General features: G+C 43.2%; 2 protein-coding genes and 1 long non-coding RNA gene across 8 annotated transcripts; 2 read left to right on the forward strand and 1 right to left on the reverse strand.

Moving 5' to 3' along the window:
* The first annotated feature begins 7018 nt into the window (after positions 1-7018).
* On the forward strand, positions 7019-30144 carry PHF6 (PHD finger protein 6). 3 transcript variants are annotated; one of them, XM_072334078.1, is made up of 11 exons: positions 7019-7404; positions 11884-12063; positions 12269-12370; positions 14884-15017; positions 15298-15341; positions 22606-22772; positions 22952-23095; positions 24032-24136; positions 24818-24951; positions 25548-25677; positions 29044-30144. In XM_072334078.1, exons 2-10 carry the CDS (start codon positions 11926-11928, stop codon positions 25675-25677), a joined length of 1098 nt encoding a protein of 365 aa, XP_072190179.1. In that variant the 5' UTR covers positions 7019-7404; positions 11884-11925; the 3' UTR covers positions 29044-30144. The 3 variants fall into 3 exon arrangements, with proteins under 3 accessions (XP_072190179.1, XP_072190178.1, XP_072190180.1); XM_072334077.1 differs by having other exon boundaries at positions 7020-7404; positions 25976-30144; XM_072334079.1 differs by having other exon boundaries at positions 7021-7404; positions 22609-22772; positions 25976-30144.
* On the reverse strand, positions 26810-38172 carry LOC140250945 (uncharacterized). 4 transcript variants are annotated; one of them, XR_011903338.1, is made up of 4 exons: positions 37932-38172; positions 36043-36163; positions 35033-35207; positions 26810-26937 (listed from the first exon to the last, which is right to left on the reverse strand). It is a non-coding gene; the product is annotated as an uncharacterized lncRNA (long non-coding RNA). The 4 variants fall into 4 exon arrangements; XR_011903335.1 differs by having other exon boundaries at positions 37619-38172; XR_011903337.1 differs by lacking the exon at positions 37932-38172 and adding an exon at positions 37160-37299.
* On the forward strand, positions 37304-52585 carry HPRT1 (hypoxanthine phosphoribosyltransferase 1). The gene is made up of 9 exons (XM_072334080.1): positions 37304-37442; positions 38697-38803; positions 40185-40368; positions 45371-45436; positions 46215-46232; positions 47774-47856; positions 50054-50100; positions 50983-51059; positions 51675-52585. Exons 1-9 carry the CDS (start codon positions 37416-37418, stop codon positions 51720-51722), a joined length of 657 nt encoding a protein of 218 aa, XP_072190181.1. The 5' UTR covers positions 37304-37415; the 3' UTR covers positions 51723-52585.
* Positions 52586-53417: the final 832 nt, after the last annotated feature.

The following is a 53417-nucleotide window of genomic DNA, read 5'->3' on the forward strand; positions in this document are numbered from 1 at the left end:
GAAGGCTCTTGCTGAATGCTCAGAGCCAGGCAGGTCACTCCATGCATTCTGTATATCAGATTTCTTAGGAAGTTTAACAGCAGTCTTCTGTTCTCTATGAGCATTCCCAGCACTGTGATGCCTGAGTACCTCCCTGTAGTGCACTGAGCAAGATGATGGTTGTTATCTCCAGCTTTGTGGTGCAGGTAGGGACTGCAGTGGGGAAGAGCTAATAAAAGGAAAATGGAAGCAATTTGAAGTTTATCCACACCTTCATGCAGTGCCATACTTTTCCTCCTCCTCCTCTTTCTGCTCCGTGATTTCATCTGTGGTTTTGGAGCTTATTGCAGGTTTAAGTGCAAAGGGCTGAGCCACGTTAATGAAATGCAGAGACTTGCTTAGTGAGGATTCATTTTTTAATGAATCTCAATGGCTGCATGCATGGCAGGGATGTGACCCCCTGTGTGCTCTGCTTTCCTGAAGGATGCACTGGAACATGTCCAGCTGCATCCACGTGTTCAGGACATCCAAGATCACAGAATCACTAAGGTTGGAAAAGACCACTAAGAACGTTTAGTCCAACCATAGACCCATCTCCACCACATCCCTAGTCAGATCCCTAAAATACAATGGGATCAAAGTTGGAGCTGTGCTCCTTCCTTTGGACCTGTTGGCTGATCGAAGCCACTGCTGCTACCACCCTACCGCCTTCCTTTGCTCTGCCATCTGGAAGCAGAGCTCTTGCACTCCTCCAGTCGTGATGTGAGGTAGATATTTCACTGTGTGTTCAGGCATCTTGGGCTATTTGCACTCACTTCCAGAGCCAACAAGGGTATTGAAGATATTGTTCTTCCAGTTCATCATCTCAGCCTTCTGCCAAAGAGTTCTGACCTCATCGATCTACAGATAGAGCAACTCGAATGCACACTCCTCATTAAGAAAAGTCACTTAATTAGGTAACATATATAGACATGTTTGGTTAATCCATTTCAGGTGAAAGCTGGGGAGATAAAGGGGTCCATTTCAGCCTGTAGTGCTGATGGGAATGGTGGCTGTGCCTGGTGGGAGAGGCACACACGGACAAATAGGGTGGGACAGCCTCAGGCTGCTGGGACCAGCACACATGGGATTACACAGAGAAGTGCCTGTGGGATGGGCAGTGGCAGCAGCAGCTGAAGGGAGCCCTGTTCAGTGCTTCCATTGGGATAGTGAAATTATTTCTATTTGAGTGGATAGCACATCAAATATTGGCAGATGCTTTAAAAGCAGTTGTTCAGCTCCGTGCCTGGAGATCCTATTTGGCAAACAGAGTTTTTAGGAAAAGAGAAAATGTCGAGGTAGAGAAAGTACAGGAAGAGGATGAAGAAATGTAAGTTGAGAGAAGGATAAATACACCCACCCGAGCACTCTTCTCTTCTTTCATCTGGGTCAAAGTGATGTAGATCATAGAGACACTGCCTGTCTGAGAGGTCTGGACTCTCTCTGCTCCCTTCTGTCCTTGTTGTTAGGTGGGAAGACAAGATCTCGCAGACACGGGGCTCATCTGGATGCCCCATGTTCTTGCAAGGCAATGGTGGGATCATCCATCACGACTGCATCCCATAAACACCACCATGGAGTCGTGGCAGATTGGAGGCTTCAGCTGCAGCCATGGGGCTGGTGTTGCTCTTTCCAGCCATGCTCAGTGTTGCTCTTTGCTCGGTCATCCCCAGCTTTTGGTTTATCTAAATAGACCTCTGTTTCTCACAGCAGATTTGCAGCTGGGTTGTACCGCTGCCTTACCCAAGCTGCAGGAAACAATGACTTCCTCTGAGCCCAGGCTGTAGCAGGAAACCATGAGCTTCTCCTTGCCTACTCTCCTGTCCCCCTTAGTTACCAGCTCAGCTCAGAGGTACTGTACACAGAAGGTAAGAAAGCCTATCACCAGGGCAAGCCTGCCAGGACCAGCACTTGTGCCAGGGATGAAGACGATGAGAAAGAAGCTCCAGTTCCATTGGCTCAGTGAGCTGAGCTGGCTGACTTCAGCATCAAGCAATGGCTGTGATCTCTGAGCAAGGAGGAGTGCAAGGTGGCTCAGCTGATGGTGATGGCTGGAAAGCAGAAGTGCTCCTTTTCCATACACAGCACAGGGAGCACCTCATCAGTGCATGTGAAAATTGAAACCTTCAGTGTTTAATTCAATGCAAATACGCTGTTTGGTGTTAGCTGGTTGATTTGCTGCTCTGGAAGTCAGCACACTTTGATGATGAAATAAATGTGTCATGGCTAATGGTATTTGTAGGTTATTCAACTCTGAAACCTAACTTGTCCCACAGCCCTTTGTTAACATGCATCACCTCATGCAGTTGTTCTTATGAAGCTTTAATATAAATCCAGATAGAATCTGTTGTTTTCTGTTTTTATCAGTGAGTGTGCTGGGTTTCACCCTCTCTGCTCAGCAGTTACAGTGCCATGGGATGTGCCTGAACAAAAGACCCCAAGTAAATGAGGTACTTCCCATTTGCCACTTCTGCAGGCCACAATTCCTGTCTTGATGTTGGTTGTAGGGTTATGCATTTGGAGATGCCATCCCAGTTCCTCCAGATGCCCATCTGCACACTGCCTATGTGGGGCTCTTCAGTCATTCACCATAGAGTAACAGAATCATTGGAGCTGGTCACCCAGCACCTGCTCCCTGCTCTGCACAGGGACACCTGCAGCTATGAAGAAGTGAGTTCAGAACAAGCACGGCCCGTACTGCTCCGTCCACAGATGTAAACATTTTTGACACAGGTCCTATAACTCTTACTTTGCAAACTAAGTTTTGCTCAATGAAATAGAAATCTGTTTGATTCAAAAGCACGTTAAGTGTCTCCTCCAGCAAACTAACAGCATCCCAACAGCATCAATATGGCACTGAGGGCTCAAACGCAGCTCCTGCCTGTTGTGGAGCTGTGTGACATCACCATAGCCTGGCTGATATGGGACAAACACTGCAGCATGTCCTCCCTGCTGCAGCCACATACGAGAACTGAAGAACTGGCTTTAGAGGGGGCAAAGGAGTGGGGAGGGGGGAGGGAGGGAGACCTGCAGTATGGCAATTATATGGATTCTAGAAGAGAAAGAGAGAGAAAAGAAGTTCAAAAGGAAGAAATGGCTTCCGAAACTCTTTGTTTGGAAGAGGAAGCGGAGAGAGTAGGTGCAAAGATAAACATTTCGGAGGAGGAAACAGGAGGGAATTCTGTCTGCTGCGGAGCTAGTGATGTAGATGTTGGAGCTGAAGGAAGCTGAAAGGAAACAGAGGGGCATTGTGCCCGGAATGCGGGGAACCGGCAGCACGCAGCGCAGCGCTGGCGCAGCTCAAACCCGGACATGAAAAGCTACACGTGGGCTTTGAAAATGCGGAGCGGGAGCGGCTAGCTGCCATTAGGGCAGGGTCAAAGGACGGGCTTTGAAACAGATCTCAGCTTCAAGGCTGAGAAAGGGGTTATGCGAGAAATCGGGGAACCTGCAGAGACCTAATGAAGAGATGCTTCAGGCAAGAGAAGGAACTATTGCTTTAAATCCAAAGAGCGTGGATTTACAACAAGACTCCACGTTGAGCTACAGCAGCGGTGTGAGACTGGAAATAAGGCTTGCACCGAAAAGGTGAAAATGAGCCGTAATCGGGAAATAAGGAGCGACTGGAAGCTGCTACAGGGGAACTGAAGGTTTAAAAGCTGTTTGGAATAACACATCTTTAGAAACGGTTGGAAACCTTGCGGGCATCACCGTTAGGCGAGGCACTCGGCGGCCCCGGGGGAATTATCGACTGAAATGATCAGACGGAAGAGCTCCTTAAGTGCAATTAAAAATAAGAGCACAAAGAGGGAGCTCCGGTGGCGCCAGGAGGGTGCAGTGTCGAGTATGCCCGGCAGGGGGAGCTGTGAGCACGGAGAGGAGAGAGGGCAGCAGGGCCGGTGGAGAGCCAGGATAGGAGCAGGAGGGAAGGAGGGAAGGAGGGAAGGAGGGAAGGAGGGAGGGAGGGAAGGAGGGAGGGAGGGAAGGAGGGAGGGAGGGAGGGAGGGAGGGAGGGAGGAAGGAAGGAAGGAAGGAAGGAAGGAAGGAAGGAAGGAAGGAAGGAAGGAAGGAAGGAAGGAAGGAAGGAAGGAAGGAAGGAAGGAAGGAAGGAAGGAAGGAAGGAAGGAAGGAAGGAAGGAAGGAAGGAAGGAAGGAAGGAAGGAAGGAAGGAAGGAAGGAAGGAAGGAAGGAAGGAAGGAAGGAAGGAAGGAAGGAAGGAGAAAAGAAAAAGCAAATGAAAAAGAGGAAAAATGAAATGAGAGAGAAAAAGAGAAAGGAATAGGAGGAAAAAAGGAAAGGAAGAAGGAAGAGGAAAAAGAAAAGGGAAAGGGGAAAAACAGGAAGGGGAAGGGCAGAAGATGAAGGGAAGGGAAGGAGAGGGAGAAAGAGAAAGAATAAGAGATGAAGGGAAAGAAAAAAAGGCAAGGGAAAGGAAAAGGAAGAGAAAGAGGGAGAGGAGAGGAGAGGAGAGGAGAGGAGAGGAGAGGAGAGGAGAGGAGAGGAGAGGAGAGGAGAGGAGAGGAGAGGAGAGGAGAGGAGAGGAGAGGAGAGGAGAGGAGAGGAGAGGAGAGGAGAGGAGAGGAGAGGAGAGGAGAGGAGAGGAGAGGAGAGGAGAGGAAAGGAAAGGAAAGGAAAGGAAAGGAAAGGAAAGGAAAGGAAAGGAAAGGAAAGGAAAGGAAAGGAAAGGAAAGGAAAGGAAAGGAAAGGAAAGGAAAGGAAAGGAAAGGAAAGGAAAGGAAAAGAAAGGAAAGGAACCCTAATGTGATCATAAAGAGAACGTGTGATATTCTCAGAGGCTCTGTGACTTGTGATGGAGGCAGCCTCAGGATTGTGTGGGTGCCCCTGAAGCACAGCAACAGGTGCCTCCCTGGGGGCTCATTGCTGTACAAACCCAAGCTCTGCCCTGGCTTCCCTCACCCCTGCACTCAAAGAGTGGTGCTTTAACATCTACACGTTGAGCCGTGCAGCACTTATTTACCCGGAGGGGGCCAAAGAGGAGTGGGATGCATTTAGAAATGGCTCAGTTCAAAGGTATTGGCTGGACTTTGTCTGTCAGATCTGAGAGGAGTGAGTGGATTTTCACGGAGGAATTTCATGGGAATTAAATCTCTACTGGAGTGATCCATTCAGCCCCGAATGCTGCAGCCCAGTTTTGTGTCCTGGATGAATGCCCTGCTGAATAGCTTGGTGGGGATGCAAAAAGCCACCTTGAACCAGGGAGGGTTTTTTTTTCTTTTAAATTGACTTCAAAGTAGTAATTAAACAATAGCTAGCTTAAAAAGTAATCAAGCTATATAAGAAGCTGCATGATCAAACTGCCTTACAGACAGAGGCAATACTTGAGGGGCGAAGGAGAGGAGAACATACTGTTCAGACTTGTAGCTGGGAAGAGTTAGATCCAGAGAAATAGTGGGAAAAGGGAAAATGAACTGCGTGGATTCAAATATGGTGGGTTTTGTTTGATTTCATTCTATTGTATTAACTATATTTCCAGCTGTGCAACAGCCAAACCCAGAGCTGAGTATGTGGCTGAGGGAGGAGAGGCTGCAGAAAGGTTCAGGCTAAAGCAGGCAGTTGAGATGCAGAAGCAGCTTTCTCTGGCCTTTGTCCTGCCCTGTGTTTGAGGTCTGTCTTCTCCGCTGCTCTGCATAGAGCTGAGCTCCGCACAGCTCAGTATCACATCACTTTGTAAAGCAAAGCTGTGGCTGCGAGCATCACTGCTGCCCATCCTCTCCCTTTCCTCCCTCTCCCACAGATGACTACAGTGAGTCTGGGTGCTGCTGGTTTAGAAACACATTTGTTTTGAAGCTAAAACAAAGGGAAACAAATCTCTCCCCAGTTTACGTGGGGGCTGACCGTACCATCCTGTCAAATCACCCTCCATGCAGACACTCCTCGTTGCAGACCATTGCTGTACCTCCATCAGAAGACTGGCTCTTGCTGGGCAGTGGTTGCCGTGACAGCTGAGTTTTATCCTATGATGCATCAAGGAGGCAACGCATCGTTTGACAGCTCTTCCTAAGAACTGCAAATGGAAAAGCACCTTGAGCGATGCTTAGATGCTTCCACACTGGTGGCCATGCGTTTGATGGCAACCCATACAGCCTATGGAGCACCGATGTCATTCCTTGGGAAGTCCATAATTTCTGTTCAGAAAACCATAGATGTTGTCATAAAACAACTCCCCACTGCTGAGCTAAGAGAGCACAGGGCATCCCACCCTCAATGGGCTCCACCAAGCACCCTCTCTCCATTTCTTCATGTTATTGCCACTTGGTTCCTTCTCGGGACTGCAGCAGCTGAAACACTTGTTTTTCCTCACGTTTGTTTGGTGCATTTTGAGTTTTGTTGGTTGTTTTCTTCTTAAGCCACAAACAGGTCGGATGTCTGCAGCCACCTGGCAGGCAGCAGCAGAGCAGGGCAGAGGGTGCTGTCAGAGCATTGTGGCACGGGGATAATAGTTAATACAGCCCTGAATTCGCATTCTCCAGCCGTGTCCTGTTTGTAACGCTCACCTCCTTTTCAGACCCGGCTTGTGGATCCTGTGGCAGCAGGACCAACCCCTGTGTGCGACCCACACCTCCACAACCAGAGGGGCAAATCTGGGTGTTAAAGTGCTACAAACGCTGCTATCTGCAGGATGTGCAGCGGATCCAGCCCTCCGTTTCGGCAGCACACCTCCCACTGCTCGTCACCCCGTCGCTTTGCTCCGATCTCTCGCCCACCGCGATTAACACCCGCTGAAGAGAACCCAAGACCGCGGACAAGGAAGCACGCCGTGCGCATGCGCCAACCCTCAGCGCGCTGCCGCAGCGCGGCCTCCCGCCCGCCTCCTCTCTGCGCACGCGCGCGCCGCTTGCCGCGCGCCCGCTGCGCCCCGCCCCTTCGGCTTCCAACGGCCGCCGGGGAGAGCTGCGCACGCGCAGAGCGCGCCCGACACGCCCCCTTCCGTTTGCAGGCTCGCTCGGCTCCGGGCCTCGCGGAGGAGCGTGCCGTGTGCATGCGGTGCCGTGTGCGGTGCCGTGTGCGGTGCTGTGTGCGGTGCCGGGAGCAGCGGGCGAGAAGTGGCGCGCGTGCGCAGCAAGCCCGGCCTGCTCCCGCCGCGCCTCCTCGCGCGCCAATCGGGCACCGCCCCGCAGCATCGCGGCGTCGCAGCCCGAGCGCGCCGTGCGTGCGTGCGTGCTTGCGTGCGTGCGTCCGCTCGTGCGTGCGTGCGTCCGTGCGTGCGTGCTTGCGCTCGGCGGCGGCGGCGGCGCAGCGCAGCGTCCCCTGCCCCGAATGAAAGGGACGGTCCCGGCGAGCGAGCGGCCGTGAGAGACCGGCGGCGCCGGGGGGTGGGGGTGTGCCCGAGCGGCTCCTCTCCCCGCCGCCCCACCCGCCGCACGGGTGAGTGACTGCCGACCGACCGAGGGGCTGATTGACTGACCGGGGCGCCGACCGAGCGCCCCGCGCCTCCTCGCCCCTAACCGCCGCTTTTGCTGCGCGCTCCGGGACGCGCTGGGCGCCCCCGGCCCCGTTCCTCCGCCCGGGGAGCCCGCCCCGACCGCCCGCCCCGCCGCCGGGCCGCGGCCGCCCGCCCTTCCCCGGGGGTCCCGGCGCTGCCCCTCGGGAGGCGCCCCCCGGTTCGGTGCCTCCCCTCGGCCCCCCTGAGCCGCCGCCGGCCGCCTGCTCCGCCCGGCCCGGCCCGACCCGCCCCCGTGTCCGCGGGCCCCGCTGCCCTCAAAACGTACGAAGGAAAAGGGGGCATCGCCCTCCCGGCTCCCCTTCCCAGCCCCCCCGGCCCGCCGAGACCCTCCCCGCGGCCCCGGGCAGGCCCCGCCGCCCCCAGCGCCAGGCCTGGGCTGGGAAGAGGCGCTACCCGGAGCGGGGCCGTGCTCCTGGGCCCACACCGGAGCGGTGCGGCTGTCGGCTCGCCCCTCTGCCCCGTGAGAGCGCGCAAACTTTCCCGCAGTCCGGTCCCGCCGCCCGCAGAGCCTGCCCGCCTCGGCGCGTTCTGTCCGCCCGGAGTTCCCTTCTCCGTGCCCATTGTTCGGGCTGCCCGGCGCCAGGCCTGTCTTCCCCCATCTCTGGTCCCCCTTTTTTTAGTAAGTTCCTGCCGTAAATCCCCATCCAGCTCCGTGTGGTGCCCGCAGGATGCTACGGGAGCACAGCTCTGGGCTAAAGCTTCCCGTAGGATGTGAGCCTTTGGGCACTGCGCACTGCAGGCACCCCCAGGTGCCGTCCTGTGGCTGTGCGTCACCCTGTTGTGCCCAGGTGCACCCCCAGCAATGGGCCACTGGCCTTAGGAAGCACTGAAAGTTTCTTGAACGGGGGCTGTGTCTCCACTGAGCATCTGGGAGGCGCCACATCAATGTGTTCTGTGGCTTTTCCTGAGCACCCGAATCACTTCATCGTGCCTCATGGATATATTTTTAAAGCCTTATATCTTTATTTTGGAGGTTTTCATTGGCTGTCAGGCATTTTGGGGGTGTTTTTTTACATAGAAATCCAAATCCCGAGTGATTTTTTAATGTTACTTATGAATCGTGTAGGCCACACAGCAAAACAACCTCTATACAAGAAAGCTTAGCATACAGATGGCCATCCTTTGTTGTGACTACAAACAGGAGCCTAACTTCTCTAAGCGTGCAGCTCCTGATACGTATCAAGGCAATAAAGAGAGATCAGAACGCTGTTTGCTTTCTGTTCCTCGGTGCTGATCGATGTCTCTCACACTGAGAACCTCCTCCCTGCCTGCGCCGTTGAACTTGCACGTTTCTTTTGTGTTCTCAAATCTGTTGCCTCGAACTGAGGAGAACAGTATGCGAGCCTAAAGGTGTGTAAGGCTTGCTTATTGTGGGGAGCATCGCGTTCGGTCCCGTAGCTGATATTAAGAAACACAAATGCAAACGAACCAAACAGTTTTTGAGTGGAAAAAACCACTGGATGAGTTTCTTTTTTGTGTGGTTTTCAGGGCATGTTTAACCTTTAGTTTTTATCCCAAGCTTGTGGAAAATGTGTCTGTGTGTGGTATCTGTGTTGTGCAGTACGTGTCCCGTGCTGATAGAGATAATGCATCATCTGCCCAAGCGCTGCTTCCTGGTGCATCACTTGCTGCGAGCAGCCCATAGAGCTTTCTCTGACAAAGCTGACAAGCAGGATTTGTGTCCACACTACATTTAAATGCTATTCTAAAGTCTTAGTCGTTAGTTATTTTTAACATAGAAAACAAATATAGAGGTGTTTCATATGTGTTATTTTTTCCCTGTGTTCTTATGGAATGCAGCCTGATGTTTAACAAACCGGGTTCATCGTCTGGGGGCTTAACTCAGGAGATGAAAACCGAATGTGGAGGTCCTGCATTCAGAATTGTTGCCCCATGGTTTCCCTGTGCACCTCGTTCATCTTTCTCATTAAATGGCTGTTTTCAGCTAGGTGGGCCGAGGAGGGCATTTGGGCACAAAGGAGGGTCGTTCTAGGCACAGTGGGTTTATAACTTTACTGCAAGCCTTACAAATCAAGTTGGAAATGCTGTGCCTCTGTCGGGTAGCAGCGGTGCTGTTTGCCTCCCAGCTCCGGAGGCACAGAGCTGAAGGCAGCGCTCTGCTCAGCCACGGTGCTGGCCTTGGGCTTCTTGTTTCTGGGAAGTGACTGTTGTGATTGAACGACGAGGAGAGTTTTTACTTGATTGCGTGTGTTTGAGAAATTATTTGCATTTCTCTGAAATGTGGATTTGCTGGTGAGGTTCGAAGGCTGCCTGCTGTGTACAGCGGTCATTATTATGGCAGAAAGTTTGTGTTAGCAAAGCCTGCGCACGTGTTCAACGAAACCTCTAAGTTTCCTCTTAAAAACGAGCATCATTAAAGTAGATAGAGCAGCACAGTGAGAAATACTGCCAATACAGTGTTGGTAGGATCAGAACGCAAGTCAAAGAGCCCCACACGGCTGCGTATGAGGATGTACCAAAGCAGAACTTTGTGCGTATTGTGTTCATTTATTTCTAACTTGTCACTGTATGATTTATGTTGAGCTGTTACATGACATGAAAGCAAGATGTTTTGTTTTATTATATTCTTTCCTACTCATTTTTCTTTGCAGATTCTTTTTCCTGCTTCCCAGGTTGTTGTGGGGTTTTGGGTCTTTGTAAAGAATTAAAAACGTTTTTATTCTGTTCCCTTCCTTCAGAAAACAGCCCTTCTTTCTCCTCGGGAAGGGATTACAGAATTGTCTCGTTGTGTTATATTTTTTTTCTTTAAAAGAATACAGTGCAGTAATTCCTTTGTGTTTAATACTTAAGGACTCCCCATTGCCGCTGGGTGTGACGACTTGATCCAGATTGGCACATTTTTTTATGCAAATCAGCAAGATCTGAAATCTATGCGTTCTGCTTACGAGTGTGAATCACCAGCAACTAAAGTGCTTTCCAGTTAGCAAGAGAAGGAATGAAGCTGTTGATGAAGCAGCCAAATAGACGCACCGCGGATGCTACCCTTGGGTGTAGGAATTTCATAGCGAGCATTGCAAGGCAGGCACTTAGAATTCGGCCTGTGAAAGTCTATGGGAGCAGAAGAGCGAGGATCAAAAAGTATTGTCCTGTAGCAATAATATGTGCCGACCGAAACTTAATAACATTCCTCTGCTTTCAGCTGTACAGGCAATGAGTGATATTACTATTAGGGGCGTCTGACAGCAGTGAGGAGCTGGCATGCTTGGCTATGCAAATCTCCACCACCGGTCACGCATTTTCCCGCAGCTAGCCATTGTGGCACTGTCCAGATGTATTGCAGATCTCCTCTTCTCACTGCATTTATTTTTTCCCCCCTCCCCAAAATATCAAACTACGCGGCAGCTTTTCATATTTAGATGAGAGTCTGATGCAGACAAAGGCTGTGGAGGAGACTTTTATTGCAGTTGAGGCAATTCTGACAGTGAGGCTTTAGTCTCCAGAAGGTGTAAAGGCTGAAGAGGACAGCGTTTTATTTCTTGAAAGGTGCAGGAACAAATGAGCACAGACTGTGTGATACTGGACCAAGAAGCACGTGCTCTCAATTAGGTGTTTTCACTTCTGGACTTCATTAGGAGTCGGGGACCTTAATGGTAGATTTTCCCAATACGATGCTGAGAGTATGTGAAAATGCTGAGATTCATGCTGCATTTAATCCCCATTTGTTTTCCTTGGATAACAGTTCTGCAGTTCCCAATAGCTGGTGTGGTGCTGCTCTGTTTGCAAGGGCTGTTGAAGAGGTTTCCATTGCAGCTGATGGGTTGGAGATCCTTCTAAACTGTTGTTGCTCCCACTGTTTGACTAGCCACAATATATCTGTGCCATACCTAAAATGGGAACGTTTTATCTTTGGGGCAGTTCCTCCTCTGCTGGCTGCTCTGTGAGCTTTTAAATGCAAAATGAGCTCTAGGTGTGAAGCTGAACTCAGTTCTTTGGTTCTGTTTTAGCATGAGTTTAGTGGGATGGGTTTTCTTGCAGGTACAGGCGGTGCGTTTTCTACAGATTGCTTTAGTGTAATAAATAGCATTGGATTGAAGACCTGCATTAACTCCCTCTTCCACCCCCACCCCTAAAATTGCCATCCTTGTTATATTTTCAATGCATTTCTTTTTCCCAAAGGTTTACGCGCGTCCATAGTTTTATTCTAACGTTCAAACCTTTTGCTTAAAGAGCTAAATCCATTTGCTGCTTCACTTTCATTACAAGTAGCCAACTACTGCCTCAGCCCAGTGCACGTTTATGTGGGTATCTTTTAGTGGTGCAAACTGAAAGCTAAAGTGACGCAGATCAGTTTCAAGCGACCAATGTTGTATTTATGAAACTGTAAGCTACATTGCCTTACGCTGTTGTTAACATGCTGATTACACTTTTTTTCCCTGTAGCATTGAGAGCATTAAAGTGGCATTCTGAGAGCATTTAAAATCATGACAAGCTCAGTTGGACAGAAAAAAGTCTCTTCAAGACAAAGGAAGTGTGGTTTTTGTAGATCTAATAAAGATAATGAATGTGGACAATTATTGATGTCAGAAAACCAGAAGGTGGCAGCACATCACAAATGTATGGTAAGTAACCCGTAGGAAAAAGGAAATGAATGTCATGAACCAGTAGAAGACAACAAACACATCTGTAAATAATATTACAGATCAATCAGCTGTGGCACTGGGGAGATGATTAATCACTCTAATTTGAAGCTTCAATGTTTGTCGAATGTGTAAATGTTCTGGGCGATACAGATACTTAAAGTAAGTTTTGTTTCTGTAATTTTAGCTGTTCTCATCTGCGCTGGTATCTTCACACACTGATAATGAGAGTCTTGGGGGATTCTCTATTGAGGATATTCAGAAGGAAATCAAGAGAGGCACTAAACTGGTAAGTCCGTTTGGAGCCCTTGAAAAGGAAGGGCAGAAATTGCTTCCCTCCCAGAAAGTGAACTGTGAAACACTGCAGTGCGTGGATCGTATCTGTTGTTTCTTTGGGGCTCTGGGGAAATGCACAGCTCTCCCAAGGTGACGATGAAGTGGTTTTAGATGGAAAAAAAAAAATCAGTGGATCTGATGATCCTCAGATTGTAATGAAATTTAAGTGACGGTTGAAGCATCTTTAAGAAAGCATCAAAAGTAGTTTATTCCAGACGAGTCTGCTCTCACATATTGTTTTACAGCTGGAATTGAATCATGGACCTGTCCATCCAGAAGTACTGTTTTTACAATCTCTTTTTTGTCCGAGCAGTTTTGCAGTTGTTTTCCAAGCAAATCTGAAAACTCATTTTCCAAATATGCCTATTTTTTTTTTTTCTTTTAATGGACTGCATATAAGAAATAACATTCCCTATATTTTTATTTCAAAGCCAATCGTTTCTATTTAACGTTTTCTGCTAGATTTAACAACAAAACCCATGCTCTGGGGATGTAGTAAAGGTAGTATTGTGCCTTCACTATTATTTGGCTTTGATGCTAAAATATTATTTCAACTACTACATATATATATATATTTTGTTTAAATTCCTTTTGTATTGACTTAATATACAGGCCTGTGAATATCAGTGTTTTGAGGTACATCGGTACAGCAGTGACTGCAGCTCTACCAAATTCGTCAGAACTGAGAAGCAAATGGTTCTGATTTTATTCTCAGGCAGCTGATTATTTTATTTTCAGACTTTGCTAATTGCTATTTGAGAAATGCCTGATTCTTTTTTCGAAGTATTTCTGATAGATGATCAATTCACTCCTCAATTGAAATCACTATGATGTATTTACCAGTTTTTGGACTAAGAATAGTCCTAAGTACTTCTATAGAACTATGATTCTCTAACAGTCTGATGTTTCACCTAGTGTATCATTTCTATCTTTTCCAACACCTACAACTGGCTACATCTGCTCTCATCAGCTGAAGCACACAGAAATAAGTGTTCACAAATTATCTGGTTCATAATTAGGGACTTAGAAAGAACACAGTAGTAAATGAAAGTACAGATCACAGAGAAACTTTGGCTCTTGGGACTCCTAATCTTTTTGTGAGGGTATTTGTTTTGATATTATTGGTGCTTTCTTTGTGCCTCGTAATCTCCCTGTGCACATTCACCAGCACAGCAGCTGGATGTGTTCTTGGAGCTCACTTCAATCAGATCCATGCTTTCTGCAAACAGCTGAACAACTTAATCAATTTGTAGTTCTGAGATGTCACCTATGTGGAAGGAATCTACCAGCTAATTTTGTCTTAACTTGGATGTTCCAGGTAGCTGTGCTTTGTCTCTATCTGTAGCCATCAGAAATCTATAGCTCTGAATCACTCTCAGGAGGAATTCTTCCCTCCTTCCCACCCCATATATATATATATATCATATATATATATGCTCTCTCTCTCTCTCTATATATATAGCATATATATAGCACATATATAGCATATATATATAGATAGATAGATAGATATAGCTGCCGTCCTTCAGTAGGTGCTGCTGCTGATGACCAGGTACGCACTGAAAGTTAAGGTGCGTTCGTTTTTGAAGTGATCAACACAGAGCATTTCTGTGGTGACAGAGTCCAAACCTGAGTCGGGCAGTCTTAAAACTCATTAAGTTAACTGGGGAACATAATGCACTGATGTAATTATTGTGTCTCCTAGTTATGCACAGGAGGATTTTTTTAAAGAGATGACCAGCTTGTCAGACTTCACTTACACCTGCTATAACTTGATTGATTTATCTGTTGGCAGTGACCATTTGGACAACAGGATTGATACCAACTGAATAAATGTTATATTACCCTCAGGATACGTGGGCTAATAATTCAACATAACAATCCCTGTGGTCTGTTTTGTTCATACAAATACATCTTTGCGTTTATGAAAAGGAAGTTTCCTTTTAGCCAAGCCCGTGTATAAAAATAATGGATCAAATGAGGTTGATCTTAACCTAGACTCCTATAAAAAGCTTTGATCAGCTATTAATGTATTTCAAATTTATGACAAATACTATTTCAGCCTGGATAAGAACTTGTGTCTGACTGCAAATTGAGTACTTGCAAAAGAGTCAATAGAGATGACCTGAGCATAAGGTGCCACCTCTGTAGAATACATAATTTTCTATGAAGGTAAATCACCTCTTTTCTTCATTGAACTGGTCATTCGTATATCCCGGTTATTGTACTGTTGCATAAAAGGAGCACATTTTTCCTTGATTTTAAAATAAATGAAGAAAAACACCCGAGCTCAGGAAGAGTGTTAGAAAGGACGGCAGTGTACTCAGCAATATGCATTAAAGTATTCCTGTCCATAAGATCATTTGTTCTGTCACCAGCGGTGACACCTGGAGCATCGGTCTTATTCTTAAACTCAGAAATAATCGAGCCAACAGTAACAGGAATTGTGCTTTTGTATCTTTACAGATGTGTTCCTTATGCCATTGTCCTGGAGCAACCATTGGTTGTGATGTGAAAACATGCCACAAGACATATCACTACTACTGTGCTCTGCATGATAAAGCTCAGATAAGAGAGAAACCCTCACAAGGCATTTACATGTAACTATTCTTTATTATCTTTCCTTTTATATTTATATTTCTCATTCTTTGTGAACACTCCCAACGCTCTTGGAACTTAAAACTGTTGCGAAAATATTCTGATGATGATTGTGGCATTCAAAAAGTGATGTGCTCTGAAAGCACTTTTTCACTGTGAGATTTGTATGTCAGTGAGTCTTACAAGTGGGAGAAAAAATGTGCTGGCATTTAAATTTAAGATATAAGTAAATAATCTGTGAATCGTGATTGACTTGACAGTTTTCAACTACTTTGTTTATAGGATTTTATGTCGAAAACACAAGAAAACTACGCATAACTCTGAAGGTAAAATTATTCAATATAAATTTTTCCCATTGTAGAAAGATACTTTGGTTAATTTTTCTGGAGAATACAAATGTTTTCAGTATCATTTAGATCTCTCTCTCTCTATATATATATATTAATTTTATCTTTATTTTTTGAGAAATAATGACTTTGGAAGCCCATCTGATTTCTGTATTTTTCTAAAAATTATTGATTGAGGTGGAGAAAGACCCAAAAACTAAATGTCAGGTTGTACTGGAGATACCACGTTCTGTTAGAATAAAGGAGGGGTAGAAAAAACACATTCCCTTCTAGGAAGAAGTTGGCTTATGTTAGTAGTTCAGTATTCACGAGATCCACATCTGAAATACAAGGAGCTTGTCAGGTAACAGCTGATCTTTTCTATTGCTAACATTCCTATTTTTTTTCCACAATATTTTGAGCTATTGAATACGGTCCTTCAAATAAAAAGGGCCCAGTGTTAAATAAAAGGCTTTATGATCAGATCACTCACAGATGTGTTTCTGTTCAATTTTGATTAAAAAATAAAGAGCTGTATACATTCATAGCTGTGTGCCTTTGCAGAGAAGGGTAGTGAAGTGTACAAGGGGTGATATGCCACAAATGTAGGCAGGTTTTATGGTCTGTTAAATTCTAAGCTAGTTTTGTGTCCAGGCCTTTTTTGTTGTTGTTCTTTTCACCTGTTTGTTTTCTACTCTACCTAATTTGGGTGAGCAAGCATTTCTTAGTTCACTTTTGTCTTTACTTTCAATAGAGATGTCACAGATTTTACTAGTGAGGAGTATTTTGCTCTTTATTTAGAGCAGATATAATTTCACAAATTCCATTTCTTTCTGCCGAATGCATACTTAGGATAACGTATTCCTATGCTCTGTGTAGCACTAATTGTGGGGTTTTTGTGTCACATTCCTGTTCAATGCTGAAGGCAATAGAAAATTCCAAAGTAAAATTGATTGGTTTGGGTTTTTTTTGGTCTATTTAAATATTAGTTTGCTTTTTTAAAATACTCTTTGTTCTGATATTGCCATTAGTGGGCTTATAACAAGAAAAGCACCATAAATGGCACAGTAATCGTCCAACGAGCGTCCTAGTTTTGTTTTCCATATAGAATATGGAAGACATTTGAATCCGAGGATGGAGATACCAATTTCTTTGTGATATCTGTACATAATGCTTTGCGCTAACTGACTGATGGCTCACACTGGAACCTACTGAAAAATACATGGAGCCCAGAGTCATAAGACATTATTTTTTCTGCTCGGAGCTCTTTGCAACTTGTGTAGGATAAGAACTCATGCTTGTAAAAGCTTTCCGAAATGGTTATCTCCAGTGCTGCAGTGTTATTCCCTAACTGCAGAGGCTTGTGTGGATATGGATGTATTTGTTTGAGAAGGCATGGGAAAGGTTACTACAGAGGCATTGTGTTGGGTTTTTTCTTACGTGTTGGTGATGGCAGCTTCTAAATATTGGACAGACCCATCCAGAAAGACTCAGACTGAGGAAAACAAGGAGTAGTAAACATCATCCAAAAGAACTGAGTCCAAGGAGTGCAGTGGTATCTTAGTTAGAATTTGACTTTGTTGTAGCTTTTTATGCTTAAAATCTTTAGCTCCGTTATGCTTTGTACTTCTAGAAATGTGTGTAGCTCCACTTCATACGGGTTTTTGTTTGTTTTATTTAACGTTTGTGCTCGTAGGCTTTCACTGTTTCCCCAAGAGTAGGATCTCTCCTTAGCACATGCAGTTCTGGGCATTCACTATGCTATACCCACACAGAACTATTAGTCGTGGATTTTATAATGGCAGAAGCAGGGGGGTTCTGTGCTGAACCTCCGTTAAATCAAAGTAAAATACATATTGGGTCTGTCTTACAGAAATGACCTACAGAGTTTTAGAGCCATAGTATTGTGCTATACTGAAAGCCAGTTACCTCTATGAGATAGAGAAGTGTATGGGATGGTTTTCAGAGTTTAAGGGACCTTGGAGACTTTGTTTCTTAATAACTAAAAGATGAGTTTTGCTCAGTGAGGTGGTAGCTGCAAGATGCAGGATGGCAGTCGGATAAGCTCTGTTTGTGTGCTCTGTTGGTTTGTTTCTTGAGAGAAATGTACATGTAAGATAAGGAGATTTATATTGTATAGTATGTGTATAAGATAAAGATAAATGTGAAAGAATGGTGATTTGTGAAGCCAGAAAAGACTTGCACAGAAGAGTGAACAGACCAGCCAGGGATACAAGGTGCTAACATAGGACCTCTTAAATATTATTTATTGCTACCATGAAGTTGAAGTGGAGCAGGAATTCATCAGACTAAGTATCTCCCTACTCATCAAGACAAAATGAACGAGCGCCGGGAGTTCATTTTCCTTTAATTGTCAGGAGCTGCTGAAGTACCTTCTGTTTTCTTGGAATATCAAAGTGTGAAACATGGCAGCAAAGTAGCCTGCTTCATGTTCATTATAATATATATATATATTCACAAGTGCAGCTGATCCAGAGAAGTTTAATATAAACTAAGAGAAGAATGTCATTTCATTCTTCTGTTAGATCCGTTACATCCTAATCAAATGAAGAATAAAGAAGGCAGCCATGTGACTGCCTATTGTCCTATTGTAGCTGTACACAAAGCCTTGGGGAATTATGTTTCCATGATAGAAATACGGACGTGCCATATCTCAGCACCCTTTTTATCTCATTCTAAAGATAAAACTGAGATCTGTGCTTCTCTTTTTGCGTAGTAAGTGGGGTCGGGGTAATATTCCTCTGTCAGACCTAGTTGGAGGCTCTGTATCAAACCAATCACTTTTTCAAAGCACTGTTTAAGAGGCGGAAAACATCCCAAACTTTGTGGCATTGTGGCTAGGTAACATTTTGATTCATCTTGGGATGCTTTAATCCGTGTTTCTTCATCGTTGCATTTCCTTTAACACTGTTCATAGCACAAGCTTGCCTACCATTGTATGTGCCAGTGCAGCCGGGTGTAAAAGTTCCTGTAGTGTTGCAGTTTGCTGTCCTTTCAGTTCTGCTGGTGGGTGGTTACAGTTTCTTTCTAAGCTCCACTGACTCAGCTGTGTTGTCCGTCATAAGGAGAGTGCTGCTCCAAGTATGGCATCAAATGTATATTCGGTGTTAGGACAAGAAGGATTGATCCAGATAATAAATGAATGGCCTCATATCCGGTCCACTGTAGACTAATTAGGTATTTTGAGGAGACATCACCGTGGTGCTTTCTTGAATAAAACCATGTAGCAAATGGAAAAGGAGGAAATCTAAAAGTAATGCAATATTTGTGCTGTCTGTGGAGCTGTCCTGTGATGTTTGCATCGTAATTCTGCTTCTTACCTGGTCAGGATGTTATCCAAATAGAAGCTTGGTCAGCTAACTGAGGTTTGAAAAGTGCATCTCAGGTGCTTCCACATTCTGCATTTTGACTTCCTTGTATCTACAGTCCTACTTGTACATACAGTCCTACTTGCTGATTTCTTTCTCCAGTCAGTTCTGTTTATCTTCCTTGTACAGACTTAGACCCTTTGCTTCTGGCTCACTTAGTCCGTTGTTTAAGATAATGCAGGAGGTATACAGAGAGCATCATTAGCCTTTGTTGAACACATCCTCTTTTTCTTTGTTGTTTCACAGCCTTTAAGTCATTTAATTCTGTGTGTTAGTTCGCTTTAACCTAGATTTTGGGACAGGATGATTCCAGGTTTATTTCAAGCTCAAGTAATAAAGAATAGATGGGTGATATCTCAACTTCTGTGTCAAGCTTTATTTTAAGCAGCAAAGCATCTCGATCCTTTTTCCCTCTAGTGAGATCAAAAGAGAATCCTTCAGCTTTCTCTCTGAAGCCGAGTCCCCATGTTAACAGTTTATAAAGTACAGTAGTTTGTTCATCTTCTTTTTGTGGTACTTTGTACTGCTCATAGATCCCAAAAATGCAAATGTGGAGCTTGTTGTTACTCATCTTTCTGCCCATCTGAGTTTACAGTATCATGTTCTTAGATGCTTTTGAAAACATAAAATGTTTCCTCTTGATTTCTAACCCTTCACACCCTCCCTTCTGAGAACACGTTGCATATTAAGCTTGTTTTTTTTTCAGACACGTTATTTAGGGACTTCCACAGACAGCTTATAGGATACCTGCTTTAAGGAGTTCGTATAAACTTGTATTGAGAATATTGTGGTGATTTTAAATATCAGTGCAGCAGTGGGATATGGGATGGGGGCAGCTGAAGAATATTTAGGGAGTCAGGGGATTCAGAGCTTTGGGTGATATCCGTCATGAAACTTCATCTGGCGAGGGAGGAGTTGAACACCTTTTTGTGTTTTCCTTAGTTCAAGCTGACATGAGAAGTTGGAAACACCCAACCATCAGATGCCAGGGAAACTGGGTAAGCTGGCAGTGGGCTCGAGGGGAGGGATAGGGCACAAACCAAACTGCTTATTGAACCAGTAAAGGACATCCAAGGCAGGTGCATTTTAAAGCTGGTTACAATTGTCTTTGCCCTTGTGCAGTTACACCTGCTCATAGCGCTGTTAAAAAGGAGAAACTTTAACGTTTTGTGGTGTTGGTCTTGCAGACAGACGTGGTAGTGCAGATGGTCACATTTCAGTGGTGTCGATCCATAGCTCCATGCCACACGTATAGAGACTTAACTCCACCAGGAATGGCACTGACTTGGATCAGGTGTCTGGATTCCAGCGAGTTCTCAGCTTTTTTGGAATTAGTAGTTTTGAGGACAGGAAAAGGATTCTCTTTAGAGGAAAGCTGTGCAATTGGGGTGCATTTTTGTTACGCTTGAAACATCCTTTAGAAATACAGCATGTTTACTTTTCAATTTAATCTTCTACTCCTAGATTAAAATTACACTTGAGAGCTTACTCTGCAAGGAGGCTGTGGCATTTCACACGTGAAGCTGGTTTTCCCATTTGCTTGTGTTTTTACAGTTAATGTTCATTTCCAGTTGTTGAGAGTGTGAGTATGCAGGGCTCAGGATATGCTTTGAAGCTTAGGGGAAAACAGGGTGTGCTATGGTTGTCAGGACTCTGGCTTAAAAAAATAATGCTGGTTAATGGACTAAATGGTTCATTCAACTTCATGAAACACAGTAGTGAAATCTATGGAGTGATTTTTGGAAGGAACATTTCTAACTGCTTATACGCTGATGTTATTTAAAGGCTCAACAATTCAATAGTCGCTTTTGTTTAAGACTCTTTTCTTTGCAATAAAGAGCCATCTGTGCAGAAGGCTGACATATCTTTAGTACGTTGGGGGAAGCCCCTCTGTTCGACGAGAGACAGGATGGAATTATTTTCTTTGAAATAACTTTTTAGGTTGTAGTAAAACTGGCTGTGTGCAATCTGAGAGGTAGGATATTTAAATAGCGCAATCTTGCTTTGAGAGTTTAGCAAGTAATGTTAAGTGAAAAGTGAGTTTAGATGGTAAATTGTGCAAAGGAAATGCAGAATGCATCATTTCACTAGATAAACGCTGTCATCGTACGTTCTTTCTTTTTCAGACTAAAACAAATGGTACTTTTGCAGTCTCGGCATACAATAGAATGCATGCTGAAGCATACTGAAGTTGCAGTAGATGCGTTTGTGTATATTAGTCATTGCTTGGGAATATGTCTGTATAGCCAATTAATCTGGAGATTGAAGTCAAAATAATTTGAAGACTTGTATGAATTCCTTCTCAAATCTTTGCCTCCTAACCACACAACTGCATGCTGCTTTTCAGTGTAACATGTTGTGATGTGTTTGGGTTAGTTTTCTTTGTCAACAAATGTGCAAGAAGCTGCAGTTACTTCAGAGTTTAGCAAGAAATGTGATGGAGTAAGCTTAATAGGATACACTTGGATGCAAGGCTTCAGCGTTTCTGCTGCTAAAATGTCATGGCATTGGAATATATTTCACGGCTTTGACTTTGAACTTTGTGCAGTAGATTCACTGTTCGTCATGAGCTAGGATAAATGTGATTTGATTTTTATCTGCTAATAGATAAGAAATGTGAGTACTGGTGAAGCAGCTCTTAGAGTGAGGTGTTCTGTCTGTTTATTGAGACCAAGAAGTAATGGTGGTAAGTGCCCTAGCAATACTTCATAATAGTATCACAACAGATAAATGTCCCATTAATGTATAGTAGAGATATTCCAGATGTTCTGATTAGGACTTCCTTCCATTTTGGGGATCATGATGATATTTTTGGCTTGGATTCTGAGATCTATATAGCAGTGTATATGCGTTTTTCTTCAAATGAGTTTCAGAAATAACTGCAGTTTGAGCAGGGGTGGATATTGCTTATTAAAAGAAAAAACTGTCCCTGTGAGCTGGATGAGCAGAAAAGTTGCTAGCAAGTGGGTAGAGCTGGTTATTAATATCAGGTGTGGCTTAATTAGATCGTAGTTGAAGCAGCCTTAGGAAGTTTGCAGGATTGATCTGTATTGACTGTATGCATCTGGGAGATCAGCAGAGCACTCTGCTGCAATGCCAGACAGTTCTGTGCAGCAATTCAGCAGCTGGTCTGGCATTTTCAAAGGAATTCATCAGACTTCTTTGTTATAGCTGCATTCAGAATATGTTTTCTTATATTCTCAATGGTCTATGAGCACTCTGTTTTGTCAGTTAAATCGTCCATGATTTTCTGTTAACTGGCTCCTACTTTTTAGGTATAGATACAAAAATGTACCGCAACTAAACTGAAATATTGGATGTGTCTCATAGAGGCAAAATACATCCCAGTTCTCAAACTTGTTAATATTGTAGCCAAAACGTGTGACTTTTTCTTACATCAAAAGACATCAATTAATAATGCAAGGTGAGAGGTGTTACTTAGAACTACTGGCGTTAAGATCAGGTACAATTTATACCGAATGTGTGCATCTTTCAAAACAAAACGCTTTTGGCTTTGCAATGGCATCTGTTGGTCATGTTTTTAGTGAAGGTGGAGATACACAACTGAGGTGTGTTGGTCCTGAAAGTAGAACTTGTAAGAAAGGTTAGAGCTTTCTCAAACATGACACAGCTTTGGATCTTTTTAACATAATGATGTGATATGAACATAATACATACCTATGAGCGTAAGAAAGTAAATGATGTTTTCAGGATCTTGCATGTTTGTGATAAATGTGAAAAGGTTATTGTTTTAATTTCTGACCAAAATAAGGAAAACACGGGTTGTTCTTGTCTGTTTTTGTTTCTGGTTTGTGTAATATTTCTGTGAACAATTGTTGTTATTATTATTTGATGATGTTTTTTAACTTCCAAAGCAGATTTAGAAGAAAGTATCAACGAACATGAATTGGAGCCTTCACCTCCCAAAGGAAAAAGGAGGGGTCGTAAGGGAAAGCCAAGAAAAACAAATTTAAAAGGGCAATCAGAAGACACTAGATCCACATCTTCACATGGCACAGACGAAATAGAAAGCAGTTCCTATGTAAGCAGTAAATATGCTAAACTTCTTAGAAGAGAGCGTTGTGTGTTTCTTCTTTGTGGATATAAGTGTAATTAAAATCTGCATTTGTCTGAGCCTCCAGCTGGTGGCCACAGGCTTTTGAAATTGCAACCTTATTTATAACCCAGCAGTATATTTTAGTTAAAATGTTTTTCTTTCAGAGAGACAGGTCTCCCCACAGAAGCAGCCCCAGTGATACAAAACCTAAATGTGGATTCTGTCATGCAGGTGAAGAAGAAAATGAAGCTAGAGGAAAGCTTCATATATTTAATGCCAAAAAGGCTGCAGCACACTATAAGTGTATGGTGAGTAACAGCATTGTTGTTAATCAGTTTATTATGAGCTTTATCTGAATTGCTGTTTTAGGTTTTAAGACAGTGTCTTCACATGTCATTACATGTGAATGCTGTCTGCTTGCTGATGGTCTCTTTAAGCACTGAAGTGTTGTGAAATGTGCAACTCATTTATTTTCACTGCAGGCAATATGGATAAAAGTTGGCCATGGGCTCAGAGATGGAATTAGCTCAGTGAAGCTCCTTAGCATGTTAAAAATGCTCTGCAAATGTCTAAATGCATACGTAGCACCTTTACTCCACAGGCATTCAGGAAGAATCAATGAACTTGATTCATTTTCTGACCAGTGGATCCAGGCTGTGTGACTCAAGTAGGGAGTGAGCCGTGGAAGTTCTAGAAAATTCATGCCTTTATAGATGATTGCGTTTGGAAAACTGTCATCTTGAAGAGAATCTGCTAATTTCAGTGCACTTGAGCAAATAGCGCTGCCTTTCACATAATCAGTTCTGTGAATGAAGTAGTGCTTTGTAGAACGGCCTCAGCAGTTTCTATTGTACTTCAAAGTGTATAAATAGTCCAGGCAATCCAATTATTAGTGGTCTCCCTATAGCTGGCCTAACTAAACAGAGAGCTGGCATTCACCGGCAGTCTTGGGAAGGGAACAGAATACTCCTAGAGGGTTCGCTGATACAGTAATTAATGACACTTCTTGTTTATTGCTTTATATTATCATCATTTTTTGTCTACTCCTTTTACTTTTAAAATACATCTCTCTGAAGTAGCAGATGTAATTAAAGCAGTCAGGTGGATATATCAGACAGAGCCATGCTAATGGTTTTTAGCCTGAGATAACTAACTGCAGAACGTCCCCCTTCTGTGACTCACGCACATAATTTTTTAGTCACGTTTGGTGACCTGAGAATATTTTGGACTTATTTGTTTTACAGTTGTTTTCTTCTGGCACTGTCCAGCTAACAACAACATCAAGGGCAGAGTTTGGTGATTTTGATATCAAAACTGTACTTCAAGAAATCAAGAGAGGAAAAAGAATGGTGCGTATCTACAGCATGTAGAGAATATATTCCTAATTCTACTGAGGTATATACAGGTCTGCCTACTTCCTTTTGTGAAACAAGCTTTTCCATTTACTTCTTAATACGATATTTAAATGTACTGTTTCCTTTGGCGTAGCTACCCAGATAGGAATCAGCTTTATAATGAGTGGTGGTTGGGCATGTGCTACTCAGAGAATCCGTTATTGCAGTGACTTCTTTCCACCTGATTTGATGTTTTAATATGAGAATGTGTTAAGACCTCAGGAATGGGATTGTTGGCAAAATGTCACATTATATTTTATTAAAATTACAGGTTTTCTTTAAAGTGTTAAGAACTTTGCAGGGAAAAAAAAGAGGGAAAGCAACACCTGGTAATAGTGTATCAAAAAACTAACTTCATTGGTAATAAAATAATACTTGGAAATGCAGCAATACTGCCATAAAGTTGCGTGTGGCAGGTTTCAGTGTAACAGAAAGGTCAATCTGAGTGTTCGTGTTCTTAGTATGTTTGTCCTACAATGTCTTCGACTCCAACTTTATTGGAAGGATGACGTGCCAGAGAAATTACCGTGTTCCAAAGTAGTTGCTGTACACAGGAGGAACACTAAACTGAATGTAAACTGAATGATTAGTGATGGGAAGGCTGAGCAATGCCATTCTTTTCTTTTTCCTAAACAGAAATGCACGCTTTGCAGCCAGCCTGGTGCTACTATTGGGTGTGAAATCAAAGCCTGCATAAAAACGTACCATTACCACTGTGGAGTAGAAGACAAAGCTAAATACATCGAGAATATGTCACGAGGAATTTATAAGTAAGGACCTGTGTAAATCTTGACTTTATAATGCGATTGAAGATGTGGCATGGCCTTTCTTCTGCCAAACCTGACATCAGATGTGTTATTTTTATGTTATTAAGTAACTATGCAAAGTATTTCAATTAGTCTGCTGAATTCAAGTTTCTGTAGTGCTGCAGCAATGTACAAATTGAGAAAAAAACAATGATTTGACTTAAGATATTTTCCTCCTTAATTAATCGACTAATTCTGTTATGGATGCCGCGGATAATCTATGATACAGTTTCTCCATGTGGATATGTTTTGTAGTTTCATTTGGGCCTTATTTGGATCTCCTGACTTCCATTACTTCCTTGCTGCTGTGCTTGAGTTTCTAATGCCCACAAGAGGGCATTCTGTGAGCAGTGCAGCAGCAGGTTTTGACCATGGGAACTGATTCAAGTTGGTTAGTCTTTTCCACAGCCTTGTTTTCTTCCTGTTTAACCGATTCTTGGCTGAAAAACGTTAAACGAGTTACCAATTTTCTCGTAATACCTCTCAAAACTAATTGAGAGGAGAGCGTCTTTGATGGGTATTTTCAGTAAAAATCCTCACTGTTTCTTTCATTGTGCCAGACTCTATTGTAAAAACCATAGTGGAAATGATGAAAGAGATGAAGAGGATGAAGAAAGAGAAAGCAAAAGCCGTGGGAAATCAGGCAGTGACCATAATGACATTCCTCAGCAGCAGCTCAATGGAAACTAGGTATGGAAGTTACTCCTGACAGATCTGTTACAGAGACTGAAAGGCGATATACATTTAATGTAGTTTATTGCAGTGAAGTATTTAAATCTAGTGTATGCAGATCAGTATTTTTTATTGACATCCCATAGAAAAAAAATGGGGAGGATTTGTTGTTTTTTTTAAATCCAGCTGACTTTGTAACAGTATAAGAAGGGAGGCCCTCATTTCTATTGCTAAATATAGATGTGATATCAGAGCTGCTAAATGCTTTTCTGTAATGATTTTAAATTTACCATTCTTTTCATCATTTTTTAAACAGGTTCAAGGGACAGAGTTATAGAACTGGGAATGGCTAAGACATCATAACTACTAATTCTCTTAAATTGTTTTCTAAAAACCAGAAAAGGGTTAGTAACTTTTTACTACCCAGCTCTGTTAGAAATTTCATTGAACTGCCTGAAACGTTCATGTGTGTGAGCCTTCAGTAAGTGGCAGAGTTTTACATGTCAATATTATGTAGTTTGTAGTCTGCAGTGTCTGGAAAAAAAAAAAACACAAAAAAAAACAAAAAAAAATGAAACACTATATAAATGATATGTAATATGTACAGTGTCAAAAGTTAAGGCAGACATTGAAATGAAGCGAGATCTATATTTCTGGACTGAATAAAAACCTTAAGATTTGGAATGTGTAAGTCGTTTAGTGGATTCATGCAAAGAGGGAAGGTCTTAGCTAGTTTAATTAACAACATGGACAAAAAATTGGTGGTGGCAACAAGCTGGTACTTTGTGACTTTTGCATTTTCTTCATATACAAGTTCCGGAGGCTATACATGGGAAAGCCGCTCTCTGTTTTTGCTTGCAAAGCACACAGTAGAAAAGGACTCAGCGTACATCGAAGCACGCTTGAACATTTCAGGTTGTTCCTGTTGTGATTGCTCATTCCGCCCAGCATTGATTGCGGGAGACTTACTTGAGCAGCTGTTGGTTCTGAGCTGTGAGCTTTAGAACTCATGCCAAAGGGCTGTAGTTCATTCTTTCCCCAAGGACCCACCTCTTTCTGTGTCTCTGATTTACAAAGAACACTTCATTAAGTGTGATTAAAACCTTACTATATAAATGCTTGGACTCTGAAGCCCAGTTTTGTTTTTTCCTTCAGAGAGTTACAACTCTTAACTCACTATGGAATTTAGCCACCATATCTGACATCCATACCTCAAGTGTTCTGCGCTGTGTGGAACACTTCACGTTTAGCCCAGAATATGCATAGAGGTCCCATATTCTGTAAGAAGAATGAGAAAACAACCTTTATTATTATTTTTTTTTTGCTAGATTGGTATTTATTTTTTAACCTTATGACCACTATGTGAGAAACTGCTTATCATCCTTACTGTTTTGGTGACTCATTTTTTTTTCTTTTCCTCTACTTTCTGTCAAGTCAACAATCACACCATGGAATTCCTCTTTCTGGATGTTGATGTTCCTTTAGGGAACAATCAGATCTAAGTTATACCAAACCTAACAGATCAGTCCTCTTGACTGCTCTCAGAATACCTTGTCGTTTCTAATGGCTCCAAGCTTCTTCAATTAGTCTGTTAAAGTACATTCTCAGACTGACTTAAATAAAACCAAAAAGCTGAATCTAGTCCACATGTTTGTCTGTTGCTATCACACCACATTGTTTAGGGTTCTGACTTGTTTCACTCTGAACTCCCTACAAAACTCTTAGGTTTGAAAGAAGGAAACAAGCAAAATACACTGATTTGACTATAAACTGCTACAATTCTTCGGTGATTGGTATTGCAAAAACAGTTCATTTTGTAACATGAGTTTCTGTAGCATTTTTTACTTGTATTTTTAAATAATATACCGTGTGTCATTGTCTTCTTATGCATTCCCTTAATGTCTTGAGGGACTCAATTACTGTATATTAGACTTTCTAACATTTTACCTGTTAGAATTCATTCAATTCTGTTTGCTTTCCTGGAGAATAATACAGTTTTGGAAAGAAATATTGCTGTGTACAGAAGAATACTCAGTTACCGCTCTAAACATGATGCCATTGATCATTTTTATTTTGTATTTGTAACTTTCAGAATTAAAAGCGTGACTTGAATTGCAGTGACAGATCAATTATTGAAATTGTCTACCAAGGTGTTTTGTTTCTTTGAGAATACAAACAGTTTTTCAGCCACTCAGTCTTAGAATGCAAAATAACGTCCTTCAGCATTTGAATTACTTCCAGATTTGTGCCTCAGCCGTGGCCCTCCCATGAAATAAAGGCACTTTGTTTGCATCTACTGTATTTTTAACTAGGGTTGGATGACAGGTGCATGGGGGTAGGTCTGCCAGCATACGGATTGTACTTGAGACTGAGCTCATATCGCGTCCGTTGCTTACTATAATATTCAGTCCAGTAATTCATCTGTTGTGAAATAAATTTCCCCATTCCATGCCTCTGAGAACCAGAACAGCACTTTACCTTCGGGTAGCAGAGAAGCGGCTGGTTACCTGTTACCTCCTTGTGCTGAGATGGCCTGACTAAATCGTCATTAATCCAGAAATCATGAAAATAATGTCAAAAGCAAAAATCTTTTCTCTTTTACAAACCTCAAATTTGTCATAACTGACTTTGACTTATGTATGCTGGGTAAAAGTGCCTTACAGTGTAAAAAATTGTATTTATATGTTCCCAAGTAGCATTACCTGCTGGGGAGTAATTATGTTGTGGTGTTAATATTTAGAAGAAATGTACCTCAGCAGTGTATTTACTGTACATCTCTTATGTCTTTAATTAATTGTAGTTTTTAAAGCATGACAATGTATGATAGTATACAACATTTACATCTTTTTTTTTTTTTCTTTCTTTTTTTTTTAAGACAAGATACTGCCATTACTGTCTCTTTCTGTGTATTTTAGCTTGGAATTTCAGACAGTCTGTCTGAGGGGTTTTTTGTTTGTTTGTTTTGGTAAAGTAATGTAATCTTTGCAAGCATATATTGGAGAATATTCTGGAGCATCTACTGCCTTCCCAGAAATGTTAGAAGTAATGGAAGTGCTCTATAGGTGGAATAGGTATGTTTAAACTAGCTAGGTAAATTAATGCAATCTGTTTGTTAATGAGATGGGATTTGGTTGGTTTTTTGTTTTGTTGTTGTTGGTTTTTTTATAGGCACCTTCTGTTTTCATCTCACAATCAGAACTCTTGAATTTAGCAAAACTTGTCTTACAAAACTGGTTTCACTTTGATTTTTTATTTTTATTTTTTGGCCTTTGGGCATTTCTTTTGCTCACGAGAGTAATCAAGAGTAATGTGTGCTGTTAAAGTCTCCTGGAATCCTCTGGAATGGAGGTTTCTCCCCAACTCACTGTATCTCTATATTAACAGATCTGCGATCGTGCTATACCAAGAAAGGACTGTACCAAGGAAGGACAGGCATCAGAAGGGTATTGTTCAAATTACTTGAGGATACAGCTGGTGTAATGCCAAAGTCCCAAGGCATGATCAAACACCATAGCAGTAAGCTGTGATATTACTCCATTTCAAAGAAGGGCAAAAGGATGGTTCAGTACCAGCATCTGTGCAGCTAACTAGGATGAAACAGATTAGGTGATCTAAAGCTCTGCTTATTCAGCAGGTGTTGATCCACAGGAGGTTCTGTGATAAAGCTCTAGTAGGAGTTACACCAGATTATTGCTGCCCTCCAGGAGTTAAGTCCATCTCCTACACTCCACAAAGCCTGATCTTAAGGTACAAAGAGCTGTGCTGATCTGAAATGATATATTCATTATACTGAACTGGCTCTAAATGTCTGGTATTTAGCGTACAAGAAATGGAATACAGAGGAAGAGGGCTTGCTTCTTATTGCTGCCTGTATGAGGTATAACTGTTGACTGAAGCAGAGTGAAAGATGAAGTTGTGATAATGTATTTGAAATACCAGATTTATCTGCCAGATGATAATCAGTACATTCCAAAAATACTAATATGCTGAATCAGATTGACAAGAAAATGAATCCCCATTAGATGAAATTAATCTGAATAGGACTGAAAGTACATTGTATTAAATAGTAGCCCTTCTTCCTTGTCACAAGGAAAAGATTCCACTGTATTAGTGATGGAGATTTAAAAAAACACAACACGGCTCTTGATTTATGTACTTTTTGAAGCCAACTTCATATATGCATATGTATGCACATTCATTAGTCAGCAGTGACATCTCAACCCTTAAAGGATCCTGGAGAACTGTTTCTTGTCAAAAAGCACTCAGGTTAGCATAACATTTGCAGCTTTTGCTCTAGCATACATTAGGTGTAAAGACAAGGAATGTGTAAAAGGGGGTAAATGCATTCCTATCTACGATGTTATGTATATTTTGTTCCTGTTATATTGGCTTTACTTCCAAAGTTGTAGTTTGCAGTATTAGTTTCTTTTTATTGGTATCCTTGCATATATATATATATATTCAATAAATGAGTTATGAATTTCATATTTGCATGTCTGTCCTTTTTCTGGAAGACCATCACTTCAGAACTGACATTTTAATGCATTAGAAGCAGTATTTCCTATTGAGGATACAGGCCCATAAAATCGTGCAAGAAGAGAAGTGAGAAGACATCCCTGTGGTATGCAGCTTAGTGGTAACTGCGTCTTTGTGTACTGTTCTCAGCTTTGCATAATGGGCAGCCTTCTTTGTATTCACTGCTTGTTAGTATTATAAAGTGGCTGACTCACTAAAGGTTCCCATTCTCACCTTTCAGGGACTTTCTGAAGGTCTGTAACATACGGATAGACTAAGACACCAAGAGACTGCAGAATGTAATAGAATTACATTGTACAAGACCAGATAAACTCAGGATGCACGTTGGAATCATAAATGTAGTGTTAACTATTAAAACAAAAAGATTGCTTGGAAGGTGCTGGCTTTGTCCAAATACTCTCATTCCCTGCTGTGGGAGAGCAATAAAACTCAGTGGTTTTAAAATATCAAGAAATGCAACGGCAAAAACTTGTTTTTTTCTTTAAGAGCTACGTGCTTTTATGCTATCACCTCAAACGAGAAATCAGTTTAATGAATGTAGCAGGTATTTATCGTGATCTGGGGAGTCATGTCCCCAGTCAGCACAGTCATCTTTGTCATGGAAAAGATGCTGTAAGATCACATCAGATTTGATGCTGGGATCAGTTCTACCACGTAGTGCTTGATGTCATGGAAGTAGTTATTGGATACACGTCTATTTCATTTAACGTGTGTTTTTGTTGTTCTTTTTTATTCAGTCAGCTGGGGGATCGGTGAAGGAAGTTGAGGATATTGGTGAGAAGCTGGTCACTGCAATCTTGGTATAATGGTATCCACACAGGAGCAAAAGATTTTCATTATCCTTGTACAGTGTGGTGTTAGGGTAGAGTGGTGAGTACTCGTCCTCTGTCCCCACTTACATGAGCTCTATGTAATGTATGATATGTAAGAGATTTGCAGCATAGGCAAAGTAAGAGTATTTATCTTTATGCCTGGATCATGTATCCCACATGGTAAATTATTTTCAAGCCTTAAAGACAAGGGGGGGATACAGTAAAGTCTCAAGGCTCAGGTTGTGTCTCTGCTTCCACCCTTCTGTACAGAACTCTGAGCCAATAATTTAAACTGGAAAATTGATGGAACAGAGAAACTGCCTGCGGGCCTCTAGAAGAAAGATCAAAATGATTCAGAGTAATGTAGCTCTTCCACATCGACATAACAAACTCTGAAGAAAGGAGAAGCAATAGGTACAGCTTTATTTTAGTTACTTTTGATAAGAAGGAAGGGGATGCGATCTATCTGAGGCCGATTTAAAAGTAAGGCTTTAGAAACCTGTTTGGAAAACATGTACAGTCAAGAGTGTGTTGGATGGGATTCTCTGCGCTTTTGCTCTGACTTGATACTATTTGGTGTTTTCATTAATGATTTGGATGGCATATGCTGATTAAATCATAGGGAACACCTATAGTCTGAGCTAGCAGTATTGAGCTAACTTCTAACTGAGTAGAAGGCCATTACATGTATGGGGAAACTGACCTGCTCTTGTGGAGTGGCCCTTGTCTGCCTGGTTATTATGAGCTTTCCAGCACCACCCAGCAGAAGACATTCCTCCCTCTTTTCCTTCTGATTTCAAGGAGTACTCCAGCACTCCCAAATTCCTAATTGGAAACCTTCAAAATACATTTCTGTTGCATGAAGTGACAACAGTGCTTTATAGAAACGTGTGGGATTACTGCATACAACTCATCGATAACCCTCCGTTGTGTGCACAAGTGCACTGCAGTGAGACTGCAATTGGAGTTACTGGTTGTTTTTATCCAATTATTACACGGTTACGGTGGCAGCAATCTTAAATCCTTATCTGAACTTTTGCCAGAGATGGTCTTCTCATTTAAAATGAGTTCTCTGCTTATTTCTGTTCATTGTCAAATAACATTCAAAGTGAGAAGGGGCCAAATTGGGTTGGTACTGCCCTGTTTTTTGTACTCTGAATACATGTGTGTGTTTTCACATTAGCGGCCAAAGAAAATACTTACTCCTGTTCAAGTCCTATGGAGTCCTGCCTAGCTGTGGAGGGCATTACAGAGTCTAGGGGCAGGAGGAGAAAGAATCATACTCCCTAACCATATACTAAAAATAGGTCAGTGCTCTGTGAACAACTATGCTGAGAACTTCCTCCTGGCATGTAGCCATGCAACTGCTCCACAGTTTGAAGCCTAGATACCTCTCCAAAACAAAACAGAAGCCATTCACTCTTTATTTTTTAACTTCAACTGTGGTTGTTTTTGACTTAAGCCATGGTTAAGCCTGGTGCTGGCAATCCCTGAATTCTCCAAAGTTCAAAGCAGGAAAGGAGACCTTTAATGTAATACTGAAATACTCGGCATACACACGTAAGAAGTGCTTTCCTATAGAGCACACATTGCAGTAGCTACATTGCAAACAGCTCTTAAGCTCTCCAAATTGCTGCTAACTAAACACCCTGAATCCTGACCTGACAACGTGAAATTTGAAAGTCAGTGCCTTAAATTAGATTAGCTTAAAAAGAATAAACCTCTTCTACACAGGACTCTGTAGGCAGTTGGACTGAATAATAGATGTGATTCATTCAGGTCTTGAAGCCTATGAGTTTTTTGGTTTCATCATATATTCCAGAGATTTATTAGTGCCAGTGTTTTGCACAAAAATAAACTACATCGTGTCCTTCTGTATGTTTTGACTGTGAAGACTGAAGTTTCACTTCAAATATCAAGCCTTCTTCTAGATAAGCTTGAAAATGCTTCAGGTTTAGTTCTTTCCCTAGCAGGTTCAGATTGTTGCAACTGCTTGTTCATCTTGGGATCCAAAAATTCGTTTATTTCCCATTTTAAGTATAAGCTGAGCTCTTAAGGCAACTGTTGCGCTGAACTGTCTGACTTTGCGTGACTCAAGAGGACTTGCAGCGGGGTGAGGAGTCATGGTGGGCAGTCACTCCTGGTCTGGCACGCACTTCACATCTCTGCTTCCCTTACAGTCTGCTCAGAAGTGATTGCTGAGGTACTTGAATGACTACCACGACCTGCATGGGAGGCAGCAGCCTTTGCATGTGAGCTCTGCCACCTGATGCCTAGTCTGTATTGAGACAGTGCCAGCTGATTTGCAAGCCTCAGCGATACAGCCTTCTGTCAGCAGGTTATCTGATTGGATTGCTGCCTTGTCTCCTGCTGGCCTTCCTTATTTCTTCTCCCCTTTTACTCAGGGAGTGTCTAACAACACAGCTAGTCCTCTGCAGCCACTTAGAAACGTTTTGTGGGGGCTGCAAGTAGATCCTACACTTAGGTATGTACTGAGAGAGATGAACCTGTTCATTCCTTAGAAAGCAACTGAACAACGTGAGGAATCCCACATCTCCCCTTCCCTATTCCTGACAGCAAGACCTCCTGCCAGCACCAATTGCCTCTTTGGTGTCACCCTGCCTCCCCCTCTGACTAACACCAAAGCTACAATACAAACAAGCTCCCAGTGCATCGTAGACACAGAATAAAAGTGCTGAAGGTAACATGCCCTGCTACCAGCATGGTGAAAAAGTACCTCTCAGCAATGCTGTCTGCATAGTGAAGGGAATAATCTGGTTCTCATAACAGGCCTTCATCCTGCTTTGCTTTTGCAGGGACTGGGGATCTCAGGTGGCTGCTTCAGCATGATGCGTACAGCAAAAGGAGGTGGGCTGAGGGAAGGTCAGCCTGGGCTGTGTAGTATCCTTATGTGCAGAGGTTTGGGTGACTCATACCAGTGTGGAACTCCTCAGGTGGCAACAGGGATGCTGCATGCTTGCAGCAAATTGTCACATCCCCAAAGGCTGATGGGCAGCCAGCACAGTGCTGCTCTTTGTTAAAACAAATCCCTGTTTTTCTACCTTTTGCTGTTTGGAAAGTCAGCAATTTTTCTGGTCATATTGCTTTGTGAGTCAATCTGAGCTTGAAAAAAGCTGCTTCAAACCTAAAGAAAAATATCTTCCTGGTAGTTACATTGCTGAAACTTGAACCTTTGTGTCAGGACAGGTTCCAAGGAAAACAGCGTCTTTTGGGCAGGGCTCTAGATTTAAGGTGTGCTTTCCTCCCCATCCTTGCCACACCCCATAGGTATCCCATGCCTGGAGAGCAAGTTTTCTGGAGAGCAGGGTGAGGAGAAAGTTCAGACCTGTGCTGCTGGGAGGGTGCTGGGTGTCCCATGTGCTCTGTCATGGAGGTGGGACTTGGGCTACTCAAAGCCTCTGATGCCCCTAAGGGCATGGGCCACTGGGACAGGGTCATGCTTCAGGTCAGGCAGCAATAAGCCCATGCCAGCTCATCAGCAAATGCTGTGCTGCTTTGCCAGAGGAATCTGCTCGTGCTTGGTTTCTGCCATAAGATAATCCTTGTTGAAGTTTCTGCAGGCCCCTGGGCTAGCTGGATCTTGGCAGCACACTGGCACTCAGTAAATCCCTTTGGGCAGGATTTCCACATGTCTGTAGGTGTGTGCAGTGCCTAGAGCAGCTTCTTCACTGTGTTGTGACAGACACTGTCCTGTGTCTGCCTGAGTGTTTCTGTGCTGAACCAGAACCACCTAATTCCTAATGAATGGCTGTGTGCAAATGAAGGTTGGTAAATGCCATGCATGTCAGCTTAGAGTGTGATATTGACTGCACTCAGTGCTTCTGAGGATGGCTGACATTTAGTGAGTGTTCTGTAGTACCTGTGTCAGTGACCATCCCTTGCACTATTGAATAAAGAGCAAAATCTCTGTAATTTCTCCAAAAACTCCCACAAAGAGCATGAAAGCATTTTTTGCTAAGAAACTTCCAGTACCTAAGATCTACCTGAAAAAGGAAGTTACCTACAGCTCCAGAGGTCAGAGGTTTTGCTTGTTTCCATTTTGGCTAAGTACGCTGTAGTTTATTAGCTGAGCAGGGAGATAGATCTTGGTAGAGCGATCCAGTCTTGAAACAAGTAGGCAGATACACACTGCTTTCCAAAATCCATGAAGCCTCTCAGATTCATTTTGATGACTAATTCCTGCAAAAGTCAACAAGACCGAGAACAGGAATATCATTATTTAAGGTGGTATTTTGCAACAAAATAAATACCTTTTCTAGACAGGGTACGTCTCTCTTTTTAATGTTGTTTTGGTACATCTGGCTTCCTCTCCCACTTGAAACATTAGGCTGGAAAAAGAACGCTGTGCTGTTGAAATCAGTGGTCAAAGTAGAGAGATTTCTCCGCAGGCTAAATTCCCATTCTCGTGAATGCTATGTAACATTAATGAGATAGTCCTTTCTGATTTTCCACTTGATTAAAACTGCCCGTGTTTATCTCAGGATCAGTTTAGCATGCCTTGAATTCTTCATGTTTGTTCATTCTGGCTGCACAGACAAATTTTGGGTCAAAAGGGAGTCCCTCAGCTGTTAATCTGTTGAAAAAAATCATTCTGCTCTTTGCTTTTTTAGGAGGCCTCTCTTCTGCAAAGACACAGAGAAATTACACTGATTCCTTCTGAGTCACCCAGCAGCAATGGCAAAGCTGGGAGAACAAAATGGGGGGGGAAGAGAGGACTGATGAATGGGCGGCAATCTGAAGATCAGCCTTTAAGTGCATATTTCAAGTGCAAGTGTTTCCCAAAAATGAATACTCAGTTATTTTCTTTGGGTATCCAACCACGAGGGGAGAATGTGATTTCACCAAGCCAGGCTTTAATAAATGAGTTAATGAAGTTAAACACAGCTGCCAGTCACACAGGCTGTGATTTGCCAGGCAAAATCTGAGCACTAAGATATTCCTGGCTGGCAACACAGGATAAAATAATTACGCAATTGGGAATTGAGACAAAACATTATTTGTTAAATTATCTCACCTTCCAGAGCAATCACAGCGTTGGCTCTTCAGCCTTTCGCATCATCTAGACAGAAAGCATGCAGCTTCCAGATACTTCCAAATCCCTTCTCTTCACCCTGCCCTGGAAACATTGACAGCTCCTGTATGAACAAACACACACAAGAAAAACCCTGGTCATCTACTAAATCTGTTGCTGATCTCAGCTAACCGACTTCCTGTAATATCAGCAAATATTTCTGCTTTTGTCAATCTCTGCTTCCCTCCATAACGGGGTGCCAGCAGGATCAGGAATGCTTTGAATCTAGAAATGTGCTGGTTGGCAGGAAGAACAAAGAACGTGCTCACCCAGAAGGGCAAAAAAGGGTTTGATGCTCTTTGAGAAATGGCACAGAACTCGTGCCAACAGCTTTTGCATGCAATCAGAAAGATGCTGTTGGACGTTCCTTATAATAGCTGACATTAATATCTTAGATAACCAAAATCAAAGCAGACCCGGAAACACTCCTGTGGTTTCATAGCCTTTGGACAGATAGTGCCCAGTAATGTCAGGATCTCCGTGAACTCATCAGGCCAGCTGCTGTTTTTCCCAGCCGTCTGGAAATAGGCCAGCTATGGCATGGATCTGATAGCAGTGAGCTGCCGGCCATGTTTCATCCTGCTCCTCTAGGCAACTTGATAAAGGCTTCTTCCTCCCACAGCAGAGCTCACCCACCCAAACCGTAGCTGAACACCTGTGTGCAACACTGCTGCACTTGCTCGGGGTGATGCTCGATGCTGAGATTTGCTTAATTGGGGCGTTTTGTACAAAGGACCGCCAGCAGTAATGCTAGGACTGCTTGGTTTACATCTCGATGTACATCTGGAAGCAGCTCATCCCCATCAACACACGGAGACGTAGAGATGTATTTAACAGGAAACCTCTCACATCCACTCAGCGCAGGGAGGTGACGGGGGCGCATTTCTCAGTAGGAGAGTGACAAAGCACAAGCACGGTCAGGTAGGACCATCATTACTCGGTAAGAGCACCGGCGACCGTTCCCGCAGATGGGAGCGACCCGCACCACGGCAGCGCTCGGCCTGCCCTCCTGCACCGTCGCTGCAGAGGAGAAAACCCCGCCATAGACGCAGCTGATTACCGGGAGCCCGAGCCCTGAGAGCGGCCCTGGGCAGCTCCGAGGGCGGAGAGCGCTTATCGCGAACTCCCTGCCGACCGGCGGCAACGCTGAGGCGGGGGCGGGCGGCTCCGGGCCAGGCCGCGCGGCGGGCAGCACGGCGCGCCGCCATGTTGAGGGCGGGGAGCGCGGGGGCGGCGCCGGGGCCGCCGCGGGGCGCAGCGCCTCTGTCCGCTCCTCGCTGCCGCTCAGCAGCCTGCCCGGCGGGCCGCGCCGCTCCATGGCGACCCACAGCCCCTGCATCGTGGTGAGTGCGGGCCCGCAACGGGGAAAGCGGCGCTTCCTCCGCCGCCGCGTCTCCGGGCCCCGGCGCGCGGAGCGGGAGCCTCGGGCCGGGCGGAGAGCGAGCGCGGGGGCTGCGGAGCGGGGGGGGGGTCTCGGCGGGCCTCGGCTCCACGCGCGGGGCGGGCGGCGCGGAGTCACCTTGAGCAGCTCGGCCTGACGGCGCTGCCCGCGGGAACGGGCCGGGCCCCGCGTCGGGCCGCCCGCGGGAGCGGCGACGTCTTCCGGAGGGCTCCGCGCAGCGCCGCGCTCGCTGCAGCTTCAGCAATTGCCCTGAAATAACTTCCTTTCGTACGGACCGGCGCCGCTTCCCATTCCTGTCGCTTTGCCTCGCGCTGAGGTAACGCCGCGGCCGCGCGAGCCCCGTGAGGCGCGGTGGGCGCTGGCGGCACCCGGCCCTGCAGGAGGGAACATCGGAGAGCCTCGGCTTCGTTGTATGTGTGAGAGCCGTCACCTGCGGGGCCGAAAAGCGGAGTAGTTGCACAACACGCCGTCGCTGTCCAGTTGCAGCTGGCTTAAAGTTCAGGGAAAGTCGTGCTCGGTGCCGCTCTGCTGATATGGCCCCAACCGCAGCAGTGGGTGTATAGTCATATACATGCGATAATCCCTCGTCCTAATTAATATACACGTGCCCGCGTTGCAGGCTGTGTCGTGCAGGGAACGTGCCCACGTGGAACAAAGCTCTGAAGTAGAGCTTGGATTTCTGGTTCAGGGTCTCAGAGCGCTGTGATTCCCAGCCCCTGTTTTACTCCATTCCCACAATCATTGCCCACCCACAGCCGGCTGTGAGCTCCGCTGCCATGTGCATCTGGAAGGTGCCCACCTTCTGAGGCCTCCCTGCTTAGTTGCCAATGCAGGTTTTGCATTGCACCGCTAAAACCAAAGGTGTCAAAAAGCTGCTTGGTTGGGTTTGTTTTTTCCAATGAAATAAGGTCAGTCAGGATGTGGTACTTTGATTTTTCTGCTCCCCAGTGCTGGAGAAGTTGTTAGGGCTTAAATAACACTCTCCCCACATTGTGCTGAGTGTTGCAGTGTTTCAGGCAACTCCTACAAGCTGATGCTTTCTGCTGTGTTCACCGTGACTAATGCTTCTGTAGGGGAAAAAAGAGTCAGGTGTTCCCAATGAGCGTAACGTGTTGGATAAAGGAATAGATCTGCACTTTCTCACTGCTGGCTTTCTATAAGTCTTGGTAGAAACCTCACCTGATTTCCATTTCAGATTGGCGATGATGAACAAGGTTACGACCTGGACTTGTTCTGCATACCGAAACATTATGCAGATGATCTGGAGAAAGTCTATATTCCTCACGGGCTCATCATGGACAGGTTTGTTTGCCTTCAGACACTGCACTGATTCCACGGCACTGCCACCGATAGCTTGCTGCCCGGTGACTGTCTAAATAGGTTACATTTAATTAGAGACTAAGTAGTATGTGTGTTAACTAACCGTTTCTTGTTTGGCTTCTAAGAGTTTGTGCTTCTGCAGTTGCTATTGTTTGGAAATTTGTCCTAATGCTCACAAGAAATGAGGTGCTATACAGCAACCTGCCACGTCTTTGCGGAGTTCCTTTGATGTTTTACCTTCATAAAACCTAATGAGAACACATTACCTGTTGTGCCACTTCAATCTGCAGCAATTAGAGTCTCTTGAACTTCCCTAGGATGTTAACTACCATAAATTCTTAATCACACCATCGTAGACTTCGCTGTGTTGGTGTGGTAGATAAGCAATATCCAGTTTCCCCTGCTTGCTGGGGGGTCCAGCCTTGTCACCTGTGGTTGCTGAAATCTGCGGTGTGTTCTGTCTCATGTGGTCAGGAATGGGTCCATAAGCCCGCAAGGCATTGTTTTGTTTCCCTCTGTGTTGCTGGCCTAGTTCCTGTTATCAGAACGAGCAGCAAATTCAGAGCGGTTCTGAGTAGATCTCTGAGAGGTCTCATGAATAGCAATACTTCGTGATAGTGCACAGTGCTGTTCAATTAAATTCTCCTATAAAACGTGGTTTTATTTTATTAAAATAGTACATGCTGTAATAACTTTTCCTATATACGGCCTTCCATTGCAAAGATTGGACCAAGCGCACGTCGTTGAGTAATAATGTGTAATTTATAGTGGTAGGCATTCCCTGAGTAACCTGCTGCTGCTCTGTAAGTGCTTACCACGCTTTCTAAGAGAAACTGCAATACAGATTTAGAAGCAACGATTGCAGGAAAGCAGTGCAGTGTTCTCTTGCCCTGCCTTCTTGTTGTTGTGTTTTGCAGTCAGGATGAATTTGCAGCTTGGCAAAACATAAAGCTGTCCTTTACAGTTGGAGAGTTTTTTCGCTCCTTGTTCCGTGAGGGCTGCTGTCTGTATTGATTTATTTTGCTCTTTGCATGGAAGGTGAACAGCTGTTTGAAAGCGGAGAGCACCTTTATGTGGCTTATCTGCTGGTGAAACAGTTTCAGAGTGTTAAGATTTGCTTTGGCTGAGCGTGAAGTATGAAAACAGAGGAGCTTGGCAGCGTTACTGTTTGATTAACCTTGAAAAGCAAAACTGAGTTGGCCAGCAGCGTGTAAAAGTGGCTGAAGTGGTAGGCAAATATTTCTAAGCAAAATCCATTTCTGAGTTTGCGTGCATTTGCTGCTGTTGTTTGCAAGACAAAATGCTGCAAAGATAAGCAAATTAAATGTGTTGTGACAGCTAACCCTTGTGTTTTTTTGTATAGGACAGAGAGACTGGCACGTGAAATCATGAAGGGCATGGGAGGACACCACATTGTAGCCCTCTGTGTGCTCAAGGGCGGCTATAAATTTTTTGCTGATTTGTTAGACTACATCAAAGCACTGAACAGAAACAGCGACAAATCAATCCCCATGACTGTGGACTTCATTAGGTTGAAGAGTTACTGTGTAAGTATATCTGCAGTGCTCTGCCGTTCTTATATAAGCTAACTTCCAGTTAACAATGCAGATGGTTTAGTATTATCACTAAATATTGTGAAAACTTTGCCTAGATGTGCTCATGTCACACAAAAAAATAAGAGAAGAGGGGGAAAAAAAGTAGTCTTAAGTTAACATGTTCTTTGTTTATCTTATATAATCTGTTTTCTTTTAGTCTTTACATCCTTAGTGCAGCAGAGTCCTCACTCAGAGCTAAGAGACCTTCTCTGTGTCCTTTATACATTCAAGAATTCCCGCTCTTCTCTTCCTTATCTCTAATGCTGTGAGCAATACAGAGGATTGTCCTGCAAATACCGTGACAAAAGAATAATTCCAGAACAGTTGTTGTGGCTCAGACATCATTCACTGGATTGAAAGATGGGAAAACTACAAGAATGGTTGTAACCGAGTTCCCTGAGTTCCCTACGTCGTCTTTTGTTTGGCTCAACTGAACAGTGAACAAATTAATTGCGCTTGGCCTTAAGGAAATACTGGATTCCTACATGTAGATTTATGTTTAGTGGCCACGGATATGGTGCAACCTTTTAGTAACGTGTGCAGGTTGCATTGGCTTCATGATCTCTAAGGCCTTTTTCAGCCTGAGCAAATCAGTGGTTCTGTTTAACTCCGTAGGTAAATGGAGCGTGAGGTAATGGGTATTCTTTTGATAGAGGAAGTATGAGATTTTGTTGTGCAGATCAGAGGAAGAAGCGGATGTATGTACTGTCTGTTTGCTGACTTAGCAGCTGAGTCTTGTGTTTTCTTGATAGCGTTTGTGGGTATTTTTGAGGTCATCCACCTGTAGTGTGGAAACAGTTACACTTTGTCAGATTCACTTTGTGCTGTCAAAAAAAAGTTGTTTCTGAAGTTATGCTGTCACTTCTGTGTCTCAGCACCCTTATATTCAAGTCAGGAGCGTGAGCTGTTGTCACAGCCATAGGGCAGTGCTTGCTTGAGTTGTAAAAACAGAGGTTGCTAAATTAGAATCTCAGCGTCATCATTCATCTCATTAAACCATCCCCACACAGCTGGGAAGCTCACTGTGTGGGGCAGCAGCTGCTTGGTGTTTCCTCTCTGCTCCTTGCAGAAGCTTCTGGCTCCCTCTGCCTGCCTTACACAGCCACCATGTGCTCACACATCACCTGTCAGCAAGCTGGATGTTCCTATTGCAGGGCAACACTGAGCAGGATAGGAAATAACAACTGCCACCTTTGTTGGCAAGGAAATCTCTACCTTTCTTCAAGGGACGCATCCAGTAACTTATTTGATGTATTTAAAAACAACATGAAGACCGCACCACCCTTCTGCTCTCTCTACTTTCCAAGTATCTTGGAACAAACTGTTAGAAAAACATTGTGAAGCACCTGGAAAAAATAACTGTGTTGAAAAGCAAGTCCTGTTCCCCAGTGAGCGCTCTGTGTTCAGCTTTGTGTGTTGGGCAGTGCTTTGATGCTGCTGCTTTTGTTTGTTGTCACCCATAACGATGGCGCCTTGATTCTGATCAGGAAATAAGCAGTAAAATAAGTAATGGAAACTATAAGCTTTTGTTTTTGTTTTGGTTTTTTGGTAGCAGGAAGGCTTAAATGAAGAGAAAGGAGAGAAATGTGCCCAGAAAGCTATCTAAGCAGAATGTTTTGCTCGAGGTGTTGGCTTTAACGTTTTGGTTTTGTCAGCCAGTTCTATAGAGGAAAGTTTTCTTGTTCTAAGGAGGAGCTGCAGTGACCTGATGCCTCCCCAGGGTGGTATTTATGAGCATTTCATTTCTGTTGACTCTTTAAGGTGGTTATTAATATCCAGACTCACGTTCTTTAGGTTGCGCAGCTTGGTAGACTGGGTGAGACTGTCCTAACAGGAACGTGTGTGTCGCTGATGGATCAGGTTTTCCATTATTAATAATCCTGCAGTACAAGATTGGCTCCATAGTTTCTATTCATGCTTTACTAAATGGAGGACTTGGCATTCTTAGGGATGAGAAAACCATCACAAACCATAGCAGGCAGCTGGAAGTGGAGCTCTCCTGTGATTGCCTTTGGGTGCAATTGCTTGGTCGTGCTGCCTGCCTTGCCAGGCGGGGTGCAAGATGTTAAAAATACCACGATTGCTCAAAGCAGTCCAACTTGTATCACGGTTCTAAAATTGATGCTATTGATGTGCTATTGTTATTTGAAACCCATCATTTAATACTTGCAAGCTTAAGGGTTATTTGTTTCATAAGCAAAATTCATGGTGTGACTGCACCCAGAAATAATTCTCAAAGAATATGGAGATAATCATGCTGTGATTAACCATCGCTTCTGACTCCTGCTTTCAAAGTGCTTACAAATGGATTGTAATGATCTGGCGAGCTGCTAAGAAGTGGGGAGACAGTGTAAGTGATCAGAACCGGATCTCTGTATTCCCTACAAGCAGCTTATTTTGTTTGTGTTATAGAAACATGGCATTTCACCAGCCTCCTGCACTTGGAGGTGGGCAGAAGTCACTGATGTGCAGCCAGGAAGGGCAGCCAGAAGTCAGCAGGTGTGCTGCACGTCACTGGGCAATGTGGGGCTTTTTGGTGGAGCACGACAGTGGTGTGGTAGAATCTTGTTGGGCTGATGGAGGCAGTGCTCTGAATGGTCTTGTGCTACCCAGGCCTCATAGCAAATAGCGTAGGGAACGTCAGTGCTTTTGTAAAAGGTGATCTTTGAGCCACTGGTCAGGAGTTAGGATCTTGCAGTGCAATATTGTTTTTCGTTTTCCAGTAATGACAATGAAGAGGCAGCGAAAACAGATTTAACCAGCAAATCTCTTCTGTGCTAAGCCACAGAGCATTAAAGTCTTAACCAGTACTGAAATCAGAAATAATAGGCCTGAAGATAATTAAAACATTGCTTAATTATTAAACAAAGTTCTTTCCAGTGGAAAGCTGGTTAGAACCAGCATTGGAAATTCGTTAACCTTTTTTTATCCTTTAATTGCTCTGGAGCTCAGTGCCTGTGTAGGAATGCAGGTAAATATGTCACCGATGATTTGTTTTGTGTTTTCAAGTAGCGATTTGTATGGCTTCTGGTGGGGAAGAGAAGAAAAGTTGCTGTTAATCAGCTTGTTCTCTGCTGATCTTAAACTTGAATATGCATAATCCAGAGGTTTACAGTGTTGTGTGGTGTTCTCCTTTGATTGTAGTGCGTTGCTTTGAAATCAGAGGGATGACCAGGAAACTCATCTTAATGTGTATGCTGAGTGCTGGGCTGTCATCTGTGCCTGTCACTCTAATGGAACAAATATCTGCAGCATCTTTCTGCATCATTCTTTCATAAGGAACGATGCTTCCATGGAACGACGATCAACACTGTGTTAGTGGAGGAATAGATAAGAGAGAATCCTGCAGCATAAACAAGGAAGAGCTGAAAGAAGCTGTCACTTAAGACAACTGTAAGATGGGATGAAGGCAGGAGCTGCCCCTCAGCATAATGCATGCAGTGCTTCACTGAGCTGTGTTCTTCTGGTTTGTCTAAGCCGTGTCTCAGGCAGCCAGCTGCGCTGTGCGTATCCGCTGGGACAGTTTGGGCATCCTGTTGTTGGACTATTTCAACACAGTGCTATTTTTGTTGTTCAGTTTGGTTCTCTTCTGCTGCGATGGAAGAGCTGGAACAGCTGAATATTTTCATCACATGGAGCGGTATAACTCTAACAGCTGTTGTCTTTAAAACATACGGCTAAAGCTGTAAAGATGCTTTTTCTAATAGTTGGCTTGTGGGTGGGGATTTTCAGTATTGTGCCGTAGGAATGGTAACACAGGAAGTATCTCCAGGTTTAACCATCTGCTTTTACATCCCTCAAGCTGTCAGCAGTTCGTTATCCAAGAGCACTGACATCACTGCCCAAAGGATTTCAATGCATTTTCTCTTTACCGTAATCCCACATAATGCATACCCAGTGTCTGTGTCTGCCTACATCATTTGGTTCCCCCTTTTATTTTCTTTGTGATAACACTTTTAGGTTCCCTCAGCAAGCAAACACCTGCCCTTGTCTGTCTGTGAAAGCAGGAGGTTGTGTGTGGCCACCTCTTTCCTTTTCCCCTCTCCATCCTATTGCTGTTTCTGGTTTTAGGGAAGGAACTGAACATGCAGCAAGCTTAGGCTTTGAGACAGGGCAGCAGCAGAAGAAAGGCTTTATTTCTAAAGGGAAGATACGTAGTAAGCAGCAATGAGAAGAGAGTTCGATAAGAGATATTAACTTTCAGTTCAAATGGTTTAACTGTGGCATAGTGGCATCGCCAGTAAGTAGCACAGCAATGAGGATATTGCATCTGATGGGAGCTGTGAGACACTGCCGAGGCTTGAAGTCAGCTTTAATAAATGTCAGAGGTCTGAGGTGCTCCTCATCATTGTATTTCTCTTTCTCTATGTAACAGCTCCTTGAGGATTGTGTCAAAGCCCAGTTCTGCTGGGCAGAGCACTGTTGTAGTGATTGCATTGAGAACCTGCGTTGCAGTTGAATTTCTAAAACAAATTCCTACATCATTATTGTTGTAAAATAGGCAAAGTCATGCTTCTCTGTCTGTTTTGTAGCTTATTTTTCTTATTCTTAATCCGTGCCTTGTTTGCTGTCTATTTTTATCATTTTGATTGCGTATTTTAATGCAGAGCATAAGGCTTTCCAAAGCATCCAAGTTTAAAATGTAAATTACTCAGCTTGGAAATTGTTCTTTTTTCTTTCCGCGCATTTAGTGAATGTATGGGAAGTCATATCTTTTCATACACGTATATAATGGTCACAGATGAGAAATGGTGCCTGTATTTATGCAATTGTCAAAAGGTCTTTAATCTGAAAGAGGGTCTTTGCACTTGATTACTTGTAATTTCTGAGTGAATGGATGCTACTGGTAGCGTTAATATTGCTTCATTATGAACTTTGTAGTTTCTGTATTTGTTGGAAGAAAGATGACTTCGATTCTGGCAGTGCTAATGCTCCCCCTTCTCTCTCTTATTAGAACGATCAGTCAACTGGAGATATAAAAGTCATTGGTGGGGATGACCTCTCAACCTTGACTGGAAAGGTACGGCTTTTGTGTGTTTACAGAAATCAAAAAAGAAACAACTCCAAAGAACCCAGAAAGCTGAGTGCTTTCTTAACATTAAAGTACGTGTATATATTCAGTGTCTTCATTATGAGCCATATTCAGGGTATTTATTTCTCTGTGCAGAGCAGTGTTGTCTGGATTGTTGTCTTCAAGCTACTTTTAAAAGAATGTGGTATTATTTATTTACTGTGCTGATGTTTCACTGTGGTAGTGAAGGGGGCTCGCCCTGCCTCGGCACATAACTTGCTGGGTTAGGAGCTGAGCGTCCTGTTACAGGTAACAAAGAGAGAAGGAAATGCAGAGAATGTAAATTGGGAGTCTGCTTTTCTCCAGTGGCTGTTCAGAGGTCATTGAGCTGGGTATCTGAGGGCGAAACGCCGCTGCCTCCTGTTCGTTGCTTTCCCCTTTTGATTACACATAAACAGTCTTTAAAGAATTGTGATGCATTTCAGTGTAAAGGCCGTAGGTGTGACAGGACTGCTTGGCTTTATAGCATGGCACTCTTTGCATTATGAGTATTTAAAGATCACTTTGTACTCTGCAGGAGAAGCAAATCGCCTTCACAGCTGATTGTCACTGTAGCATTGGAAATGTGAGCTAAATAGGATCCACTGTTACAAGGCCAAACATGCATAAATCATGATAGAAATATTTAACTGCGCTGAAAATGAAATTAATAAGTTACAGGGTATATTAGAAATTGTGTATTCTTTAAACACTAATGGATTCTTCTTATCTTTTTTCTTTCCAACAGAATGTTTTAATTGTAGAAGTAAGTATTGTGTTTCACTTCAGAGTTTTCTGTGATTCTTTCAGTTCTTACTTGTCGTGATTTATTATTGCTTTTACAAATTCTTATTAAAAAGTGACTTGAGCAAAGTGAAATTAAGCATGTTAGCGTTTTGGCAAGATAAGAAATTAAACTGAAGGGCAGAAAGAAGTTCCTGGTAGGAGTGTCCGAAAATAGTGAAAAGCAAAGACAAGGCCAGCATCCCTGTATATGATTTGTTTAAAGAACAGAGACATGAAGAATGCTGATTCCTAATCAGCGTTTTGCTGTTGCTAATTCCCTTATCTCTGTCTTGTTGCTGTTCTTTGGATGGTACTGGCAATGCTGTAGCTGAGTGTGATTTCCTGGTAGGCACTGTTGCTTAGTTCTGTATTTCATACCTCTTTGTTGTTGGACAGCATTGCTTATGTTCAGAGGATGCTCTTGAATGAGATGACCAATCTGAGGATGGGGAAGCAGGAACACTAGACAGGAGAAATGACTGTGCAGTGTAACAGTGTCTTTAGGCTCCAAGTAACGGGGATGGCTTTGTTGGTAAGCATGGGAACAGCAGTGACAACCAGTTCAGCAACCAGACAGAAAGCTCTTTCCTTCTGTCATATTATCCCACAGGAAACATGTTCAGTTTTAAAACCAGACTAATATATATACTGAAGTCATCTGCGTGCCAAATACACTTCCTTTGAAGTGTATTTTGTTTCAGATAGGCAGATGCATTTAATTGTGTATTTGCTTCATTTCAGATGCATGTGTGCCTTTAAAGTCCCAGGCAGCTAAGTGGGTTAGTTGCTCATCTGGTCAGTGCATCACCTCTCATGACATCTTATACACTGTCAAATATAAGCCCTTTGACCAACCACCATTGTTGCAGTTAAACAGTAATCTTCTGCACAGAGCACTGGGATGTTCCATGCAGCATCCCTTTGATGTACAAAAAAAACCCCATGAAATGGAGATTTGCCTCCAAAAAGCAGATAATCAAACAATACAAAATCACTACAACTTTTATTTTGACTGTCAAACTGCACCCAGATATTACCAGTACAGTTTCTTTATTTCTTAAATCTGTAATGTAAATTGCACTCCTTTTTTTTTTCTTTAATTACATTAATGAGTTGTGACAGTTTTCCCTTCTTATGTTCCTCTTCTTTCTGTTGTATACAAGTGTCTCCAAGCTCAGCTGCAAGATGGATGCTCGGCTTATAGTGTGAGAATTAAACATTGTTTGTCTGATAGCTGCAAGGAACATGAGCCATAAAATCTACCAGAGGCGCCAGGAAGGTCATAGTTCATGCTTTTGAAGTAGTAGTTATCCATAAGAATTAAGAACCATTGTTAACTATTGTGATCTCTTTCCTGAGCTTAGTGGCTTGAGCACAATATGGTGTTCCATATCCCTCATACCGGATGGCGAACAGTATTATTACAGCATGTTTTTTGTGAGCAGTTTCTGCATTAAAAACTTGAAGTGCTGCTTTGGCAGGTTTCGTATTCTCTCTCACGCTGCATTTTTATTTTTTCAGGATATAATCGATACTGGGAAAACAATGAAGACGTTGCTGTCTCTACTTAAGCAGTACAATCCAAAGATGGTGAAAGTGGCCAGGTGAGCTTTTAATCGTGGTCATTTGTGCTGTATTTCACCTTCTGAGCGGCACGCGGTGTAAAAGAAGGTAATGTAGGATACATTCCCATCAAAGACAAACAGGAAGGAACACTTCTTCAGGAGTTGTGTGTGATGCACTCGGAGTTCAGTGTGTAAATTACACTTTGGTTGTTGTGACAAGGCAGAAACACCATTCTCTCCAATCCTCTCTTTCTGTTTCAGGAAGGGATAGCTTGTGCATGTCTGGTACATGTATTGCTCAGTGCTGTCTGGGGGTCAGAGGGGGGTTTCACTGATGTCTAACTTGGGTTTTGAACGGAAGAACTAAAAGGTTTGAGCTAAAGAAATGATGGCAGAAGCATTTTCCACACAAATAGAGTTCACAAATACGAACTTTTAATGGAGATGAGGATTGAAATAAATAACAGCGGTTATCTCGATATGTCAGTGTCTATCTGAGCATATTTCTGTTGGCACTTTCAGTATATTTCAATGGTGTATATGTGCAATGGAGACCTTTTTTTGCTGTGGTGCCTTTAGTTGTAAAATTAAATTAGTTTGCATGCTAACATCACTATTTGTGTAGGGTGTATAGTGTAGCTGAGCTTTAGAGGTCACTCTTTAAGAGTCACCCAGCCATATGCTCTTCCAGGCTTTTCTACTTAGTCGCATCTTTAATCAATTAGTTTTGAAACATTTTCTAATTAAATGATTTAAATTTAATAAGGAATGTTGTGGATAATAAGGACAACCAATATCAGCATTCCTCCTGCATCTTTTTAAGTCACATCTTTTATACTCTTATGCTACGGTTGTGTATTTTGCAATAAAACCATAATGAGTGCTGGGGATTAGAGATAAACCAGAGCTGTGTGTAATATCTAATCAGTTGTGTTGCCATAACAATATTGAAGCAGTTGTTAGATGTACTAGAATAGCTCTTCATGCTGATAATCTGAGGGTGACCTGCTGAAGGTGAGCTTTTTCTTCCTGGCCTGATTAAATGTACCAAATCTTAAGCAATTGTTGCTGCACAGTACCTTACCACTGCAGCTGGTATAGCTGATATACATCATGAGTATGAAACAGCGTGAGCCAGGTCCAGTTTTGTGTTGTTGAAACCTGTTGTAGTAGACTGAGTCTGCCAAAGGCCAAGCACAATCACACTGGGTAGCCTCAAGCATCACGTCCTTAGTTGGTTCACTTGCTTTTCTTTTCTTGTTTTCTTTCTCTCTGACAATTAATCGATTGTAGCAGGGAAATGTGAATTAATACTAACACCGATTGCGGTTTGTTTGATCAAGGCCTACACAGTACTCAAAAATTAAGCCTCAGGTAGAAGTTTCAGAAACAGAATGTCTAAGATTGAAACCATAGGCAAGACAAATGAAGTCTCACCTTCAGAGGTGATCCAGGAGGGGAGGAGGTTTGCAGATGCAGAGTTATGCTGCTCTGTCTCTACTTTCAGCCATCACCTCCCAAAGTCTCTCTCGCTCTCTGATACAAATGTCAGGATGATGGAGTTGTCTTCTAAAAGGTAGATGTGCTCAACTGAATAGAGAGCGAGTCAAACTGAACTAGCAAGGTGTTCCTATCTGCTGCAGTACCCCCAGCTCTGTATTTCCCTGTTTCTTACACCTCTGACATTTAATTCTGGGAAAGTGGATCTGGTTTCTATCGGCTGATCATCAAAACCTATTAACCTTTTCTTTATGGGGGTAATTAGTATTACCAGCGAAAAACAATTGAGGACACGTTGTGCAATTGAGGTTGTATTAAACCAACTGATTTTGCTTCGTAATGCTGATAATCCAGCTGGCTTGGCTGGATCCCAGCTCTTCACCTGTGAGCTCAAGTGCTTGCACCTGAAGTTTCTAAGCACACAGAAAGCCTCACTGAGTCACCTTTGGCAACAAAAATCCATACAGATCAAGATCTCCCAGCCTCTTTCTTGCAGGCTTTGTAGTTATCCTTTAGGCTGTAAACCTTTTGTGATCCTACAAAGTTTTGAGTTTATCATTGAGATCAGATCAGCTGCACCTGCAAATGCAACATGTTTAAAATGGTCACGGTTGTGGTTTCAGTTGCACACGTTGAGGCTCACTGAAGTGAAAGCCAGCCTAACTTCAGAATGATTTCATGTATTCCTATGTGGTGCTTTGCCACGTTTCAATTTTACTTTGATTTTATTTGACAGTTTGTTGGTCAAAAGAACTCCTCGAAGTGTGGGATATCGGCCAGACTGTAAGTAACTCTCTGACAACCACTGTTCACTTCTAAAAGCACGCTGCTATGCTGTGTACTCTTTGGCCAGAGTCTGTGGGTGTTCCGTATAGTTTTCATGAATGGTTTTTGATTGATTTTAAATGGGAAAACAAAACCAAACCCCACCCAAATCAAGTTTTAAGTATTTGCAATTAGTTTACTATACAAAATCAAGACTTAGATATTTTGGTCTATGGAAATCCCTTTTCACATGGAAATTCTCCATGCTTACAAATAGTCAAGACTTTTGGTCAGCAAAAGCTGCTGGATTCATCTTTGGCACTTTGGGGAGTGTTTCAGGTGCCTAAATGTAGCCACCCAGTGCCATTTGGATGTCTCCAGCAACTTTAGGGGGCTTCATAGTGTGGGATGTGTGTTTTATCCCCATTCCAAAGGCTAAGATCTTGTTAATGTGGATTGTGCACTTTCACAATGGAAGTGGAGTGAATTCAGCCACAGGATCACATCCTTTTCCTTCTCCTTTCCAAGGCTGTACAGTACTGATGGAAGCATCTCAACACCTTGGAAGCCTCATTCACATGTTCCTTAGGTTGTCTTACAGCCTGTGCAGTTGGACTGATGCTGCCCAACCATCCAAGGGCTGTCTTGCTAGAGCCGTGCCCATTATGCATTAGAAATCAATAAATAAACCTATTTCATTTTGATTTAGTTGAATTCAGTCAACAAAGAATGTCAGAAGTTCAAAAGAACGTGAACATTAAGCTGAGGATACTTGAGTGGAAGAAATAAAATGTTAAGCAGCTTATGTGTTGATAAAACTCCAACTAGTCTGTGTAAACAGGTCTAGTGAACTCGAGGAAGTTCCTTTCTAATGTACTGGTGACTTACGTTCTTTTTTAGTTGTTGGATTTGAAGTGCCAGACAAATTTGTTGTGGGATACGCCCTCGATTACAATGAATACTTCAGAGATTTGAACGTAAGTAGTTTTTCCCGTATGTTTTTGTCCATTTAAAACCAGGGAGGAGAAAGGAAGGGAAGTCTCCTTACATTGCTCTCCCTCCTCTGTAAATTGCAGCTTGCGTGCAAGGTCAATCCATCAGCGATGAGGGCAAACCTTAGAGCAGGACAGCAGTGTTATGGAGCTCTGATAGATCTAACATTTGTTTGGCTTCACGTGGAACAGAGGTTATGTACCTCCTGTTGGCCTTTGAAATAGTGCAGCAGTTCCTGTGAAGGTTCTTATCATGCCAGATATCTACATTAAATTTGCTTTGTCGCATAAAAATTAAAGGAGAGAGACCTCAAAAGGAGACAGACCTCTTTTTATGCTAAGACACGAATTCTTCACCTGGGTCTTATATGTCCTTATAATGGACATTGGGTGAGAGAGGAAGGAGAAGGAAGGCAACGCTGAGGTTTGTAGCCCAAAAAAGGCTGAAGTTTTTCTGCACACACAGAATCAGAACACTCCTTAGGGCTGAGACTTGTGCAACGTGCTTTTCTTTCTTTCAGAAGCCCAGTATTGACTCTGTGCCTGAACATCAGTTTCTTACCTTACGTTTCTAACCGAGCTTTCAATGTTTTGTTTCAGCATATCTGTGTGATCAGTGAGACGGGGAAGCAGAAATACAAAGCATGAAAGCACAGCTCAAGTGCTATGGCTACAGAGCTTTGAAATGTTTTGTTTACCGAGTCCTATCTCTCACAGGCTTCAACTCTGGTACACCAGCTGAAATTGTAGAACACCCCAACCCCATCGTCATATGCTTACTATAACTTATTGCATGTACAATATAAGAATCTCGTCTTGTTCATTTATATTATAGAAATGTAAACAACCGGTGCAATTCTGCACTCCTTATTTTGATTTGCACTATGACTCTACCGACTATTGCTGCCCCTGGTTGGGTTGTGCTGTTTGTGAGCTCCGGAGTCTTAACTCTTGCAGTGGTAAATTGCTTAAACCTCATCAACCCAGAACTGAAATAGTTCGAGTACTGTAAATGTAAAACATTTTATGATAGGGAAGTCTATTAGTAATATTTTTAAAGAAGCTGTAATTTAAGTTTTATATTTTAATTCACAAATGTGATTGTGATTAAAGGATAGTTGCACCTTTGGGTGTTATGAAACATGAGAAGCAGCCAGTTACAGTATCTGTAATCTCCAGGGAACCCACTGCCACCTCCTGGAGTTGCCTTATTGCTGTAAAAAAAAAGGAGTCTGGGTGAAAAAATGACGACTTTTTATGTTTTCCTTTATTTGAGATGGAATGACAAAACGGAATGTCTGAAGTTTAGCTTTAGTTGGAGCTGCCTGTTTCTTTCAGATTATTATTATTATTATTTCCTTTAAAAATATCCATCGGACAGTGGAATTGCCTTGGAAATTTAAACAGTTTTAATATATTTGTGGGGGGGAAAAAAAAAGAAGTATTGTAATGTTTACTTTATAAGAACTACAAAGCAAAGTACTTTAAATAAAGGCTGTCTCTTTAAAATACGCCCCACACATCTACGCCACTCACTGTATATTGAAGTGCTCTCGAGGTTCTCTTCTCAGCACATATTTCATCAGTGCTTCTGGCAGTGAAGGCAGGCTCCACGTCTGTTACCTCTGTAGAGCTTTCTGTCAATACAGTGCTGTCTACGGGAGATGATGAAGGCCTGAGGGAAAGCTTTAGGAAGACTGGCATATGCTATAACCAAACTGGATTGCAGAGAGAACACTCAGAGTGCTGGCCCTTCTGTTTTGGCAAGAGTGAAGAGCGACAAATATTCCTTCATTAAACACATACCTGCGGGGGGAGAGAAGCCCAGCCAATTTGTAAGTCATTGTTTGGTTTTATTCCCGTCTTGTTTGTGTTGTAATGCTAACCATGGCAGCGCACACCTTCTGCTGTGCTGCTCCATCCTTTGCTTATGCACTTGGTGTGCTCCTGCACATGGGCTCTCTCTGCGTGCTGGGATTTGGTGCTGGCAGTGCTTGGTACATAAGGAAGTGTCAGCTAGTCTGTTCTGCAAGGTGTTTGCTGTTCTTTTGGGTAGTATTTTATACCTTCCAAGCACCTTGTATCATTGCCTGCTCTGGGTGTGTGCAGTTGCAACTGTGGCACTTAATGGCAGCCCTAAAAAGTGAGTAACTTGCACGGTGTCATTTGTAACGATCACCGTGTGCTGGAGATTTAGTTGCAAATCGGAATTCTCAGTAAGAAGAGTAGCACTGCTCACAGCTGTCACTCACTTCTGTTTGTGTTACGGTTCATGTTCCAGAGAGCTTTTCTAATTGCACTATACAGACCGATTCCATTTCTGAACGTGTGTGTATGTGCGTA

This window comes from Excalfactoria chinensis, chromosome 4, assembly GCF_039878825.1.
Source record: "Excalfactoria chinensis isolate bCotChi1 chromosome 4, bCotChi1.hap2, whole genome shotgun sequence".
NCBI classification, from domain to species: domain Eukaryota; kingdom Metazoa; phylum Chordata; class Aves; order Galliformes; family Phasianidae; genus Excalfactoria; species Excalfactoria chinensis.

Excerpts from the sequence above, each read along its gene's own strand:
- HPRT1 (XM_072334080.1), top strand. The coding sequence starts at position 37,416 with ATGGCGACCCACAGCCCCTGCATCGTG. Across the intron at positions 40,369-45,370 it reads TTAGGTTGAAGAGTTACTGT|AACGATCAGTCAACTGGAGA; the intron begins GTAAGTATATCT and ends CTCTCTTATTAG. Across the intron at positions 50,101-50,982 it reads TGTGGGATATCGGCCAGACT|TTGTTGGATTTGAAGTGCCA; the intron begins GTAAGTAACTCT and ends GTTCTTTTTTAG.
- PHF6 (XM_072334078.1), top strand. The coding sequence starts at position 11,926 with ATGACAAGCTCAGTTGGACAGAAAAAAGTCTCTTCAAGACAAAGGAAG. Across the intron at positions 12,371-14,883 it reads TCAAGAGAGGCACTAAACTG|ATGTGTTCCTTATGCCATTG; the intron begins GTAAGTCCGTTT and ends GTATCTTTACAG. Across the intron at positions 22,773-22,951 it reads AAATAGAAAGCAGTTCCTAT|AGAGACAGGTCTCCCCACAG; the intron begins GTAAGCAGTAAA and ends TTTTTCTTTCAG.